Below are 72,089 nucleotides of genomic sequence, written 5' to 3' on the forward strand. Positions count from 1 at the left end.
ACATGGCCAACTGCAGGGGCGCTTTGATTGATCTGCCCAACATGGCCAACTGCAGGGCGCTTTCCGACATTGGAGGTCGAAGAGAGAGGAGAGCTGGCATGGCGGTGCTACAAAGTGTTCGTCATTCCAAGAAGAGAAACTCTGCGGACGCTTTGGCTGCTCGTCTCGCGACGGGCTATTGTGGCAGCCATAAGTAGCTCCCAAATGAAGGGTAAGGTTAGTGCCACATCTCGCATCCTTTCCATAGCACCACACGCACTTAGAGTTGGGTCTATTAGGCAACAAAGTTTAGATGCCAATGAGGTTGGTGCTTTGTGGGCGAGTAGTGGTCGTGTAGCTAGGCATGATCGCCTACTAGATGAAACCACTAGAACCTTGATAGAAAGTTTTTGGGAGGAGAATTGTCGTGCCTCACCAGTTTTCAAGAAAGCTTTGTGTAAGAGAGTGACAAGAGGAGTGTTCATTGAGCACGGTGCTTGCTTTCTTGAAATGACCCAAACTGAGTTGTATTCTCAGTTTGTGGCTTCGTATCCAGAGCTTAAAATTGGGCAAAGGTCATTTGAGGGGTGTAAGCCTTGGTTTGTGAGGTACTCACATCAGCGTGACACATGTTGTTGTCGCTACCATGTTGAGTTCAAACTTTTTTATGATGTGTTCTGTTCTCTTAGTGGGCATAGAGAGTTGCCTCGTAGTCCTCATGATTTCATCCACTCTCTTTTGTGTGCACGCACGAAGGATGCCTAGTTCCATAGGATGCCTTGTGTGGAGAGTGGTTCACTTGCACATCTACAGATGGTAGATCTTGATGCAAGTGACCAAGAGATAGTGGCATGGAAATGTTATGAGTATGTGACACACCAGCTTCAGAGTGGTTGGACAGTCTAGGAAGTTGCAGCTCGTGGACAAACATACACCACGTTGTCACTTCACAGCCACATTTAGGGAGCAGATCCACCCCTATATACGGCACAGTCATTGTGCCAAGTGGCAGGATCGTTAGTTCCGAGCATGCCTGGCAGAGTTTCCTATTGGTTTGGTCGTCTCTGTGATTGATTTTGCAGAGAACTACACCTTCACACCTTTTCAGGAGATACAATCTGAGTATTACTTCTCAGAGCAGGTAATGGTTATATTTCATAATATTTGTTTCGTGTTTGAGCTACATTACTTATTTGATTTTTTGTGTCCTAAACGTCTGTATTGCTTACCTCACCAGGTTGCTATTATGGTCCACATTAGCTATCGACATGCAGAGGCTCATGTAGATGGGATAGCGAGTACCCCCGAGACCCGTGTCATTATTCGAGAGTATCATTTCTATATCAGTGATGATCGTTCACATGATGCACATTTTGTGCAACACTGTTTTCGTCTCCATGACGATTTTTTAGGAGATTGTGGGATCATACGTGGCTAGCGATGGGTTTGGTCAGATGGTTGTGGCGCACAGTTCAAGTCATCACGACAACTCTATTGGCTCTACAGGTAGTACTTATGCTTCTCTTACATTTGCAATTAAACTAAATTCACTAGAACATCTTAAAGAAAACAATAACTAAGACTATCTTTTATGGATTTATAGGTGGCATGTGTAGTCTAGCATCCCAGTGATTTGGTCATTCTTTGAGACTGGTCACGGGAAGGGAGAGCATGATGGTGCGGGCGCGTGTGTGAAACGTGCCCTGAGGCGTCATCAGCGCTACGGCAGGATGCTCAGCGGTTCAGAGATCGGGCCACGTAGTCGAGTGGTGCTCCCAACATTTGTGTGGGAGTGCAGCATCATCGTATCCCAAACGTGATGCTCGGATTGTCAGGAGATTTTTTTGGCATGTGGATGGTGGCATGATTGACCGTAGAGCCTCCCATGATTGTGACACAGTACCTGGCACCTTGGGCTTACATTCCATCAGGAGCACGTGCATGGCGGCCCCCACGATTTACACACGACGGTTTGCATGCTTCTATGGAGCATGTATGGATGGCGATTGGTCACATTGTGCCTCGAGAGGATGGGCAGATGCATGGATACAGACATTCCTCTCCCCCGAGCATCCTTCACATCCAGTGTTGTCTGATGAGCACACAGGTCCTGCGTTCATGGTGGTCAGTTATGATGACCTGACAGATTTGCTACAGGAGGGTGATGTATTTGCTGTCATTGCTAGTGAGGGAAATAGTGAGGGAGTAGACTACTATCTGATGAGTTGCACTAGGCCAAAGTGCATCCTTGACCAGGATACAGTGGATGATCATGGGTTTTCTTATGATGCCCATAGCATGATTGTGGCAGGCCGGTTCTACCAGCAGATTCGACTTCATCGGGGGAGTCTTGAGTTCCAGCAGTGGAAGTGGGAGTTAGAGGCATTTCACTTCTCTCATCTAGTGGTTGCTACTAGGCTCACTCTTGATCGAGTATTATAGAGCCGAAAACACAGTTCTCACCCTCATTTTTGGCTTTGAGTGGATGACCATGAGAGCATTCTAGAGCAGTTGAGAGCTAGAGAGGGTGCTACTGACTAGATCTCTATCTTGATAGTGACGAAACTCAAACTAGCTGGGTTATAGCTCACTTACATTGTACTTAGATTTTTTGGGAGTGAGTAATCTCAGAATAGCTGGGGTAGCTCATTTTCAAAATACCTTGATCTTTTGAGTTAGTGACTAAACCCAGAGTGGTTGTGTTAGCTCACATTCTGATGTACTTAGCTGATGTTTATATCATTATGAGTTTTCTCATTATTGAGGATCATTGCATTTTAGTTGATGTTCATGTTTTTCTGTTTTTTTTACACTTTGGCTATCATATCGTTTGTTGAAAATCACCATCACCATGTCCCCCCCACATGCTTGCAAAGTTTGGTTCCCATCGAAGCATGTTTGGGTACGATGGTATGGGGAAGGCCCGGATTTTCCATGGCCTCTTAAGCACCAAGAGACTTGAAAAATCCGCATTGGGTGCTTATTACCAATCCAAACATACTCCGATTATGATCAAACTTTGCAAGCATGTGGGGGTGGGTGCCCCCCACATGCTTGCAAACTTTGGTTCCCATCGGAGCATGTTTGGGTACGATGGTATGGGGAAGGCTCGGATTTTCCATGGCCTCTTAAGCACCAAGAGACTTGAAAAATCCGCACTGGGCCCTAATTACCAATCCAAACATGCCCCGATTGTGACCAAACTTTGCAAGCATGTGGGGGTGGGTCCCCCCCACATGCTTGCAAAGTTTGGTCCCCATCGGGGCATGTTTGGGCATGATGGTATGGGGAAGGCCCGGATTTTCCATGGCCTCTTAAGCACCAAGAGACTTGAAAAATCCGCAGGCGCTTATTACCAATCCAAACATGCTCCGATTGTGACCAAACTTTGCAAACATGTGGGGGTGGGCCCCCCACATGCTTGCAAAGTTTGGTTTCCATCGGAGCATGTTTGGGTATGATGGTATGGGGAAGGCCCAGATTTTCCATGGCCTCTTAAGCATCAAAAGACTTGAAAAATCCGCACTGGGCGCTAATTACCAATCCAAACATGCTCCGAATGTGATCAAACTTTGCAAACATGTGGGGGTGGGTCTCCCCCACATGCTTGCAAAGTTTGGTTCCCATCGGAGCATGTTTGGGTACGATGGTATGGGGAAGGCCCGGATTTTCCATGGCCTCTTAAGCACTAAGAGACTTGAAAAATCCGCACTGGGCGCTAATTACCAATCCAAACATGCCCCGATTGTGATCAAACTTCGCAAGCATGTGGGGGTGGGTCCCTCCCACATGCTTGCAAAGTTTGGTTCCCATCGGAGCATGTTTGGGTACGATGGTATGGGGAAGGCCCGGATTTTCCATGGCCTCTTAAGCACCAAGAGACTTGCAAAATCTGCACTGGGCGCTAATTACCAATCCAAACATGCTCTGATTGTGACCAAACTTTGCAAACATGTGGGGGTGGGTTACCCCCACATGCTTGCAAAGTTTGGTTCCCATCGGGGAGCATGTTTGGGTATGATGGTATGGGGAAGGCCCGGATTTTTCATGGTCCCTTAAGCACCAAGAGACTTGCAAAATCTGCACTGGGCGCTAATTACCAATCCAAACATGCTCCGATTGTGACCAAACTTTGCAAACATGTGGGGGTGGGTTCCCCCCACATGCTTGCAAAGTTTGGTTCCCATTGGAGCATGTTTGGGTACGATGGTATGGGGAAGGCCCGGATTTTCCATGGCCTCTTAAGCACCAAGAGACTTGAAAAATCCACACTCGGCGCTAATTACCAATCCAAACATGCCCCGATTGTGACCAAACTTTGCAAACATGTGGGGGTGGGTCCCCCCCACATGCTTGCAAGTTTGGTTCCCATCGGAGCATGTTTGGGTACGATGGTATGGGGAAGGCCCGGATTTTCCATGGCCTCTTAAGCACCAAGAGACTTGAAAAATCCGCACTGGGCGCTTATTACCAATCCAAACATGCCCCGATTGTGACCAAACTTTGCAAACATGTGGGGGTGGGTCCCCCCCACATGCTTGCAAAGTTTGGTTCCCATCAAAGCATGTTTGGGTACGATGGTATGGGGAAGGCCCGGATTTTCCATGGCCTCTTAAGCACCAAGAGACTTGAAAAATCCGCACTGGGTGCTAATTACCAATCCAAACATGCCCCGATTGTGACCAAACTTTGCAAACATGTGGGGGTGGGTCCCCCCCACATGCTTGCAAAGTTTGGTTCCCATCGGAGCATGTTTGGGTACGATGGTATGGGGAAGGCCCGGATTTTCCATGGCCTCTTAGGCACCAAGAGACTTGAAAAATCCGCATTGGGCGCTTATTACCAATCCATAACTAAACTTTGCAAACATGTGGGGGTGGGTCCCCCCCACATGCTTGCAAAGTTTGGTGGTACGATGGTATGGGAAGGCCCGGATTTTCCATGGCCTCTTAAGCACCAAGAGACTTGAAAAATCCGCATTGGGCGCTAATTACCAATCCAAACATACTCCGATTGTAACCAAACTTTGCAAGCATGTGGGGGTGGGTGCCTCCTGCTTGCAGAGTTTGGTTCCCATCGGGGCATGTTTAGGTACGATGGCATTGAGATTTTCAACAAACAATATGATAGCCAAAGTGTTAAAAAATTTAATAAAATCAAGAACATAAACTAAAATGTAATGATACTCAATAATGAAAAAACTCATAATGATATAAACATCAAATAAGTACATCAGAATGAAAATGAGCTACCCCAGCTAGTCTGAGGTTAGTCACTACCCATAAATCTAAGTACAATGTAAGTGAGCTAACCCAGCTAGTCTGAGTTTAGTCACTATCAACGGCAACCCAATCAAAATCGTCATCTCTAACTGCCGGTCTACGTGCGCGTCGAGGCTGCTGTGCATGTCGAGGAGGCTGTGTCGGCTGCAGGGGTCGTCGAATGTCTACGGGGAGGTCTGTCGCAAAGTCAGGATCGTGAGCTGGTGCCGGTGTACTCGGGAGCTCACGAGTCCCAAAAGCTGCTATAGCCCTCTCTCTCTCTACGTCATGCTAACGCAAGGCGTCTCTGTCTGTAAACCCAAAATCTATAATCTGCAATAGTACGTGTCTGCCACTCTGCTCATGTAAGCTCCTCTCCTGTAAATAAGGACACGCTGCTCATATGAGAAGCAGCACTACTACTAGCACCATCACCCGAGGTGCCACTAGGCCCAGCACCACCCACACGCTCATATGCTATGATCTGGCTCTCATGTAGGACTCTAAACTCATGTGAGCTCCACTCAATCTCTAGAGGCACCTCGGGCTCCTGATCTCTATCATCGAAGGCGTCGAGTCCCAAGTCAATAGCTGATGTAAAATCAATAGGCTTGCCAATCCTAGCATCTACTCGAACGAGGCCTGGGTGAAGATCATCAATGCCCAAAACTCTGTATGTCGCTAGGTCGACGCGTGCACGGCAAGAGGGACATGGTGAGAACCGTACTAGCTCCTGTGGGTGATGCAAGACAAATGGAAAAAATGTCCACATCCCAGGGCATATCCACTAGTAGTGTCAATGTCCTCGATACATAAAGCGCAGCATGCATCACGTAGGAAGGGTGATGCATCCTGAGGGAGAGGTCGTCGAAAAACCTCTGTAATAACAGGCCGTGGATATAAAGATAGGTAAGGCAGTGTCACGTCCGAGGATCTGCGAAACTCTTGAACATGCAGCATCAACTGCTCTGCCCTATGCTGGGCAATCCGCTCCATAATCTGGTGATGCTGTGCCTCAGCTCTAGAGCTCTCTACCTTGGTCTGAGCCTACGCAAAAAAGTAAAGCATAAAAATAATTGATTAGTCTCTCTCATTAGGTATTACTTAAAGAAATTTTTTTAATAACTTAGGACCTTAATTATAACTCTTTTACGTGTAAGAGAAACCTACCTGCTGCTAGATGTCGGACTCTCTCAGATGTTGTGCCTCTACAGTAGCTGCCTCTGCCGTCTGTAATGCAGCTCTAAGGCGGTCAATCTCCACTCTCGCCTCTACCAACTCCTGAGTGAGCCTCTCAGTGGTAGGTGTGGGACCCTATGTGACACAATCAACCATGCCGCTCATGTAAAAATATAGAAAAGTACATATAAACATGTAAATAAATGACTAAAAAAACTTATGAAGTAATAAATATGTAAATACCTCGACATCTGTCATCGGTATCGATCGTGAGAACAGGCGCACCACGTGTTGGATGCTCTCCGTGGTACTCCGTACGTCGATGCCAACCTGGGTGCCAAGAGCCTCTACTGTCGACATAGGCATAAATGAAGGATCTGTAGGAGCTACACGAAGGGCTGGTGGAGGCCGCCTACCCTGGTCTTGGAGACGGCCTCGGCCAGCACCACCACCCGGCCGATGACTAGTGTAATCCACCTCCTCCGCTAAGACAAACTCCGCATATAATTGCTTTGCGAAGTATATGGGAATCTGGCGGTTGTTCGACAGCCTCCCATATGCGGCAACATATCGACTATAGATATGTGCCGCCATACGAGGATGCAAACACCGCGAAATAGTGAGGGGCTTGCCCGCCCCCAGGCCTCATCCCACGACTATCGAGGAAAAGATCTAAATAGACTCCATCCCTAATCAGACCAAGATCACAAACCTGACGATATGTCAGGCCATGTGACACAGGAGCAGTGCGATGGTGGGCTATCCACTCATCCACATAAACAATATCGTGAAGGCTACGAAGGGACGAAAGCATCGCCTCCAAGTTTGCCACAATATGTAATGTAGACGGTGTGTCCCTAGCACTCCTACGGATAGCCGCTAACTCGCGCTCTATCTCCGCGATGAGGTCCACAATAGACGAGCGACCCTCCTTGTGGCCCTCCTCGTGTGACTCCATGCTAAAACCTAAGCCTAACACAAAGGTCCAATGTGAAAGGTTCCAATGTGAAGGGTCCAATGTGAAGGGTCTAATGCTTAGTGCTAAGTAGCACTAATGAAGCTATAAAACAATGCTAATGGGCCAACTAATGCTAATCCAAATCAAGAGAGCAAGGAGAGTGAAAACGACTTCTGACAATGAGGCAAAAAAAAAGTCTTCCGGTTTTGTAACCTCGATCGAGGTTCGGTAGCATCATGCAATTTAGGGTTTGCAAGATGTACGCTCTGGATTTTAGGGTTAGTGAAACATACGGCCAAGATACACACTTAATTTTAGGTTTGGTGAAGGATCGACGACTGAGATTTGATATTAGTATCTCGTTCGAGGTACATGGACGGCTTTGATTTTAAGTCATTACCACGACCAAGGTATGTCGACGATCGAGATTCATTATATACCTCGATCGAGATATTTAAACAGCTGAGATCGCATCTTCCAATGTGCCTAAATGGACGGTGGAGATTGCGTCTACGTATCTCGAGCGAGATATTTGGACGGTGGAGATTGCATCTACGTATCTCGAACGAGATATTTGGACGGTGGAGATTGTATCTCTGTATCTCGAACGAGCTATTTGGACGGTGGAGATTTGATCTCAATATCTCGTTCGAGATATGTGGATGGTGGAGATTGTATTCCTTTACCTCGAACAATGAATGGTCGAGATTCGATTTTGTTATCTCGTTCGAGATACGTGGACGGTGGAGATGGGCTAGTCAAATATGCCTAGGGGGATACAGCGTGGCCCTGATGTGGATCCGAGTGGCATAGATATCTCGATCGAGATAATGTGGTGGCGGCGGTGACATATAATGGTGACATGGATGATGACTGGAAACCCGAACCTGCTAGCGTGGCATTAGTTGGTATCTCGATCGAGATATGTCGATTTAGGCTTGGGAGGCACGTGTCGTGTTTTAATTCACGGGCGATATCACGATCGAGGTACTTCGCCCGAGATGCATGGATGTCCCAATTTTAGAGAGAGTGAACGAAAGTGAGTACCCTCATCTTGCAACCTCCCCATAACATGAGGTAGATGAATATGTACCTCAAATGAGGTCCATGGGAATGAATGTACAAAGGCATAACCCTGTGTCTACATTGAATGTGGTGACATGGATTTTGATTGAGGTCCATGTGGATGTCTAATCATGAGACTATAAGAAGCAAGCATGGCTTGTTCAAGGTCCATTGATGTCCATTTTGGAGCTTTCACGATTTCATGTGTAGGTGGTGTTTTTGCCATGTTTTCTCCAACTTAATCCCAAATTTCTCTTGAATACCTCATTCGAACTATGTGACTTTTTAACATGAACATGCAAAAAGTGTTGGGCTATCAGACCTCAATCAAGGTCCTTTTGTTTCCAACCCCTGCAGTTATGATTGAGAGTTTTACCTTATTTAAGGCCACCTACCCACATTGCCCTAACTAAGAGTGCGTTTTTGTTGGGGGGAGCTTGGTGGAGGGAGATTTTGCAACCCTTCTCTCTTAAAGATGTGAGAATTCTCTCTCTATTCCCTCCATCATAGCTCCTCTCATCTCCTCCCGACCGTAAACTCCACCACCACCTCTCAGCCTAGCCCACTTTCTCCCCTCTATCCTAGCTTAGCTCCTCCCTTTCCTCTCTTTCCCTCTCTCTTTCTCTCTCTAATCCCCCCTCTTCTCTCCTCTTCTCTCTCTTTCTCTCTCTCTCTCTCATCCCCCCTCTTCTCTCTCTCTCTCTCTCTCTCTCTCTCTCTCTCTCTCTCTCTCTCTTTCTCCCTCCGACCCTTCCTCTCCTTCTCACTCTCTCTCCTTCTCACTTTCTCCCCTTCTCCCCACCCTCCCTCTCACTCTCTCCCATATCCTTCTCTCTTTCTCCCCTTCTTCTCTCTCTCTCTCTCTCTCTCTCTCTCTCTCTCTCTCTCCCCCTCCTATTCTTTCTCTCTCACCTCCTCTCCCACCCTTCCTGCCTCTCTCTCTCTCTCTCTCTCTCTCTCTCTCTCTCTCTCTCTCTCTCTCTCTCTCTCTCTCACCACATCTTACTTCCATCTGTCTTTGTCTCTCTCTATCTCCTTGTCTACTATATCTCTCTCTCTTCCTCTCTTACTATGTTTTGTTTTATTATTCCTTTCCATGTGTTGGCATGTAATTATCACTCACTCTCTCTCTCTCTCTCTCTCTCTCTCTCTCTCTCTCTCTCTCTCTCCTCATCTCCCACCCTGCCTCCCTCCCTTTCTCCCTCCTCTATCTCTCACCTCGTCTTAATCTTTCTCTCTCCCTCTCTCTCTCACTCCCTCTATGTCTCTCTCACCTAATCTTACTCTCTTTGTCTCTCTCTCCCCTTTACCTTGTTAAGGGTATCTCTCTCTTCTGCTCTCTCTCTCTCTCTCTCTCTCTCTCTCTCTCTCTCTCTCTCTCTCTCTCTCTCTCTCTCTCTTCCTTCCTCTCTTTACATCTCTCTCCCTCTCTTACAATGTTTGCTTTTATTATTCATTGGCATGTGTTGCTATGTCAGTCTCTCTCTCTCTCTCTCTCTCTCTCCCCGCCCTCTCTTTCCTCCCCTATGCATGTCATTGCATTGCATTTGCATGTAATTGTATGTACACATTATCGCATTGCATTTCATGTGCTTTCCCTTTGTTATCCTTAGTAGATGCACTTGTTTGACCATTTATTATCCCTTAGATACGCTTGCATGTCCTTCCATGATCATTTATGTCCTTTATTTATCTTTGCATACGCTTGCATAGCCTTACATGTCATTCAATGCCTTTGCATGTCCTATAATACTCTTTAATGCATGTGATTTCATTACATGGCATTTTAATATCAATTTTAATAACAATTGAGTTTTTAGCAATTAATTACAAAATGGCTTTTCTTTACTTCAGGACTAGGAAACAAGAAAAAATAAAGACATTGGTTGGCAACAACCCTATGAAAATGGGACGGGCCATTTGAAATACAAAAGAAAATGAAGAATACATTAACCTCCATGAAGCCCTTCAAGGTATTTCTACTATCATAGACACCTTCATAATTCTAGGAATTGATTACATAGACTGCCACAAATGATGACTGGGAAGCTACCCAATGGTGGCCCATGTTTGGTATTAATACAAACGCAACCCCCACATGGAACAAGATTGGTGGTGATGACTTTTAAAGATAATAAATTTCATTAGAATATTATTTTGCCATATTTGCTTGTGTTTACAAACTACATTACAAAGAGTGACAAGTAGTATTTATTTGACCTTGCATCCATTGTAATTGGGTCAATGTATCAAGTGATGAACATGTGCCACCAAGGTAGATGTAAAGGGATATAAAGTAGTATTCCTCCGCAGTGTACGTTGCAATACTGAAGTGGGGGATCATTCATGGATTTATGTTGGGCTATAGTATTTTTATGTTTTTTAGATGTTTTAATAATGTATGCTTGATCACATCTCTAATCACAATAATCGTGTCACTTGAGCAGGCTATATTCTCATGTGTGTACATTTTACAAGCCTCCTAGGAGGAGAACAAATTCGAGCATTATATGTATCATACTAGCCATCCTACCCTTTGGAAGAAATCAATAGATGGAAGGTTTTTGCGAGCTACAACTTGAAGGAATTTAAAAGTACCCATTGTAGGAATGCATCATTTGATGGCACTACATTCACACTAACATAAATTTGGTGATGCAACGAGGTAGAGAGCTATGGACATTGATTCTAAATACCTTCATAAGAGAAATTAATTTAATGCTTAACCTATGTTAGTGGTGGATATTTTGCATAGGAGGCTCATTCAAGAGGATTGGGTGCAGTCTGTGTAGATCTAGATAAAAAGAAGTTAAATTTTCTCTAGAGAAATTGAGTTTATAAGACAGTTTTTACTTAATTAAAATTTGGCAGCATTCAAAAGTTTTATATTTTTGATTAAAATATAAAACTTCCTTTTCTTTATCTTGATCTCTCTCAAATTTAGTGGTATCATAGAACACTATCCCTCTATCTCTCTACATGGTGTAGTAGAAAAGAAGGCAAGTATATGGACGCGGGAGGGGGGAGGTAATAATCGTTATCAATTCATATGGTTTTTGTAATGATGGTATTGATCACTCTTGGACACTCACTCTCTTTCTCCTCTTTCATGTGAAAAATATTTAAATAAATATGCTTTGCCAAAATAATGTGGTCTCTTGAGATGAGTGTAAAAAAAACAATTGTAACAAGAACAAACCTCATACATAACTTATATGCATAAACAATCGTAATATGTTGAGATCAGTAAGAGAAGAGATAGATATACACAAAGATATATATATATATATATATATATATATATATATATATATATATAGAGAGAGAGAGAGAGAGAGAGAGAGAGAGAGAGAGAGAGAGAGAAGATAGATATAGAGAAGGGAAAGTGAGAGAAGAGAGATATGTAAACGGGAGAGAGATGGTAAGAGAGAGAGAGAGAGAGAGAGAGAGAGAGAGAGAGAGAGAGAGAGAGAGAGAGAGAGAGAGAGAGAGAGAAGGGAGAGTGAGAGAAGAGAGATATCAAAACAGGAGAGGGATGGTAGGAGAGAGATATGGGAGAGAAGGGAGTGAGAGAAGAGAGAGACAGCAAGAAAAAAGAGAGTAAGATGAGAGAGAGAGAGAGAGAGAGAGAGAGAGAGAGAGAGAGAGAGAGAGAGAGAGAGAGAGAGAAGGAAGAGAGAGAGAGTAGAAGGGAGAGAGATACTAGGACAGAGAGAGTGAGAGAAGAGAGAAAAAAAAAGAGAAGGGAGAGTGAGAGAAGAGAGAGATGGTATGAGGGGGAGAGAGAGAGTAGAAGGGAGGGAGATAGTAGGAAAGAGATAGAAAAATAAGATAAGGGAGAGTGAGACAAGAGAGAGAGAGAGAGAGACAAGAGAGATATTTAGAAGGGAGAGATATGGAAGGGGAGAGAGAGAGAGAGAGAGAGAGAGAGAGAGAGAGAGAGAGAGAGAGAGATGTGTAGGAGATTGAGAGAAGAGAGAGCGATGAGAGTGTGAGAGAAGAGAGGGAGAGACATAAGAGAAGAGAGGGAGATAAGAGAGTGCGATAGAAGAGAGAGAGTGATGGTAATAGATAGATACATAAAGGGAGGAGCTAGGTTGGATGGGAGGATCTAGTCTAGGCTAGTCTGGGAGGTGGTGGGAGGAGATGGTGGTGGGGAGAGGAGAGAGTGTGATAGAAGAGAGAGGGAGAGAGAGAGAGAGAGAAATGGTAAAAGATAGAGAGAGAAAAGGAGGAGCTAGGTTCGAGGGGAGAGGCTAGGCTAGGCTGAATTGGGTTGGGAGGTGGTGGGAGAGGAGACAGTGGTGGGGAGAGATTGAGAGAGGTAGCTAACCAAATATCCCTCCACCAAGATCCCTCATTGACAACCCACCCCCCCTAATTATTTCTTTCTTTCTATAATGCAATGTGAAATCACCATCCTTGCTAGGAATAGACCACAAGACCAGGTACACAAGAAGGCACTACTGTGTTTGGCTTTCTTGTCAACAACCTATTCGATTCTAATGCATGGTGTGGATAATTCCCATCCAAATGTCATTAATGGACTCTACTAGAGAGGTGAGAATATCCTTGGTATCCTCGCTATAAGACACCTACCAAATTTGCTAGGTCGCGATGCTACTGATAATCTCCTTCCACTTCTAATTCGTGTAGATGTCGGGGTCCGAGAGGGCACTCCAAATTATGCTAATAGACATTAAAGAGGTGAAAATAGAAACTCATAAGCCCATCCTCACGACCATACTCTGAATCTGGCATGAAAGGTATCCGCCGAAGAAGCTCGAAACTCCTAGCCAAAATGTCAAATGGTCTTGGCACAAAAAAATCATCATGTAGGTCAAGACTACAATATGTCATAGATGCATCTCAATCTCGAGCCACATATCCACAAGCTATACTCTCCTCAAATGGCAAAGAATGCATCCAAAGAAAAATGTCATGGCTCCAAAGAACATAGGCTCATGTGGACATCCGTAGGAGCCAAAAGAACATATCTCAAGGTCGGCCTCATGTAGATTCAAATGTGAACTCATGCCACCATCACATGTAGGACCACTTGAAAAGTCAAAGTCATGATCCACCATATCAATGTATGAGTATGATTTGACCCATGCACAGACACTCTATATGTGTGTGTCCCTCTACAATAAAAGTTGGATCATCATAAAGATCATCACTAAGCACTAACAAAGTTTCTCATACAAGAGAGATATCAGTCAACTCACTATCAATGGAATCTCCAAGGCCACTAAGTTCATCCCCAAAGGTATAGACAAACTCTATCATTGGTGTCCCTATATGACCTAAATCCCATGATAGATCAATCTCCAATAACACTAGATCTAAGAAAATACCTAGATCAAATGTAAAGCTCTCAATGCCAACGTCATAGGATATGCTAAGAATATGATCGATATCTCATCGATATGCATACTCCTATGATGTCTCACCTCTATGAACTCATCTCACTACTCTCATGCACTATCCTTGACCATTCAATCACAACAACTCGATCCATGAGAATGATGCCACCAGGAATGCTATGAAAACTAGGTGTAGTGGTCATATCCAAAATCTCTCCACATGTTACAAATCTAGAGAAGTATCCCAACACATCTAATACTAGAACCTCGAGTCTATGCTCCTTATGGTCTATGATGTGCTCAACGACATGTGAAGTGTTAATCGCATGTGTAACTAGGGATGTATGACTAGCCGAATGATCATGACTAGTCAAATGCCCATCAAGATCATGGAATGCATCACGATGGTCATCTAATGTATCCCTATGATCACTAGGAATAGAGATAGGTAGGTCTATGATGCTCATGATGCTCGATGTGCTCACTGCCATTTCTACCCTCGAGATCATGTCCACATGATCTAACTCACACACATCACCCTCACCCTCACTATCACTATCACTATCACATACATCATCATCATCATGTGCATATGTGTCCTGGCATGAAGTGCACGTGTTTCAGTATCATCATGTGTATGTGTGTGCGATACATCAATATCATCACGTGTGTGTGTGTGTACATTACAACATCATCCTCATCATCCCCATCATAATACAATGAATGAGTCGGTCTAAGTAAATGAGAATCAATGAGGCATGCTCGATCCATGTCCTTTAAGGATCCAAACCTGTCATGCCATAACTAAAATTGTATCCCATGAATGATCACTACAGTCATCATCATCCATATAATCATATGTAGTCATAGCAAGAACGTCATCATCACTATCCACATCATCATCCCCTAAATGCATGACATAATGATACCCATCCTCAGGTATATAGTCATATCTACTCACAAATGTAGGGCACTCAATCAAGTCCCCACATACATCATCCCATGCAAGCAATGCTGAACCATCCCTATAAAGATAACCACATAGATCCTCAATAAAATCACCATATGTAGAATGCCTAAACCATTTGGCACGGATACCCCCCTCATCAAATAAGTGTCTAAACTGGCTAGGCAACAACATCTCAAGCTCAAACATCCATAAGTGACATGAATATGATGTGTCATCACAGCATGATGTAAGAAGGATCTAGAGATTGAAGCCGCGATGTGCCAAATGTATGTATAAACTCGAAAAATGATATGCATCTCCTCACCTAAAATGGAAAATCAAGATGACGGGCATAAAGCCAAAGTAATAGGGTATGAGCAGATGTCACACGATCAACATCTGGGATGGAGTCATAGTGATGTCGACGACGATGATAGTGGGTAGCATGGCGATCGTAGGAAGGGTAGAGGTAGTAATGGATCCCCATGTCGTCCCACCCAACGCCCGAAAGTGTGAAAACACTCCCAAATGTGCTCAAGAATGCCACACCATGTGTGGAAAAACACAAATATGCTCAAATGGTCACTTACATGTGAGAAAAAGTCAAAACAATGACTAAAATGCTCAGAATGACCACCCATGCATGAACAAGGGCCAAGATTCGCGTGTGAACACCCAAGATACACTAAATAGCCAAAAGTGTGATCGTGAAGCCCAATGACCAGGGGTAAGGTGTGAAAAGCAACCCAAAAGTGTGCATGTGAACACTAACCACAATGCTCCAATGCATGTGAACAGTCTCAAAAGCAATCGATAAACATATGCCAATAACACAATGTATGTGAACAATAGCTCGAAGTGTGTGAATGCTCCGCAACTCAAAAGATTCAACTCACGCGTGAAAGAAGCCCAAAATGTGTGAATGAGACCCCCAATATCAAGTACGCATGAACAAATCCAAAGAAACTCACAAAGATGCACTCACATATTATAGAATCTTGATAGTCCAAACATAGCATATGAAAAGCTCAAAAACATATGTAAGTTTCCCCTCAAACACATATAGCAAATGAAAATGTGTGGAAGAACGTATAGTCGAAGGAGGTGTAGGTGGAAAATGGACAATGAATCCCACCCAATATGAAAATACTCCACTGTAAATGAGAACACAATGTGAAGCCAGGGCTAAAAGAACAAGTGTGAAAAGAAGCTAGGCCTAAAAGAATGTGTGAAAAGAAGATGAATAAACCCTAGAGTGAAAAAGCTATATACGTTTTTTTTAAAGTCCTCTCCTCTCTTAATGTTTTAATCTTCTCCTACCCTTTCTTCCACACACTAAGGATTCCTCCTTCTGTGCTTGATCTGAGAGCTCTACAAGTTGGATGAGGCTTCCCAAAAACCCACAATGTTCAGCGTTGGTGCCTGGCTACCACGAGCTGCAGAAACGTTTAGCCGAGCTTAGCAAGCAAAGCATTGCGATTATGAAAGTAACTCAAATGTTTTTTTTTTTTCTAAATGAAATGATGCGTTGCGCAGGCTCTACACTCTGCCGACGATTATCTTGTCTAGCATGTCACCCTTCCCTAGCCTTCAAAGCAATAGTCTGGAGTGGTTTGAGTTGGTGCAGTTTAGACCCTGCGTAAAGGTTGTGAGCTTGATGCCTGGTTTCACCCGTCACAAGCTCTGGTTTGAAGCTACGTAGCAAGCTACATTGACGCGTGATGTGTACTACGTTGTTTTTATTAAAGCTTGGTTGAGTAGCTAGGAGAAACATTTTTCCATTATGCACTATCTAGAACAACACAAGATTATGACAATAAAAATGTTTCTTCGAGGTCATGCCTTCACATGGTGGAAAGACCTTAAAGGTAAAACCTCTTGTTTCAAGAACCAGGGAAGCTTCAAAACTATGTTTATGGAGGCTTTTTTGGGAGAGCATGATGAGATAGTGGAATTTTATCTACTATAGACTATTCAATAGAGTGGAAGGACATTTGTGAGGTATGAGCTTAGAGAGCTTCTATCAATTTCTTTGACCTCCTCCATGACCGTTATGTCTGGCTATTGTTTTTATAATTGTTTACTTGGGATTATCATAATGAAGTGTGATAATACTAGATACTTTGAGGAGGATGCATTACACTTTTTATGTAGATCCATTAATTTTCTTTGTGGAACTGTATGGATGCTTAGAAAGTCCTTTCTAGAAAAATGTAATGAAGAAGAAGAGAAAAGGAAAAAATAACCACCAAGCTATAGAAGTATCCCAAAAAACCACCGTGAGGAGGTCTCTACTTTTGAGCAACCAAAGTTGAGACCTAGCAAGTAGGTCTTGACTTCTGAGCAACTAAAGTTAAGACTAGCATGCAGGTATCTACTTTAGAGCAACCAAAGTTGAGACCTAGCAAGGAGGTCTCTACTTCTGATTAGCCAAATTTGAGACCTCGGGGAAAGAGATCTTGATCCTTAAAGTATATAAAGGGGTATTTCATAAATTTCATATACTTAGCCGCTATGCATTTCAATGTTCATTCTACAAAAAGAAGCCTCCTCATGGTGGTGGATGTGGTGGCGATATGCACCCATAGGCACATACGAGGGCACATACATATTGACAATACTGATTTCTATTCTTTAAATAGTAATTTGTGAGAATTAGCATCTAAAATTGGGGGTGTTTGGTCCACATTATTTAGTCCTCATGTCAAGTGAAGTCATGGTGGAAAACCATGTACATGTATTGTATGTATTGTTTTGATGATGAACGTATGCACAATTTTAATGATGCTTTTCTTATCTAAAGATTATATATATATCCAAGAGTAGCATTGAGTGACCATCGGTATATGTGGTCAATCTTGCTCACAAGATGTTACCCAATGTTGGCAAAGGAAGGTTCCTTAATTCACTCTAAATATTCAAGGCTACAACCAAGGAATATCTTTATTTTCTAATTATGTCCCTTGATATCATAGATGCAAGGAGTGATTTCAAGATCCCTCATATGAAATCATGTTTGTATATAATGAGAGGAAGTTTTCTTTATATGGTGATATCTTTGGTCTAATGAGCTATTATGTAGATTGTTCAAATGTGTCTCGTGATGATAGTCATGTTTGTTCTACTTTCAAAACTATGGAAATGCTTTGTAATCATGAATGTGATGTTCTTTATTGTGTTCTTAATAATGACATACAATTTAATGATAGTATTGGGGCATCTTTGTCAAGGATTTATAGATTCAAAAAGTTTGTTCTTTGTTGTTTTCCATAACATGGAGTTGATGCTCTTATGCGGGCATCAATTGCTATAGATATGAGTTTAGAACTAGGAAAGGGCAAAATGAGTGATTTAACTCTTCTTGAGAGATTACTTTTATTGGAGACTAGAAAACTAGTTTAAGCTCTTGTGCCATGGATTTGGCAAGCTCAAAGGGTTTTGACCTTCGGAATGTTGATTCTCCAGAAGGGAAACTCTTTCAAGATATTATTTTTGAGCATTCGAACATGCTTTCAAAGGAAGTGCCACATGGTTTACCTCTAAAAAGGGGTGTAGACAATAAGATTGAGCTTATACCTAGGGAACAACCAATCTCTAGGTAGCCTTACAGGTTGAGTCAACATGAGGAGGATGAAGTTACTAGGCATGTGAAGCCTATAAAGTCACCATAGGGAGCACCAATTATTCTATGTGTGTGGAACAAGGGTCTTAACAAATTCATTATCAAGAATAAATATATTACTAGTGGATAAGAAGTATAAGATAAAAATAATGTACATGGATTACAAAATAATTATTCTATGTGTGTGGAAAAAGGGTCTTAACAAATTCATTATCAAGAATAAATATACTAGTGGATAAGAAGCTGAAGAGCGGTTCTCTCTACCGTGCGATATAGTGCTCATAGAGTACTACCAATCAACAAATGTGTTAAGAAACACAATGTCAATCCAAGGACTCGACCCGATTAGTGCATGAAGGCTTATCCCTTGCGAGAGAGCTCACGTTCACGAACCACCACTTGACAATTCAACCATTCAACACCTCAATCAATCTCTCAATCCCTTAAACCCGCTACACTAATCAAGAGAACAAGCAATGCATGGCAATCTCTTAATCCCATTCAAACATTGATTAAATCTTAGCTTTCCCTAATGCCAGCAAACCCATAAGCGTGCATCTACTAACCCACAAGCTTAAGCAAGTATAGAATGTAACATTCACAAACCCACAAGCTCATAGAGAGAGTCTATCCATGAATAACTCATTGCCAATGAAGTGGGCAAGAGCTTGTGTTACATTCCCGTAACGCCGCTACGGGCATTACCACAAGAGGGGACGGCCTCTGGCTCACCACCCAGCCATAGAGGAAGAATGAGGATTGCCCCTCATCCCCCAAGCTATATAGTGTGTGGCCTGCCGTCCACACTAGCCTGGCCGCCCATGACTCCGCATGGGCATCCTCTCCCACTGAACCCCGGATATGGCCATCCGCGGTCTGCCGTCGGTCACAGGCATTACAGCCTACGTGACATTACCCCCCCCTTAAGAAGAGTTTTCGTCCTCGAAAACAAACTGGGGAAACCTTTTGGAAATCGCACTACGGCGTTCCCAGGTAGCTACCTCCTCATCCCTATCTGTCCATTTAACAAGTACCTCCTGGTACACTTTATGTCGGGTCTGTCTATCACGATACTGTAGAATCTTTTCAGGTTCATGTGGTATCTTTGGTGGCTCTATCAAGTCCACCAAAATCTCTGGAGAAACTACGTTCTCTAACCCGTGAACTGATTTCTTCAGTTTACTGACATGGAAGACAGGATGGACTTGAGAACTCTCTGGTAACTCAAGTTTATATGCTACGTCCCCAATCTTCTTAAGGATTTTAAAAGGACCACAATATCTCGGAGAAAGTTTATCACACTTTCCCGTTTTCATGGTTTTTGACTGCGCAGGAACCTTGAGGAATACAAAGTCACCTTCTGCAAAGGTCACCTTTCTTCGTCCTTTATCCGCATAAGTTTTAGCGCGATCCTGAGCGCTACGAATGCTCTCACATGCGGCTCTGAGCATATCACTCATATCTTCAAGGAAATCCTTGACAGATTGAATCTTCTCCTTTTTTAGGCCTACAGCCATTGGAGATCTCGGCTGGAATCCATACATTAACATGAATGGTGTAAATCCAGTTGCTGAGTGTTTGGAGCTGTTATAGGCAAACTCCAGTAAGGGTAAGTACTCTTCCCAATTAGATTGCTTCTTACTAACATAAGAACGCAACATATCCTCTAGAATTTGGTTAACTCTTTCAGTTTGACCATCAGACTCCGGATGATCTGCCGTACTCATACTCAGAGTAGTATCCAGCTTTTTGAAGACTTCCCTCCAAAAATGACTGTTGAACTTTCTATCTCTATCCGACACTATATCTGCGGGCAGGCCATATAGCTTGTAGAGATGTTCAATAAAGAGTTTTGCCAACTCTGGCGTTTTAACAATTTTCTTCGTGGCAATCAACTTTGCCATTTTAGTTAACCTGTCCACTACCACCCACACCGAGTCATTCCCTCGACTCGTCTTGGGTAAACCAGTAATGAAATCCATGGAAATGCTTTCCCATTTCCCTTGAGGAATCTCCAGCGGATGGAGTAGTCCTCCAACCTTAAGACATTCATGTTTATTGACCTGGCACTTATTGCATTTCAGCACATAAGTCTGGACGTCCTTAAACAAACTAGGCCAATAAAACTGTCTTTTTACTAGTGCATAGGTCTTCTGAATCCCAGGGTGACTTGCACATGGACTATCAAAACTATACCCCGAAGGCTCGGCTAGCCTCTCCGGACTAACTCTCGCAACCGCCGCACCTACGGCCAGTCTCTCCGGACTAGCATTACGTGCCGGCGAGGAAGGTGGGCGAGGCTGTGACAAAGTGCGTACGCGTACAGCACGCCAGACCTCTGTAAAGACAGGATCATGCTCACACAAGCCATGATTTGGTATTTCAACCAAAACCCCAAGGCAAATTTCATGCCTTGATTTTGCATCATGTCATTAGCACAGAAGCTAATGTACTGGAGAGCACTCTAGTAGCGCAAGTTCTTAGACTATGCTACTAGATATTTGTAGACTACGCTACCATGTTGCTTCACCAACTTGTTAAAACTTCTCCTTGGAAAGCTCTACGGCCATAGGAGAAATAAACTAGAGTCAATCTAATCATGCATCACAAGGATTAGTTCCAAAGCTGAGAGATACTTTCTCTCTTAGAGTAACATCTTTGCACAAGCATATGCTCTAGAATCTTGTTGAGTTTCTAACTACCATCAATCTACGGATGGTTAAACTCCACTCTAACTCAGAGTAAATGTAAGTTTTTTGAATATTTCCATTCAAATATAACAATCAAACTTCCTATCTCTTATGCCATACTATATATGCGGGTAGACCATATAGTATGTGGAGATGTTTGATAAAGATTCTTGCACCTCTACGGGTGTCTGGAGTCACATCCAATCACTTACAATTCTTTGTTGCTATTACCAGACACAACCCTTCAAGTATTGTCTGGACTCACACAACTATTCGAGTTTATGTGATATTTGAGGATATCCCTCCTTTCCTTCAAGAAAGGTTTTTGTCCTCAAAAACTCTACTCTCAAGCGGACTACGCGCTAGTGTCATAGGTCCAAGAACAAATCTAGACCGTGTTTAATATCATATGTTATATTCTTGAGTCCTTCCAAGAAACCTTTAAACATCTTGCAACGAAGATGTGGTATAGTGTCTACGCACATATGGTGGTACTATTGATAAAATGCTTTGCAACAGATCAGTGGTTTCACACTTGTAACAAAGTGCTTCATTGTTGCATATTATTACCCTTCATAAGCCGTTACACACTTATGAATCATTTGGGTGTGTTGTACCATCTATCAAGAAAATTCCAAACTACTAATAACCACATTATCAATCCACAGATAATGACTGAGCTTGCTGCGAAGCCATAGGTTGCTAGATAATTGATGGTAATTACACAAGTTCAATGTCTCATTACATCATACATTCAATATAAATGCAAACATCACAGTACTTCATGATGATGAACTTAGGAATTTCATCCTATCCCTGTTCGGTGTTGGTATGAAGTATAACTATAAGAACATTATTTGCTGCCTCCTCATTATAGCGGCAAAGCTACCTACCCATCACAGGTGGCAATCTCTACCAAGCTATAACCAATGACAAGCAAATAAACGAGTACTCTTGTAAGAACTTCATAACCATATCTCGCACCAAATTCATAATCACTACGGATTAAATGCCAGGGCTTGCAAAATTGAATGTTATCTGATAGGTAGAGGGGATCATCAAACTACGGATGACCTCGACAACTCACTAGGAGTAGTGATGTGTAACTTTTAAGTTACTCCACTCTCTTGCTTATTCCATACCATCGAACAAATCGGTCCCTCGATTTGAGCAACGTCAACATATTTATGAGTACCTCCATACTCATGGATTGTGGTTCGGTAATTTAAAATGTTGATCTAGAGTATCTTTCACTCGAGGATCTTAATTTTATTAGCAGCTATGTATTAGTAGTGAGTAACTACGTACCCACTATCATCACACTAGTAGCTCCATACTAGTCTGTGAGTAACTCCGTACCCAATGGCGTACCTCCCCCGAGTGGGAGTACCATATACAACCATCTATAACAAGATGTTTAAGTCACCTGCTGCTAAGAAGTGACTACACAAATTGACCCCTCCATTGCACATTGCAGTACAATTTCTGGTATTACAACACGAATTTTTGGACGTCCTTAATAGAGGTCAACTTAAAACTAGTGCATAGGTCTTGTGGAGTCTCGGCCGACCTAACCACACCACTGGTGACTTTCTACAAAAAATGTGGCGCCGAAGTCACCACCTATGTACTTTAACTCCGTAAAGTACATGGTCTTCATGTATCATCTATGGAAAGTTGTAAAACATTCCTGCGATGGATTTTTATCACCCTAAAATCATTGTGCACTATTTTAGTGTGAAGAGCTTTTTTCCTGGGTACCATGGTTCACCCCAAGCTCATCTGTTGCTAAATTCTCCGATTTAACAAAAGATATGTCTGCCTCTGAACACTCCGGTTGAGCCCCAGACTTTGAGTTACTTCTTAACACTCCGGTTAAGTCAAAACTCACCAGATACAGTAGGATTTACCACTAAGCTCTCCAACTTAGCCTTCTATCCTAACTCAGCCCGAGTTTATGTACACTTCATATGTCGGATCCGATACTAACAACAACCAGGCTCATCTGGAGTGAGATACTACTCACTATTGCCATGTAAAACCTTATTAAATCCTAGAAATGCTCCACTCATTTCCCAGGGGTCATACGACTTATAGGGTTTACACGCACATGAACTTTGTAAGCAAAATAGCCTGTCTTGCAATATTACAATTGCTTATGTAGGAAAGTAATATATTTCTCAAATTCATATGGTAGCAACTAAAATGTGCTCACAATTGCACATTTATGTTGAACATAGGCAAGACTACGCTTGCAAAATGCTATAGGGCGTCCCCCATGCATGAAACTGTCCAACCAAACTAGTCTTACTGCTAACCTCTAGATTTAGATCACTCCGGAACTAAATCACTCTGTTAGCACTAGTACACCATCATGGTCTTGCTACTTAGAGCTTCTCCGAACTCTCTAACTGGGTTTTATCCCAACTTATGGCTATATTTGTAATTGTCAAAGTTCAAATTTTATCTTGCACACTTTATCACTACAGACAAGTGTACATACACCCTGCCAAAGAGTCAAGTTACATGCACAGGCCTTGGCGTCCCATTCCACCAAGACTATAATCGATTCCGTGAGAATTTGATGTCCCATACCATCAAATTACCACCAAACCAATTGATGTGACATATAAAAAGGCTCTTTCCCCCCTCGAAAGATCACCACAAACTCTCGAGCAGTGGGATGTCAACGCATGGCAATAAAAAGAAGAGAAAACCATGCTAGTAAGTTTAAGAACAGTTCTCTTCGATCAAATTGTATAAGGGCATTGAGCATTACATCTCAAGACTATACCCCTTCAGATTTGTTTGTCACTACAAAACAAACACAAATTTGTCCGAACAAAACTTTAACTCTAGCAAGACGACGCTCGCAAAAGTGGAAATTGAAATCTGGCGAGTCTACGCTCCCAGAGTCTAACACTAGTCATGTCTAGAGAGTACGTTGTTAATGGGGTCATGTGATCAAGGCTACTAGCAGGTAATGGACAAACGCGACCTCAATCCCAGCTATCTTAAATGCCATTGACCAATTTTAGAAGTCATGACCATGGCAAGACTGCGCTTGCAAAAGTGTCTCTACGGACTACATTTGTTCGTCACAATGGACCACATCCAAGTAGACATTTTTCTTTGGGTCTAAGCACATTGGAGCCACGAACTTCTTCTTGTGGACTTTCAACAAGAACAATGTGTCTGATCTGCTCTCATATTATATTGTGGTAAACCACATGGTTAAACCACTAACAGAGAGAATTTATATCATGTATTTATGTATTGTCAACGAATACTTCTCGAACTACGCGAGAACATTACCATCGATTTCCCTCTTGCCACCTTAAAAAAAAAATTCTAGTGCACTACGGCACAATGTGGGTATGAGTGCACTTACGACGTGACACCAACATGTGCACGCCATGACATGACGTGTGTGCAAGACTGTCAATGGTTCAGCAGACATGGGCACGCTACGGCACCCTTAGACGTACGTGCACCGCACGAGCAAGTGCGTTACGCCACAAATGGCCAGGGTGCACTACGGCATGACTGGGTTGGACTCTACCAATGCGTCCACAACTGGTACCAAACATTGGAGGATGCAGGCATTGCGCATATTCTCGCAGGCTACGGTTATAGACGTGTTCACTAGGCACAACGGCCATAGAACGGCTTTGTCTCGAAGGACTCGGCACTACGGCCGTGGGATTTGTCTCTCTCTTAGCACGCGGCGCTACGGCCGTGTGCGGTGGGTCTCTCTCGTTGAAAACAGGCACTACGGCCACACGGCACGACGGCCGTGTGGGTTGGTTTCGTGGGGTGTGCCGTTGTTTTGGGTGTTATTTTTATTTTTTTTAAATGAAAAAAATAAAATAAATAATAAAAAAATAACGGCCCGGGCCGGCCCTCGCCGCTTCGGGCATGGCCGCCCGCCCGTGGGGAGTGTTCACAACAGGCCCTATTCTGGCCGGTCGTCCGTGCCAGCTTGCTGGGCATGCCCATATGTGGTATCAAGGGTTGGCCGCCTATATTTTCATTATTCATAAAAAATGAATAATTAAAAATATATTAAAAAAAATAAATGGTTTTTTAAAACCCTTTTTTTAACATTTTTTTTAAATTTTCCTGGCCGTTGCAGCGCTTGGCCGCTGCTGCTGGCGGGCCAGTCCCTGGCTGGCCGACGCCGCTGCCGCTGGTTGGCTGGCTGGTCGGCCTGGCTGGCCGCCGTCGTCGCCGCCGCCCGCCGCCTAGGCTGGCTGGCTTGGCCGGGCCTCAGCAGAGCCGTCAAGTCCGCCCGCCCACCCGCCAGTTTTTATTCACAGTCAGTGTCTTCGCCTGGGCTGCGTTCGCCCCCATCTTCAACGCGAAATGACGCTTTGTTCACAGCAGGTCGTGTCTTCGCCTGGGCTGCGTTCGCTTTGGAAAAAACAAGCCCATAGTTGCAATGGTGGGGCTGGTCTTCGCCCGCCCCCCACACACGCGTTCTTTTTTTAAAGTTCGTGGGGTTTGTCTGCGCAGTGCGCCCCCCCCCACCTCTACACAGGTGTGGTTTGTGCCCCCCCCCACACACAAGCTTCAACGAAGCTTTAGCAGACAATGGGGCTGCTCTTCGCCCCTTCCACTTCCCCCGCACACAGTTGAAACAATTTTCAAAGCAGATATTCAATTCAGAAAAAATTCAATCCTTACAAAAATTGCTTACCTGCGATACTCCTTCGTGTGTGTGACGGGGAGAGAGAGAGAGAGTTCTTCTTCCTCTCCATTCTTCCATGGCTGCCTCCCTCCACACCCTCCATTCGAGATAAGGGTGAGAAGATTGTGGATGAAAACCATCGAGTCCCCCATTCACGCGCGGGCTCTCACGATTCCCTCGAACCACGCTCTGATACCAGTGTTACATTCCCGTAAGGCCGCTAAGGGCATTACCACAAGAGGGGATGGCCTCTGGCTCACCACCCAGCCATAGAGGAAGAATGAGGATTGCCCCTCATCCCCCAGGCTATATAGTGTGTGGCCTGCCGTCCACACTAGCCTGGCCGCCTATGACTCCGCATGGGCGTCCTCTCCCACTGAACCCCGGATATGGCCATCCGGTCTGCCGTCGGTCACAGGCATTACAGCCTACGTGACAACTTGCATCAATGGAGACTACACACACACACACACACACTACAAGCATGCATACACAAGAGAAAGAAAGTAGCATTCAACTGATCATAGATTAATCTACTTCAATGATGCTAAAATAAATTTAGAGAAAGAAGTGGAGCTATACTCATTGGAGCTTGATGCTCATTAGAGTACAATAGAGAGAGAGTTAGAGAGTTGCCATAGCTTGAGAGCTCAAGAGCTTCACTCAATAGCTTATGAGAATGGCCAAAAACATACTCTTTCTTTAGCTAACATCTCTTTTATAGATATGTCACTAACCCTAACCCTAGGCCTCTTTCACACATGGGCGGACAACCCCATAAGTGAGCCTTGCTTAATACACTTAGAACTCTCATTTAGAACCCACATTAGCCTAAAACAATTTACATTACACTTCGACACAAAAATATGGAAAAATTATGTGCGTCTTTATGTTCCCATGGCTACAATCCCCCTCTCTCGCATTAATTGCTTCCGGCCTCCTTCCATAATCTGTGTTCCCGTGAGTGTTCCCGTGGAACATTCCCGTGAGTGTTCCTGTGAGTGTTCCCGTGGAACATTCCCCCCTTCCTAAATCGCGCATGTCCTCGGGCGCGGTAGAAACAAAAGCTGCAAAAAACAATGGAAGACAAGTAAAGCCTTTTATTGAAAAAAAACCAGCAATGACAATCTAACATGTGAGCATGCAAGTGAAAGGCTGATTAGAGTTTTAAAGATTGCTAAAAGAAGCGAGTAAAGACTAGTCAAAGTGAGACTAAGTGGTAGATAGTGCTATGCAAAGGCAAGTGTGCTTGTACACCGCAGGTTATGACCGCAGTCTCAATGTCCTACAAGTGTTTAAGTTATTCCTAAGTGGCAACCCTACTCCTAAATATAAGCCATGGTGATTGGACCTTTCTTTCTTTCTTTCTTTCTTTTTTTTTTGGTGTAAAGAGCAGAAGATTAAAGAGAATTATTATTTTTAGCTTGATAAAGAAGAAGGTTCCATCCCAATGCGACCCAAGCAATGGCCAAGAGACCTCCGCCAAGAGAATCTAAAGGCCGCTAAGTATCTCAAGGGCGACAGACCCTTTTCTTTCTTTTGGACATAAGGAGTACCCCATGAAGATGAGGGCATTGGTCTCGAGGGCCCATAATGTACCCAAGAGTCCTACCAGCATCTATCAAGGTGATAGAGTCCTTGTAGGTCTTCTTCTTAATCTTTTAGACGTCAGTGTTCACCCCATGGAAACCAAGGCATCGGCCCCAAGGTGCTAAAACAACCCAAGGTCCTACCAAGCATTCCACATGGCCATAGACACGTCATGTCTCAAGTCACTTCTATATATTTTTTAGGGCATGTGTATCGTAAATTTTTGTTTATCGTAGCACCTAGCCCATACCTAAGAGGTAGCTACCACTAGGGATAACTAATATACTTCTAGAGCATAAGAACTTGGCATACTCCGTTGGTATGATGTCTTACACCGTCTTCAAATAGAAATACCTTCTACTAAGTCCTCTAAGAATCTAGAAATCACTCACCACATAGTAACAACTAATTTAAAACTTAAACTAGCCAATTGTTTGTCGTAGCACCTAGCCCATACCTAAGAGGTAGCTACCACTAGGGATAACTAATATACTTCTAGAGCATAAGAACTTGGCATACTCCGTTGGTAGCACCTAGCCCATAAGAGGTAGCTACCACTAGCTACCACTAGGGATAACTAATAAATTTTTGTTTATCGTAGCACCTAGCCCATACCTAAGAGGTAGCTACCACTAGGGATAACTAATATACTTCTAGAGCATAAGAACTTGGCATACTCCGTTGGTATGATGTCTTACATCGTCTTCAAATAGAAATACCTTCTACTAAGTCCTCTAAGAATCTAGAAATCACTCACCACATAGTAACAACTAATTTAAAACTTAAACTAGCCAATTGTTTGTGAGCATGCAAACAATATATTCAAAAGTGAAAAGCACATAAAGAACAAAAGATTATGATTTGAATACACCTGTTGTAGTGCTCATTGATGTGGCGCATTTGTCTTGATGCATTACTGATGTGCAGATTGCTTTTCTTTGCTCTTTGTAGGCATTGCATGTCTCCCCCCTTCCTAATTTTTGTGCACGGTAGGTGGACTGTTGGAGCATGTTTGTATGCTCTTGTTTAGCTGAGATCTCTGCAAAATGTCTTATTAACAAACAAGAAAAGAAAAGAATAAAATTTGTTATTTTCGTCAATCACCGAATATAGGCGAGGGAAAAAACCTAGTGGGAGAAAAGTGCCCTGGCTTGTTGATCTTATTGTGGAGTTGATGAGCTTATCCTTGCACTGGTGGTGGATCCGTGTCCACTTCTGCTGGAAAGATGGGATCAATCACTTCAGGATGCAAGGACAACCCTGTACAAAACCCGGCCTTTGGAGAAGGTGGTAGAGGAAGGAGTGCTTCCTCGCTAAAATATGGCATTAGTTCTATGGGAAGGTTAAGCAGACAATGCCGATTTTGGAATTGCTCAATATAGTTGCTCATTGTGATCCAAAATTGACATGTTGAGGCTGGGGAAAGAAGGGCTTGCAAGATAGGTGGTTGCAAGTCATTTATGCATGTATCCCTCCATTGTTGTGCTTGAACCTCCTCAGGTAATCTACGTTGATTTGGTCCTCGGTCTGGTACTCTCACATCAAGAAGGTTATGGCATTGGGGTGTAATTCCCACAATTTGTTTCATTAAGCCCGTGCCATATTGTCGAAAGTAAGAGCGGCATAGCCAACAAATGTGTGAAGCTTCTCCTAATACGAGTCGTGCACACTCTTGACAATGTGGAAATGGATGATGCTGTTGATAGAATAAAGTGACAAAGTGATGCCCACAGCAAATTTCACCTAAGGTAGCATAAAAGTACCTAGAATGAGTTTGAAAAGGAGGAGCACTATAACCCCCGCGATGTTCAGGTTGAGTACTATCAGGATCAATGCATGGTGGACATGTATCTCGCCAAGTATCCATCAGGAGGTATTTGGGCGTAGAATAATGAAAAAAAGAACACAATCCTATAAAGGCAGAAGGAACCACATTAGTAAAAGTGAGACTATTCAAACACTGATCTACCAAAGAGCTTCAATTGTAGTGTTAATGCCTTACCTTTGGTTTTGGGTATCTCCTTCTTAAGAGGTGGGAAGGATAGCAATTGTCGAGGAATTTGAGCAAGATAAGAGGATTTAGGCAGTGAAGTGCTAGAATCTACGCTCAAAGGAGACTCATGTAAAGTTGGATTCGTCTTAGTTACACAAGTTGACGGTGGAAGTGTGTAACAAGGAGAAGTTGAGACAACTGGTGATTCAATACATGTTTGGGGAAGGTCAACACAAGGAGATTTGTAGGTGCTATCACAACCACCTATCCTATCTTGAAGAGGTTGTGTTGATTTCCTTTGCACCCACTGATATGAAAACCCAAGAGTGGCTTTTGGAATCTTATTGATACACTCTTCTGGCTCTAGCAAACCATGGCATTTGGGAAGCCAAAGTGCTGTTGCACCCTCATAATAGCCTTGTGCTTTAAGAACATGCTTTGGGACCCAATGAGTAACAATCTGAGGCTTAGGCTTGGAAAAGATATGCTTTTTAGGAGGTTTAGCAACTAGGCTAGATGGTAGCTCAGATAAAGTTGCAATGCGACTTCTATGAGCATCAATGATGGCATCTAGAGTCTCGTTCACCTTATCCACAAAAACAAAACCCCCTGAACTATCCTCGGTTGTACTAGCCTCATCTTGTTTAGCACTAGGCCCAGGTTGAGGTTGATGCTCCTCATGCACTTCTTGGGATGTAAAATCTTGATCCTTCATGTTTTGTTTAGATACTTCTTGTGAGAACTAGTGGATGCACTCTTAGTTTGCTTGTTGCGGTTCTTTTTCCTCCTAGTGGTCCTTTTTCTATTGGAATGTAGAGTCTTGTCCACTAGATTTGCCTTTGCATCCCTAGTTCGAGGTGTCTCATCAGTCTGTATTTCAGCATTTCGTGTCTGTGATCTAGTCATGACTCTAAGTGGCACGACATCCTCATTCTCTGATGAAGGTGGCGATGGAACTGCCTCTACAAAGTTGAGTGAGACCTTTGGTTGAGAGGTGCCTTCCTCATGTGGTTTCAGCAAACAATCCTTTGGAAAGTGTTCTACACAACACCCTAGACAATATCTTTCAATTGGTGGAAACTGTGGTACTGTTGTATTGGATCTTGCTGCTTGCCTTTGGCGATGTGGACAATCATGAGCCCAATGGGCTTCTCCACACTCATAACAGGGGCCCATTAGTTTGGCTTCTACTTTCCTTTGCTACCATTGACCTGAGGGGCCTAGAGTCCTAGGTTGGTAGCCGCCTAGCAACATCAAAGAATTTTGTTCCCCCCAGTGCTGCTTGGCTTGGATATGCGGGACTTTCAAAGAGATTTTCATTGGATGAATCTGATGCATATTCCTCCTCCACATAGCTTGAGTTTACCAAGTCTCTACACATATTTGAATTGTCGTAGTCAACAAACCGCACAGGAGCAGTCCCAGGAGCAAGAGGTTGAGCTCCAAGTACAGGTCGTGCTTGCTCTTATGCCATCGGTGGCTTACGTTTAAAATTAGCATACTGTTGATGCATTTGTGGAGCCACTGCACCCCTTTGCTGCTCACGCTCTTGTCTCATTCTTGCAATGCAAGTACATTCCTGTGTGGTGTGGGTATAATTCCAAGCACATGCCTGGCACCACTTCTTTGTGGGTTGGTTTGTGACTAGAGGAGAAAAGGTATTACATTCTTCGGTTTTATGGTTACCGCCACATGCTCCACAAAGATGAGGACCTGTAGGTAGTACACTCCTCATTCGCTGCATGGGTGGGTGATAGGTTTGTCCCAATCTCCTTATTAGTACTAGGTTAGCTATCTGGTTTGGATTTACTAGTGCGCTAGACCCTGAACTTTGGTCATCACCCCACTGATCTCTAGGTTACACCTCAGGGCCAGTACCATCTTGGAATTTGAAGTTATCTGTGAAATCCATAGCATCATGGCAACACTCATTGAAATTTGTATGCTTCTTTGCATAGAGATGTGTGTGCAGTGTTAAATTTTTTAGTCCTTTTAAGAAGAGAGAAATTAATCGACTCTGGGTGGGCTTCTCATCTTCTAGGCAACGATTAATGTACTGCTTCATCCTATTTACACAGTCTCTAACACTCTCAGTATCGCCTTGCTTGAAAGAGTAGATGTTTGCTACTGTGTCATGCTGAATCCCCATCAAGGAAAAAGCAGCAATGAATCTCTCTTCCAAAACTTGTAAAGAAGATTTGTCTAAAGCCTCTAGTGCCTGAAACCAAGCAAGGGCCTTTCCCTCAAGAGTGAGCCCAAATCCTTCAATTTGCGTATGCTTGTCAGACTTGCTCAGCTCGAACTGCTTGCCTAAATGCTGCTACATGGTCATATGGATCTCCCGACCCTTCGTACTTCTTTACCAATTTCTGAAGAGTTGATGGCCTTACTCGTCTTGAATACTCATCATCAGGCCTACGGCCTCTCACTCTCAGTGGTTCCTCTCTTTGGTAAGGTGGTCCATATGCATCCCAAATTGGTGTGGGTCCCCTATTACCTGCCTCACCAGCCCTCTCCAAAGATCTTGTTACTCGCATTTTAGGAGGTGCATTTATGGGAGGCTGAGTTGGCTCCCCTACCCTCCTCCGATTGTCATAGTGAGAGAAACGTTGTTGTGGTGTGATTAGTGATCGCACTTTTGGTGTAGGATAATATCTTGGTGCTAGAGTTGGGCTACTTGCAGTGGTCCACTTTGATGTTGAGGGTCCCTCTCTAGTGAACTCTCGTAGGGGAGGAGCAACAGTTTCTCGTAGGGGAGGAGAAACAATTTCTCCAAGAAAGGCTGTCTCTCCTGGTTTAGCTGTATTAGTTAAGAACACTTCCATGAATAATGGTTGTCCTCTCCAGGTGAGCTCACGAATCTCCTTCCAATCTAAGGTTCGGTATTCATTGGCCCATTTATCAACAATTCGGTTCTTGTATCCTGCAAGCTTCTCGACTACCACCACAAGTGCTAGAGGAAGATCTAGCTCTGGCAATCTAGTTGTGGCATAATATCCTTCTACAGATTCCTTATAGACCTCTTGAAGTGGGTCATCCTGAAAGACCTTTGTCACTGGAATTTATCGTACAAACTCCCATTGGTTCTCAGCCCCCTGATCCATTTTTCTCTTGCCTTTCTTGTCCCTGTCCAAATTTAGATTTACAAAAAGTAAATCATCTATGGATGGCTTTGAGGACTGGGCATTGGTGGATGGTCCAGGCATGTCCGGCTCAATGAGCCAATCATCTCTAGACTCCCTTGCTCCGGAAGGCTTTGATAAATCTAGGAACTCACTCTTAGAGAGCCTTCCTAATTTGTCTACATTCTCTGGATGATAGGTGACTTCGTAGAATACCATCTCCGCCCATGTACATGTTACCCTGGTCATTGACTAGAGGTGCTGTATCAAGCTCTGAGAAAAAGTCTGCAATCTTAACGAGATACCGTTGTGGATCCCTAAAGATCTCAGCTCCTTGAGCATTCGTGTAGACATATTGAAGTCTCACATTGAGTGGTAACCCCATGATGTCGGCTTCAAATGGATTAAAAGATCTTGTGGGTGTCCTATTTGGGGCTAAGGGATGACTATTTGGCCCTAGATTGTCCATAGACAATGAGCTAGTTGTCCTGGAAAGGGTATCAGATTGGGATTCAAAAAAGGTTTCAGCAATATCTGCCAAATTTCCTACTGATTGGGTCCCACTTTCCTGCGTAGGTACTCTAGAAGGTGCCCTAGACCCTATGGCAGTGTCTATATGACTTCCCGACCGCAAGTGCATAAGGTCAAATTTTAAGATTGGTTTTTTTTTTTTAAAATCCAAAAATTTTCAAGTTGGCTCAAACTTTGCCAGAACCCATTTTGAATCCCCTTGAACACATTAGGCCAAAAAAGTAGCGTATTTTTCAGGATCAAAAATCGCCTAAAATTTACCAGTTTCCCATACTGAACTCACTATGGGAAAATGGTTCCGAGACCAAAATTTCCACGATGGGTGTTTTCTAACTTCTCTCGAAAAGTTAGAAAACCTCCCAATTTTTTGCGGCAGAAAATGAAAAATTTTCCATACTCTTTTTTTTAACACCCCTTTATCTCGGTGCGGTGGCGGTCTTTATGGTGCGGTGTGTGGGTCTCTCCGTGCGGTGCGCTGTTCACGCACAGCCGCCTTATTTTATTATTATTTTTTCTTCTTTTTTGAAGTACGTGTGCAGTGAACTCAATGCGTGTGTGCAGCTCTGAGATTTGCAGCAAATTCGAAATGTTCAATCTTCATGTGTACAGATTTTAGTTTCTCTACAGGTGCAGGTTTAACAAAGAACTAAAATGCACAAAATTAAAGATGCAGAAAACTAAACTAAGCTAAGAACAGAAAATAAAACGAACATGCAGAAAATTGAAACTGTAAAAATTAACCTCAGACAGCAAAAATTATCCTCAAACAGAATGACAGAAATACAACTCATGCCTCTCTCTTTCGCACACAAATTGAAATTGGCAGGTTTAGTGCCTACCTCCAATCCTTCCCGTGTGTTGAATCCTTGTCCTGACCTCAAGGGAGAGGCGTAGCTAGCCAATCGCACTCAAATTGCAAGACAATAAAGAGAATTTAACAAAAGATTAGTCTTAAATAAGTACCAAAATTAGTCCCAAAGCCTGCTCTCCTATCCAACAATTTTGCAACCGATTGGAGCTTAACAAGGAGTGGTAGTGTGTGTATGGTGCTCAACTAATGTAGGCACTCGCTCCCCAGCAGCGGCGCCATTGAAGAGCGGTTCTCTCTACCGTGCGATATAGTGCTCATAGAGTACTACCGATCAACAAATGTGTTGAGAAACACAATGTCAATCCGAGGACTCGACCCGATTAGTGCATGAAGGCTTATCCCTTGTGGGAGAGCTCATATTCACGAACCACCACTTCACGATTCAACCATTCAACACCTCAATCAATCTCTCAATCCCTTAAACCCACTACACTAAATCAAGAGAACAAGCAATGCATGGCAATCTCTTAATCCCATTCAAACATTGATTAAATCTTAGCTTTCCCTAATGCCAGCAAACCCATAAGCGTGCATCTACTAGCCCACAAGCTTAAGCAAGCATAGAATGTAACATTCACAAACCCACAAGCTCATAGAGAGAGTCTATCCATGAATAACTCATTGCCAATGAAGTGGCCAAGAGCTTGCATCAATGGAGACTACACACACACACACTACAAGCATGCATACACAAGAGAAAGAAAGTAGCATTCAACTAATCATAGATTAATCTACTTCAATGATGCTAAAACAGATTAAGAGAAAGAAGTGGAGCTATACTCATTGGAGCTTGATGCTCATTAGAGTACAATAGAGAGAGAGTTAGAGAGTTGCCATAGCTTGAGAGCTCAAGAGCTTCACTCAATAGCTTATGAGAATGGCCAAAAATGTACTCTTTCTTTAGCTAACATCTCTTTTATAGAGATGTCACTAACCCTAACCCTAGGCCTCTTTCACACATGGGCGGACAACCCCATAAGTGAGCCTTGCTTAATATACTTAGAACTCTCATTTAGAATCCACATTGGCCTAAAACGATTTACATTGCACTTCGACACAAAAATATGGAAAAATTATGTGCGTCTTTATGTTCCCATGGCTACAATCCCGCTCTCTCGCATGAATTGCTTCCGGCCTCCTTCCATAATCCGTGTTCCCGTGGAACAGAAGCATAAGATAGAAATAATGTGCATGGATTACAAAATAATTTCACTTTTATTTCTTCAACCAAGGAGGATGGATTTGTAGCACTATACTTCACAAATATTGATCTAAGGACATTTAATAATCAGATTAGGATATTTGATAATTATGTCTAGGTATGGGCATTATGAGTTCTTGGTTTTTACCATTCGACTTATGAATGCAACTAGCTACTTTCTAGCATATGTTAAACAATATATTTTATTCATGTCTAGGAAAGTTTTTAATAGTATTCTTGGATGCTATATTCATATATAGTAGGACCCTTGAGGAACATGCTCAACATCTAAGAATTGTGTTAGATATTCTTAGAAAAGAGTTTCTATTTGCTATAAAGAGAGAAAATGTAATTTTTGTAAGTAAGAGCTAGCATACTTGGGGCACATTATTATTGTTAATAGTGTTCACATTAATTATATGAAGACCAAGAAAGTGTTTAAGTGGTTGCCAATTTTAAGGACCATCACCTAAGTCAAATCCTTTTGGGATATGTAAACTTCTTCCAGATGTAATGAAGTAGGTTTCGGTGCACATGCACATGGGGGATGGGGCCTAGGCACATGGGGGATGGGGCCTAGGCACTTGGGCTTAGGAACATTTACATATGTACTTTTGGGGGCCTTGGGCTATATTAGGCATAGCGCTCATGGACATTGTACACTTTTGATCACATTCATTCTATAGACATTCATGTCTTCTTGATGCTCTTTCCCAAGATTTCATGGTGAACTTCTCCCATATGAGATGTGAGGATGGTGACCCACACCCATGTTGTCACTCCATGCTTTGAGTGGCTAACCCCATTCTCCTGCATTGATATCAGAGCTCTTGGCTTAGATCCCTAGGATTAGAGCCTTTAGCTTAGATCCCTAGGATTAGAGCCTTTATCTTAGATCCTTGCTTAGGGAGTGATTAATGTTGATAATCATTTTTGGATTACTATTAATCCAATTTTTTAAAATGTATTTTCTTAATCTTGATTAGTGTTAATCATTTTTAAAATTAATTTTTACACAGTTTTCATATTTGCTAATTTCTTGTTTGACAAGATTAACAATAAAATTTTTGTTAATCATCTTTGAATTTGTATTAAACACTATTTTTAAAACCCTAATCTGCTTTACTGTTTGATTTTTTGAACTTCTTGATCTTGATTTTCTTGATTTTTGAATTAGGATTTACAGAGATTTTAGCAACTAATATTGAGGGATTTTCTTGCATTATCTTGCTTAGAGAGCCTAGAGTTTCAATTATTAATCCATTAAGCCTCTATTTCTAACCTATTTTCCAAATTCTTGGAGTTCTTGGAGTAGATTTACAATAAGTTTGGTTGATGAAGCAATTTTGAAAAAATCTCATTATAGTTTTCAAAGATTGGTGTAGACTGTGTACAGTATTTAGATTGCAGAGCTTATGAAGAGTACAGTTTGCTGTGCAAAAATTTGATACAGTTTTAAGAAAGTGTGCAAAATCTTGGTGCAGATTTCAAGATTATGTGCAATTGATATAGATTTTCAAAGATTGGTGCAAATCTACAGTGTAGAACAGAGAAATATACAAATTATGCAAAGTTTATTGTGTTGAAATCAAATCTTGACACAAAAACAAAACAATAAGTGATTCTTGATCAAATCTTTCTGATCTTGATACTTTCTTGCAAATAAGATAGATAGAGATTACAAATCTATTAGAGTAGTACAAATCTGCACAAATTAGTATTTATAGATCTTGATGTATTAGAAGTAAAGGAAGCAAGAAAAGTGTTGAGAAAACACTGTTTACAAGCACATACCTTGGTTCACAGCATTTTAGCACATTGCCATCAAGAAGATGTACAACATGTTATTCTATTACTACAGATCTGAGCATCAGTATTATGCAGAGAGTATGTTGATAATTAGTTGATGCAAGTATATAAGTTTTACAATTTCAAGTGCAGAAAATCATAAAGTTTGTTGATTAACACTGTCTTTGCAAGTATAGCCTTGTTGGGAATTGAACCTAGTCCACTGCTGCTGTGAGCCAGTGTGCCCCATACACCACAAGGTTGTGTTGGATGTTGGCAAAGACTACCGAGACCATTGATTGGTTGGCAACTGTCAGTCGTTTTTTTGAGAGGTATTTTGGGCTTGTGTACATATGGATGCATGGCGTGTGTGAAGAGCTTTGTTTGGAATGCGTTGCTAGGTGTACAGGGTGAACGGTTTGGTTTTGGGCTTGTTGCAGGCCTGTCCAGAGTAAGGTCAGCTCTGCAGGTGTTCGATGGCTCTGAATGTGTATGCGTCCCTTAAAATGGAGTGGGTATTGGAAGGCTGCATTTGAAGAGTATGTGGAGGCATGGGCAATTTAAAGTAAAAGGGCCAAGGTTGCAAGATTGGTGTGAAAAGGCATTGTGTGGCCATCTTCTAGGCCTTAGGGAAAATTCAAAAAAAATGAAATGATAATTAACGTGGCCGCCAATGTGAAAGGCCACATGGCTGTTTACTTTGATGCCAGCGCTGCTGCCAGCTCGAAGCGAAGGAAGGTTGGCGAAGGTGTGAAGTCGGCGAGCCGGGTGAAGAAAAGGTAGCCGTGTGGAGTCGAAAGGCTGCTCTGGAAGCTGGAAAAGGTGCAGCCACTGTAGAGCAGAGGATCGCCACAGAGGATCGCCAACGAGGAGAACGTGTGGGAGGCGGCCTCTGTGGGCACAAGACGGTTGACAGGTGCAAAGGGTGGCCTTAGTTTGGTTCGGTCAGTCAGAGTGGATGCTGAGTACGGATTGGTGGCTGGAGTCGGGGTGGCGATGACGTGTAGAGGCCACCCTTGGAGCAGCTGAAGCCGGCAGCGAGCTGGGGCGCAGAGCAGTGAAAGGTGAGGTGACTTTGAAAGGAGGCCACCTTGTGAAAAAACAGAGGGAGTGGCTGGCGCAGAAGACTGGTGTTAAAGGCGACTGGCTGGCATAGTGGAGGGGCCCGTAAGAGGAGCAGCCGCCCGGCCGCAGGTGTGAGCAGAGGGAAGCGTGCTGAAGGGCAATGACTAGAGCTGCTAGTTGACAGGCTGACAGTGCAAGGAGAGAAGCGAGGGCTGGCGTTACTGATGGTCGTGCGTCTGTGAAAAAAGGAAGGGTCCTTGGTGAGGTGACAGCGCAGGTGACTGGAGCAGCGGGGCAGAATCGCCGTGAAGAGGGTGATGATGTGTGAAGGCAGCCAGAAGCTGCTGGCGTCAAAGGCAACGGGTTGGTGGTCCGCTATTGAGGCTGGGGGCTTCTCGGTTGACGTGGAGACGCAAGGTTGGCGTCAAAGGTGAGATGTTGGTGTTGACGGGAGCCTCCCTAGTAAAGAGCAGCGAAGGCTGGAGCGTGGACGGACTGAAGTGGTGTGGCCTTGGTTTGGTCAGTCAGAGTGGACGCTAATTATGGGCTGGTGTGGGCCGCGTAGGTGAAGCCGACAGTGGATAGCGTGAGCGGGTGCCGATTGGAAGAGAAGGACAGTGTTGCTGCTTGGCTGGTGGGGCCGGTAGCATTACAGAGGTGGTGCTTGGGTTTGTTGCGAGGCTAACAGAGGATCAGCACAGAGAGTGAGAGAGAGGTGTTTGGGTAGCTGCTCTACTGGGCGACACACACAGAAGTGATGGGCTGCAGAGAGAGTTGAGGGTTAGCTGGTGGGGCGCCTTCTGAAGAGAGAGTGGCCGGGTTCTTTCTGGTGTGGTTGGTACAGCAAGCAGGCAAGAGGTTCGTGGTGATTGGGGATGTGGTGTATCCTCGGCAATTGACAGGTCTGAGTGTTTGTGAGTTTTGTGAGTAAGGCTTCTGTGTCGGGAGAAGCTTGTATGAAATGTTGTGACTGGGAATATATTGCTGGGTGTTTATCTTGGTCTATGGTGCCCCTTTTTGTGCTGTCTGTCTGGCGTGGGTTGGGCATGGGTTGGGTGGTGAAGTGTGAGAAGTGTTCCAGCCGGTGGCTGGTGGTGCCTCCGTTGTGTTGTTATTTTCCAAGTTTGGGAGGTGAAGGGCTATAGAGGCAGTGGTTCTTTCTTCTTTTTTTCACCTCACATTCTCCTGGTGCCTCCACTAAGGATAGCTCTGGCGTTGTTCTTTGCCTAGAAGGGCGTATGTCCCATTGAGGAGAGCTCAGGGATTGGTATAGGTTGTCATGATGTGGTCTTATCCTGAATTTCATGGCAGGAAGGGTGAAGATATGTGTGACTTTTTGGAGCAGATGGAGTTGGCATGCATTAGCAATCATGTCACAGATGAAGAGCAGGTTCTGAAGCTGATAAAGATTTTCTTGAAGGGAGATGCCCGAAGTTGGCTTAAGGATTTTGAAGCACAGGATGCGGCATGTGGGCTACGTGGTGTTTTGACCTTAGACAGGTTGAAAGGAGGCCTTTTGGAGCGTTTTCAGCAAGCGGAGGATTCTAGTGTGCTTTGGTAGGAGTTGAGCATCTTGAAGCAGGTCCATGGGCAATCACTGTGTTCTGATTTTTTTCCAAAGCCTTTAAAGTAGGTGAAGGTGGATGAGAAGCAGGTGAAGGAGCAAAGTAAAGATAAGGAGTTGCCAGTGGATTCTTCTTTGGATTTGGACATCGTGGCTGTTCATGACAGTGATTTGACAGGCTCTATGGAAGATCATTTGAATTCGGATCTGGATGACATGCATGCACATGGAAGCAAAGGGGATGATGCCTTGGGATTGGTTGATGATAAAAAGGAAGAGGAGCTGGATAAAGGATTCTTTGAGGATGATTCTTTGCCAGATTCAAAAAGGGAGGAGGATGGGGTAGAGACTTGTGCTGAAGTGAAGATGGCTTGTGATGCGGATGTGGAGAGTGTGGAGGAAGATCCTATTTTTCTTGGACAGCTTGATGGTGGTATGGTACCTGCGATGAATGATGTGGATGTTTTTCCATTGGATGCATTATGTGCTGGGGAGTCTTTGGACGATGATACCAGGGGGGTTGGCAACACTCAAGAAGGTATGCATGTAGATTTGGCTGATGAAGAGCATTGTGATGAGAGTATTGTGCGTGAGGATGATATATGGGAAGTTGCTAGCCTTGATGAACAGGAGCCAGAGATGGAGATGGATGCAGATATGGTTGAGAGTGTAACAAAGGCTTCTTTGCATGTTGCTGAGATCCTAAAGGCAAAGTGCATGGATGACAAGGGTCCTGAACCAGTTGAGCTGCATGGTTGTGAAGAGATGCCTGAATTACAGGAGCTGGAAGTGCTGATGGACACTGCTATTGGAAAGGATGGGGATTTTGGTATGCAGAAAGGTCAAGATGCTAGAACCTGGCCTTCACTGGTGTTGATGAATTGGATGCTAAAGGTTGCAATGCCACAGATTTTGAAGACGAGGAGGTTTGTTGTGGGTGAAGTGGACGTGGATGATTTTGTCGCCTATATGGTTGATGTTTGGTATGCAGTGATGCAGCCATTGTGTTTAACAGATATTGGGGAATGGGATGGTGAGTTGCTGTTTCCTTTTGAACCTGGTGGATAATTACTGGATTTATCTTATGCTGCTGAGCATGAATGCTCTAGCAGATGGGGGGTTGGCAAAGTATGTCAGGCATTTTTCTGAGAGGTATTTTGGGCTTGTGTACATATGGATGCATGGCGTGTGTGAAGAGCTTTGTTTGGAATGCGTTGCCAGGTGTACAGGGTGAACGGTTTGGTTTTGGGCTTGTTGCAGGCCTGTCCGGAGTAAGGTCAGCTCTACAGGTGTTCGATGGCTCTGAATGTGTATGCGTCCCTTAAAATGGAGTGGGTATTGGAAGGCTGCATTTGAAGAGTATGTGGAGGCATGGGCAATTTAAAGGTAAAAGGGCCAAGGTTGCAAGATTGGTGTGAAAAGGCATTGTGTGGCCATCTTCTAGGCCTTAGGGAAAATTCAAAAAAAATGAAATGATAATTAACGTGGCCGCCAATGTGAAAGGCCACATGGCTGTTTACTTTGATGCCAGCGCTGCTGCCAGCTCGAAGCGAAGGAAGGTTGGCGAAGGTGTGAAGTCGGCGAGCCGGGTGAAGAAAAGGTAGCCGTGTGGAGTCGAAAGGCTGCTCTGGAAGCTGGAAAAGGCGCAACCGCTGTAGAGTAGAGGATCGCCACAGAGGATCGCCAACGAAGAGAACGTGTGGGAGGCGGCCTCTGTGGGCACAAGACGGTTGACAGGTGCAAAGGGTGGCCTTAGTTTGGTTCGGTCAGTCAGAGTGGATGCTGAGTACGGATTGGTGGCTGGAGTCGGGGTGGCGATGACGTGTAGAGGCCACCCTTGGAGCAGCTGAAGCCGGCAGCGAGCTGGGGCGCAGAGCAGTGAAAGGTGAGGTGACTTTGAAAGGAGGCCACCTTGTGAAAAAACAGAGGGAGTGGCTGGCGCAGAAGACTGGTGTTAAAGGCGACTGGCTGGCACAGTGGAGGGGCCCGTAAGAGGAGCAGCCGCCCGGTCGCAGGTGTGAGCAGAGGGAAGCGTGCTGAAGGGCAATGACTAGAGCTGCTAGTTGACAGGCTGACAGTGCAAGGAGAGAAGCGAGGGCTGGCGTTACTGATGGTCGTGCGTCTGTGAAAAAAAGGAAGGGTCCTTGGTGAGGTGACAGCGCAGGTGACTGGAGCAGCGGGGCAGAATCGCCGTGAAGAGGGTGATGATGTGTGGAGGCAGCCAGAAGCTGCTGGCGTCAAAGGCAACGGGTTGGTGGTCCGCTATTGAGGCTGGGGGCTTCTCGGTTGACGTGGAGACGCAAGGTTGGCGTCAAAGGTGAGATGTTGGTGTTGACGGGAGCCTCCCTAGTAAAGAGCAGCGAAGGCTGGAGCGTGGACGGACTGAAGTGGTGTGGCCTTGGTTTGGTCAGTCAGAGTGGACGCTAATTATGGGCTGGTGTGGGCCGCGTAGGTGAAGCCGACAGTGGATAGCGTGAGCGGGTGCCGATTGGAAGAGAAGGACAGTGTTGCTGCTTGGCTGGTGGGGCCGGTAGCATTACAGAGGTGGTGCTTGGGTTTGTTGCGAGGCTAACAGAGGATCAGCACAGAGAGTGAGAGAGAGGTGTTTGGGTAGCTGCTCTACTGGGCGACACACACAGAAGTGATGGGCTGCAGAGAGAGTTGAGGGTTAGCTGGTGGGGCGCCTTCTGAAGAGAGAGTGGCCGGGTTCTTTCTGGTGTGGTTGGTACAGCAAGCAGGCAAGAGGTTCGTGGTGATTGGGGATGTGGTGTATCCTCGGCAATTGACAGGTCTGAGTGTTTGTGAGTTTTGTGAGTAAGGCTTCTGTGTCGGGAGAAGCTTGTATGAAATGTTGTGACTGGGAATATATTGCTGGGTGTTTATCTTGGTCTATGGTGCCCCTTTTTGTGCTGTCTGTCTGGCGTGGGTTGGGCGTGGGTTGGGTGGTGAAGTGTGAGAAGTGTTCCAGCCGGTGGTTGGTGGTGCCTCCGTTGTGTTGTTATTTTCCAAGTTTGGGACGTGAAGGGCTATAGAGGCAGTGGTTCTTTCTTCTTTTTTTCACCTCACATTCTCCTGGTGCCTCCACTGAGAATAGCTCTGGCGTTGTTCTTTGCCTAGAAGGGCGTATGTCCCATTGAGGAGAGCTCAGGGATTGGTATAGGTTGTCATGATGTGGTCTTATCCTGAATTTCATGGCAGGAAGGGTGAAGATGTGTGTGACTTTTTGGAGCAGATGGAGTTGGCATGCATTAGCAATCATGTCACAGATGAAGAGCAGGTTCTGAAGCTGATAAAGATTTTCTTGAAGGGAGATGCCCGAAGTTGGCTTAAGGATTTTGAAGCACAGGATGCGGCATGTGGGCTACGTGGTGTTTTGACCTTAGACAGGTTGAAAGGAGGCCTTTTGGAGCGTTTTCAGCAAGCGGAGGATTCTAGTGTGCTTTGGTAGGAGTTGAGCATCTTGAAGCAGGTCCATGGGCAATCACTGTGTTCTGATTTTTTTCCAAAGCCTTTAAAGTAGGTGAAGGTGGATGAGAAGCAGGTGAAGGAGCAAAGTAAAGATAAGGAGTTGCCAGTGGATTCTTCTTTGGATTTGGACATCGTGGCTGTTCATGACAGTGATTTGACAGGCTCTATGGAAGATCATTTGAATTCGGATCTGGATGACATGCATGCACATGGAAGCAAAGGGGATGATGCCTTGGGATTGGTTGATGATAAAAAGGAAGAGGAGCTGGATAAAGGATTCTTTGAGGATGATTCTTTGCCAGATTCAAAAAGGGAGGAGGATGGGGTAGAGACTTGTGCTGAAGTGAAGATGGCTTGTGATGCGGATGTGGAGAGTGTGGAGGAAGATCCTATTTTTCTTGGACAGCTTGATGGTGGTATGGTACCTGCGATGAATGATGTGGATGTTTTTCCATTGGATGCATTATGTGCTGGGGAGTCTTTGGACGATGATACCAGGGGGGTTGGCAACACTCAAGAAGGTATGCATGTAGATTTGGCTGATGAAGAGCATTGTGATGAGAGTATTGTGCGTGAGGATGATATATGGGAAGTTGCTAGCCTTGATGAACAGGAGCCAGAGATGGAGATGGATGCAGATATGGTTGAGAGTGTAACAAAGGCTTCTTTGCATGTTGCTGAGATCCTAAAGGCAAAGTGCATGGATGACAAGGGTCCTGAACCAGTTGAGCTGCATGGTTGTGAAGAGATGCCTGAATTACAGGAGCTGGAAGTGCTGATGGACACTGCTGTTGGAAAGGATAGGGATTTTGGTATGCAGAAAGGTCAAGATGCTAGAACCTGGCCTTCACTGGTGTTGATGAATTGGATGCTAAAGGTTGCAATGCCACAGATTTTGAAGACGAGGAGGTTTGTTATGGGTGAAGTGGACGTGGATGATTTTGTCGCCTATATGGTTGATGTTTGGTATGCAGTGATGCAGCCATTGTGTTTAACAGATATTGGGGAATGGGATGGTGAGTTGCTGTTTCCTTTTGAACCTGGTGGATAATTACTGGATTTATCTTTTGCTGCTGAGCATGAATGCTCTAGCAGATGGGGGGGTTGGCAAAGTATGTCAGGCATTTTTCTGAGAGGTATTTTGGGCTTGTGTACATATGGATGCATGGCGTGTGTGAAGAGCTTTGTTTGGAATGCGTTGCCAGGTGTACAGGGTGAACGGTTTGGTTTTGGGCTTGTTGCAGGCCTGTCCGGAGTAAGGTCAGCTCTACAGGTGTTCGATGGCTCTGAATGTGTATGCGTCCCTTAAAATGGAGTGGGTATTGGAAGGCTGCATTTGAAGAGTATGTGGAGGCATGGGCAATTTAAAGGTAAAAGGGCCAAGGTTGCAAGATTGGTGTGAAAAGGCATTGTGTGGCCATCTTCTAGGCCTTAGGGAAAATTTAAAAAAAATGAAATGATAATTAATGTGGCCGCCAATGTGAAAGGCCACATGGCTGTTTACTTTGATGCCAGCGCTGCTGCCAGCTCGAAGCGAAGGAAGGTTGGCGAAGGTGTGAAGTCGGCGAGCCGGGTGAAGAAAAGGTAGCCGTGTGGAGTCGAAAGGCTGCTCTGGAAGCTGGAAAAGGCGCAACCGCTGTAGAGTAGAGGATCGCCACAGAGGATCGCCAACGAAGAGAACGTGTGGGAGGCGGCCTCTGTGGGCACAAGACAGTTGACAGGTGCAAAGGGTGGCCTTAGTTTGGTTCGGTCAGTCAGAGTGGACGCTGATTATGGACTGGTGGCTGGAGTCAGGGTGGCGATGACGTGTAGAGGCCGCCCTTGTAAGAGGAGCAGCCGCAGGTGTGAGCAGAGGGAAGCGTGCTGAAGGGCAATGACTGGAGCTGCTGGTTGACGGGCTGACAGCGCAAGGAGAGAAGCGAGGGTTGGCGTTACTGATGGTCGTGCGGCTGTGAAAGAAAGGAAGGGTCCTTGGTGAGGTGACAGCGCAGGTGACTGGAGCAGCGGGGTAGAATCGCCGTGAAGAGGGTGATGACGTGTGGAGGCAGCCAGAAGCTGCTGGCGTCAAAGGCAACGGGCTGGTGGTCCGCTATTGAGGCTGGGGGCTTCTCCGTTGACGTGGAGACGCAAGGTTGGCGTCAAAGGTGAGATGCTGGTGTTGACAGGAGCCTCCCTAGTAAAGAGCAGGGAAGGCTGGAGCGTGGATGGACTGAGGTGGTGTGGCCTTGGTTTGGTCAGTCAGAGTGGACGCTGATTATGGGCTGGTGTGGGCCGCGTAGGTGAAGCCGACAGTGGATAGTGTGAGCGGGTGCCGATTGGAAGAGAAGGACAGTGTTGCTGCTTGGCTGGTGGGGCCGGTAGCATTGCAGAGGTGGTGCTTGGGTTTGTTGCGAGGCTGACAGAGGATCAGCACAGAGAGTGAGAGAGAGGTGTTTGGGTAGCTGCTGCTGCTGGGGACACACACAGAAGTGATGGGCTGCAGAGAGTTGAGGGTTAGCTGGTGGGGTGCCTTCTGAAGAGAGAGTGGCCGGGTTCTTTCTGGTGTGGTTGGTACAGCAAGCAGGCAAGAGGTTCGTGGTGATTGGGGATGTGGTGTATCCTCGGCAGTTGACAGGTCTGAGTGTTTGTGAGTTGTGTGAGTAAGGCTTCTATGTCGGGAGAAGCTTGTATGAAATGTTGTGACTGGGAATATATTGCTGGGTGTTTATCTTGGTCTATGGTGTCCCTTTTTGTGCTGTCTGTCTGGCGTGGGTTGGGTGGTGAAGTGTGAGAAGTGTTCCAGCCGGTGGCTGGTGGTGCCTCCGTTGTGTTGTTATTTTCCAAGTTTGGGAGGTGAAGGGCTATAGAGGCAGTGGTTCTTTCTTCTTTTTTTAACCTCACAGCAACCATCAAGGATTGCATCATATTTGATGATTAGGGAAAAAATAGTGAATCAATTTTGTGTGGATTAATGCAAATCTTGAAAGATTTATCAAATCTTGATCAAAGAATATTGTGAAGTAGGAAATGATTACAGGGGATTGAGGTAAAAGCTTATTTATTATTCAGGCTGCTGAGGAGGAATCTTACATCCTCTCCCACTTAAAAAATGGGAGATGTCCTCATCTCGCAAAATGGGGGAAACCTTTTACCATCTCTTCTTCTTTCTCCTAGGTGGCGTCTTCTAGAGGGAAGAACTTGCACTTGACTAAAAACTCTCTGAGGATTGTGCTCCTAAAGAACCTTCCCCCGAACGTCAAGGATTTCTTCAAGATAGAGTACCATCTGGCCTTGAGTTGGAGAAATCAATTATTCATCATCAAGCACGTGACTCGGGCTGGGTACATATTCTTAAGCAAACTGACATGGAATACATTATGTACCTTGAGATGGGGAGGCAGAAGAAGTTTATAAGCTAGATCACCTACTTTCTTAACAGCATACGGTCCACAGTATCTGGGAGAGAGCTGCTTGTACTTCCCTAAAGATAAGGAACTTCTTTTTGGTCGTACTCGAATGAAGACCATATCTGATTCTTCAAACTCTCTCTCTGATCTCTTTTTATCTGCATACTACTTTTGCCTATCTTGGGCTGCCTTAATATCTTTACGGATTGATTGCATTTGCTGGTCCATGTCATCAAGCATTTGTCTGGACATCTTGACTCTAATTAATGGGTCAAACCAAGTCAATGGTACAAAGGCAATCTTGTCCATACAGAGCTTTGAAAGGGCTCATGCTAATGCTTCGATGATAAGAAGCATTGTAAGCAAATTCAACTAGATGCAAATGGCTTAACCACTTCTTGGGTTCCCTGCCATAGCATGACTAAAGGATATCTTCTATTATCCGATTCACTCTTTCAGTATGGCCATCTGTTTTAGGGTGATAGGCTATACTGAGATCCAAGAAAGTTCCTACTGCTTCAAAGAATGTAGTCTAGAATTTCGATGTGAACTTGGGATCTCTGTCACTTTACTATCCTCTTTGAAGATCTCTTTAAGCAAAACTGTGGCAACATCCACTGCAGTGTATGTTTCTTTCACCGGAATCAGATGGGCAACTTTGGTTAGTCTGTCAACTACCGTAAAAATGGAGTTGTGACATGATTGCACTGAAGGTAGTCGAGTGACAAAGTCCATACTGATACATTCCCACTTCATCTGTGGAATGTGCAGAGGCTGCAATTTTCTTGGCATCTTGACTCTCTCTGCCTTGACTCGCTGACACATTAAGCATTGCTGCACATGATCAAGTACATCCTTTTTGAGTCCTGGCTAGAAGAAGCTTTTCTTCACAGACATATAGGTTTTTATAAACCCTGGATGTCGAGCTATCAGGCTATCATGGGCTTCTCTCAGAATCCTTCCCTTTATTCCCTCATCATTGGGAATACATAGTTGATTATTATAATACATGCATCCTTCATCCAATTTGTACCCAAAAACTCAACTTATGTCTTGTTTGAGGAGTCTTGCTTTCCTACATCAGAAGGGTAGCAATAGGGGCAAAGAATTTATCCTGCATGATTCTCTCCCTTGCTTCACTGATCAATGGATTTGACACCACTGTAATTGCAAACAAGGAGGCTTTTATGCTGAGCACATCTGCTACCACATTTTCTTTCCTTGGCCGATACTTGATTTCAAAATCGAATTCTTGCAAGGTAAACACAAATGTAGATTGTCCAATGCTAGCTCTTGTAAATACGCACAAACAGCTTTGGATAAATTTCAATAACATGGTTCGCATTATGAGTCAAAGTAGCACAACTGCCCAAGAACGAGGATTCTATTCTCATGTGTACAGCACATAGTTTATGCACATGGTGCGTATTTCATGAACAAGTATGGATCGCTAAACATATGGAGTACCCAAGGGATGGAGAAATCACATTATAAAGCAAGAGGGGCTTATTTCAAAAATACAAGACATGGAGGTGGAGCTTCTGTAGGAGGAACACGTACAAACTATCTACAAGAGATGTTCAATTGGTTTTATCGCACAACCTTTGGAAGGGTATTGGTTAGGGAGCGGGCCCAACAATCTAAGCTTGCGTAAGAGGCACGCAAGGCTGTAAAAAGTCATGCGCGGCTTGAATGGTTGTAGACCAATGCTCCCCATAGGCATGGTGCTTGGCATGCACGAATGAGGAGACAAGGGAAGCGTTGGGTTGTACATGCACGAGCACAAATCTAGATGTAATAAGGCTAAGAAAATAAGTTTAGTTAGGTTTTTTTTTCCCTTAAAAAAAACTATTAATAGTTCCTTCTTTCACTTCATTTCCATTTCACTTTTTTAGAGAGCTTGAGCTCAAGATCTATGTAGGCACCCACGTAAGGACACCAGCACATCACCACGTTAGCACAATAGGCATAGTCGTATATGGATATGGCATGCACCAAGAACACCACACGTCTTACCATGCCTTCACAAAACACAATGCAAGGCACCCACCAACGACCACATACTGGCAACACCATGGAAGAGAGTGACCCCTTGGATTCTAGGACATGCCCAATGGGATCACAAGAGTCCAACCCTCCTCCCACAGCAGCACCAACGCACACACATGCAGGCCCTTCTAGTGGGAGCAAGCACGTGAAGAAGACCCCACAATGCAGCCACCCCAGAGATCAAGACAGAGAGGTCGATGATGAGCAGTTCGACTGGGTTGGTGAAAACATTCCTACATTGCGCAGCACCACAGGTGGCAAGACCCTACTACCAGGATAGGGTTCCCTACCTACCTGGGAGGAACTTGATACACAGGTACCACAACAGCAGGAGGAGGAGGATTTAGACTATGAGAGAGACCAAGAGGAGGTTCCTGCAAGTGTGCACAAGCATAGAAAGGTCAAGCTCTTCAATCCAAGGAAGTCCTAACCTCGCCAACGCACCAACACAACACAGAGAGGTCCAAGGAGAAGGATGCGCCAAGGGCATAGGGCTCTACAAGAAATCAAGTTCTATCAGAGGATGAGTTGCTGAATAAGAAGAGCCCCTCTCGCTTGCATAGTGAAGGAGATTCTCCAACGATATAGAACAGAGTTCCGTGTAGGGGATTGCCCTTGAAGCATTACAAGAAGCCTCCGAGGCTTACCTTGTTGGGCTTTTTGAAGACACCTACCTCCTTGGAATACATGCAAAGAGGATTACCATTTCTACCAGGGACATGCAACTAGCTTGGCGTATTCGAGGTGAGCGAGACACGATCTAGAGATCTTAGATGTTAACCTTCTTTTTGAAGCAACTCTTTTGTTTCAAACCCCCCTTTGTGTAACAAGCTTATCTGGCTTTCATTTGTAACCTTCTGATAATTAAAATTTTAAGTTTCTCTTACAATGTCTCGGTGTCATCTTGTTTGTTTAACATGGAGTGTCTATAACATGCCAATTTGTCACCCAAGACATCAGAAATGCTCCTGGAGGATTGAGGAAGCTGTGCCAGAACAGTGCGAATTTGGCCTCTGCAACAAACGGTGATGTAGGCTAAAAATTTGCATTGTTCTAGCACTTCTCCCCTAGCCACTCAAGATCATTTCTGATGCATTTATAATGAAGTTGAGTACACTAATAATGAAGTTGAGTACACTAATTGTGAGAAACAGTAGTTTACAAAATAAAAACACCTTTAATCATGTGTAAAAATACATGGTTTATCATCCAATGCATCAGAATTGCTCCTAGAGGACTAGGGAAGCTATGCAAGAAAAGTGCGAATTTAGGCCCTGCAACGACAGTGCAAGCTCAAAATTTACACAGTTATGGTACTTCTTCCCTAGCCACTCAGGATCATTTCTAATGCATTTATAATAAAGTTGAGTACACACTAATTATGAGAAACAATAGTTTACAAGATAAAAACACCTTTAATCATTGTGTAAAAATACATTATTTGTCATCCAATGCATCAGAATTGCTCCTCAAAATTTACACAGTTCTGGCACTTCTTCCCTAGCCACTCAGGATCATTTCTAATGCATTTATAATAAAGTTGAGTACACACTAATTGTGAGAAACAATAGTTTACAAGATAAAAACACCTTTAATCATTGTGTAAAAATACATTATTTGTCATCCAATGCATCAGAATTGCTCCTCAAGGACTGGGGAAGTTATGCCAGAACAGTGCGAATTTAGGCTCTACAGCGGCGATGCAGGCTCAAAATTTGCACTGTTCTAGCACTGCTTCCCCAACCACTCAAGATCATTTCTGATGTATTTATAATGAAGTTGAGTACATTGATTATGAAAAATAGTAATTTACAAGATAAAAACACCTTTAATCATGTGTAAAAATACATTGTTTATCATCCAATGCATCGGAATTGCTCCTGGTGGAGGACTAGGGAAGCTATGCCAGAATAGTGCAAATTTAGGCTCTGCAGCAGCGGTGCATGCTCAAAATTCACACTGTTTTGGCACTGCTCCCCCAGCCACTCAGGATTATTTTTTATGCATTTATAATGAAGTTGAGTACATTGATTATGAAAAATAGTAATTTACAAGATAAAAACACCTTAAATCATGTGTAAAAATATATTATTTGTCATCTAATGCATCAGAATTGCTCTTGAAGGGCTGGGGAAGTTATGCCAAGAACAATGCAAATTTGGGCTCTACAGCAGTGCAAGCTCAAAATTCGCACTGTTCTGGCACTGCGCTCCCCCAGGCTCCCAGGGTCATTTCTGATGCATTTACAAAAAATTGATGGTACAAACTAGAAAAAACAATGATATACTTGATGAAAATAAGTTTGCAAAAAGTGTATTGTATTCATAATAAGAAGTGATACATCATCTTTACAAAAGCTTTCTTACAATATTGAGCTTCCTTCTCTTGTTATTGGGGGCAGAGTGTGCTCAAGGAGTGATTTCTTGAGGATCCTCTATGCCTATGCTTTTGGCTATACCTATACGAGCAAGAAGCTTACCCCTAAATCCAAAACCAAAAACATTGAAGGCAAGGGATTTTTTAATCAGAACTAAACATTTGGTGCTCTGTGCCATAGAGGCTACACACAACACCTTAGAGAGGGATTTCAAAAAGAAGAGAGTGAAGGTAGATTGAGGGGTGTAGTCCGTGTGGATAATGGTGATGCCATCCACCACAGGAAGCCGACCAAGATAGTGCGCCAACACAGCATCATGTCCATGGACCTTGGCCTCGTCTCTGCTGCCGCCGCCTCTCTCCCAGCAAATGCGTCAATTTCAACCACCCTCTGTAATTTAAGGAAAAATCAAAATATTTTCTTATACATAATTACAAATGTTTCTAAGTTGTAAAAGGTCAATTATTACCTTTTGCTCAATGTCTTCTTTTGCCAAAGTGCTGGTGGGGACGGAGAGGTCAATCGAGGACTTAGCCTCATCCTTTTTAGGTGCTTTGGTCTCCTCCATCACTCCAGCAGCAAGGGTATCCTTTTCAACCTCTACCTTGTCTTGTAAGGTTGTGAATTCCTCCTCTGGAACTAGGGCTTGCTCCGCGGTCTCAACCATAGTTTCCTTGACCAAAGCAACTGTCTCTTTGCAATAGATTCTCCAAGGGGTAATATAACACTAACTAGGTGAGGACCAAGGTTGGACATATCAAGGTCCACTTCACATCGCGTGCATATATAATGCCCAAGCATTCATCCATTCTTAAGCCAGCTGCCTTTTCAAGGTCATGAAGAAATAAGTATTCTTCACCTTCCACCACAATGGTGCTCAAGAGATTGATCTCAAGCTCTGGCAGCACCTTGCTCTCCTCGTGTGGGGAAGATTGTGCACCCTCTGGAGGAAAGTGCTCTGATGCAAGCTGCTCTTCCACACCAGCACTCGTTCCCTACTGCATTCACTTCCTTGTCATCCCTCAAATACCCTGCCAACTGCAATGCAGGCATCTCTACCTCCTCATCTGAATCCTCATTGTGCTGATAATAAGGAACGCAAAAGTGGCGAGCCAAGAGAGGAACCCAGTTCCTAAATTTAGGAACCCAGTTCCTAAATTTCCCTTCCCCAACAACTTCTGCTTATTGAAGGTACAGTAAGCTCTTGCGGGAATGCAGATGTTGATGAAGCGTTCAAGGCGCTGGATGTAGGGGCGGGCATATTGTTGAATGTACTTAGGCAGCTCAACAAGCAACCATCAATCATTGGGGCAATGGGCAAAGTAGATGGAGTGGGGAGCCAAGTATTGCTCCATGTATGCAATCCGCGTCTCATAATGTTGGGATGCAAGGGCGAGCGACTTTTCAAAGTCGACTTCATGAGAGAACATGACAAAGAGCTCGCTCTTGCCCGCCGCCGAGACGGGGTGGTGGAGAGGAACTCACAGAAGTTGTCAAAGTGGGTAGCCATGTGAATGCAAAGAGATAGTGTGAGCTCATGCTTGGTTTCTATCGCGTGAAAATGAGAAAGAAGGCACCTTTGGCTATTTATAGTTAAAATTTAAAGTTTTTCACACTAGACCGCTAGACAAAAAATTTAGAGTTTGCAAAAATATTAAGATTTCAATTAAATAAAGATTGGTTAAAAAAGAGCCTGCTACAAAATTACAAGCATGTCATCTAATCTAAAATTGTTATAATGTCTTCATTTTTTGCCTCGCTTGTGACATTTACTTCATGTTGATCTCCATCTCCTTATTGACTTGAAAGCTTGTCATTGCCTTCACCTCGATCCTACAACTCTTTCCCCTCACGTGCATCAGAACAGAGGCTATTTTTCCATATACCTAGTTCATCTTCAAGCTCTTCCACATGCCTACTATGTGTTGGTAGGGCTATGCACCTTGCTGCTGAAAATTCAAGGTCCCCCATTTGCCATGATTCTGAGACCATGGTTGTCCCCTCCTTATGCTTCCCAATCTGTAAAAATATAAAAAGTGGCACAATAACCAAAAAGTGTAAGGGTTAATTCTAGACATGTAGTGGAATCAGATATACCTTTCTTCTCATCAACTTGAAACTTGACTCTTGTCAAAGCCCATGATGCTAAAGTCTTGACGCAGGTCTACTAGGCTCCAATGCTTGCTTGCTGCCACTTGCTCAATCCATCCATTTTGCATCATCACAACTACCTCAATAGGCACAATTTCTTCTTCCTACAATGCAGTATGAGTGTCAACATAGTGAAGCTGTTCTGTGTTTAATTCCTCCCTATGTCTCCAAACTTTTATAGGTGTTGGAAGTAGCTTTGTTTTACTGCCTTTGGCCTTAAGAAGGGAGGACATTGACTTCTGGATGACACTATAACCCTACGACTGACTCCACTTGAATCCATGGCGTATTGAATATCCCCTGTAAGATTCCTCCTCAACCTGAATAATGAATAAGCTTTTACCTCAATCCCCTGTAATCATTCTCTAATTCAAAATACAAGAAAATATTGTTTTTCCTTGTTTTTGTCGAGAAAAGAAAAAATCTAGAGAGAGGTAATTCAATATTGAGATATTTTTAGATATAAAAATTCTCCTAATATCAAAAATATATTTCCCTGAAACAAAAGTTCAAAATAAATTCTCCAAGGTGCATTAGAAATCAATTAAAAATGATATAAGGGACCTTAGCCTAAGGGTCTAGATTTTTAAAAATTTCTGGATTGTGGTCCAGTTAAGGTTCCTATGGACCAATAGGATTAATCCAAGTGTTGAGATGAGATAAATCCAATGAATAAAAGAAAATACCCAAAAATGAGTAAATGCTCACATAAGATGAAGAGTTGACTGAGTACAAGGTCTATTAGTTAAAAAAGTAAGAGATATTACTTAAAAAATGAGATATTTTAGAGAAATGATGAATTTTTGACACCTTGGTAAGGAAGGGGAGACCTTTGAGGTAGGTGCCTCCTTCACATGTGTGGGAGGGTTTTTAATTCAAAAAAATTGAGATATTTTTAACTCTCCTCTCTCCTGGATCAAACTGGATCAAAATGGGATCCAAACTAGTCCAAATCTTGTCCAAATTCAGCCAAACTGAAGCTGGAAAATTCTAGAACTTAGTTGGACTCAGTTAGTTGCCTCCCTCACCTATAAATAGACCCTCATTCTTTTGTATCCTCATCTATACCATGCCAGTATTACATTAAAATAATCATATTTTCTATTATCCCCCTTAAAAATCCTTTACTTTTGGAGAGATTGGAGCTTCTCTCTCTCTTCAACAACTCTTGGAGCTTTCTTCTCAACTTGCTAAACCAATTGATTGGTTGGAGACTTTACTTCTAGATAAAGAAGCAAACTAAACCTTGAGGTAAGAATGAATTTTATGGTTTTTCTTGATATTCTCAAATGATTTCACTTCTCAACCCCTCTCAAGCTTGAGAAGTTTCCAATTAATTGTTTTAAGTTCAAATCAAGCTTTTCCTAAAATTTTTAATGAGTAATTAAGAAAAAGTTCATCTTTATGCTTATTTAGAATGCTTTTTATGTATATCTCTCTCCCCCAAAAGAATAGTCATTCCTATGGCTAATTCTTTAGCAAAAGAATTCTTCTCATTGATGAATTCTTATTTCAAAACCAAACTCTAAGCTTTTTAAGCTAGAGGATAAGAAAATAGTATTTTTATGCTTTTATGATAACAAAATAATGGTAAATTCTTTTAGATTAATAAGTAGTTAAAAAAACTACTTTAAAATGTGAAAGAGATAATCCTATCATTTTGGGAAAAAAGGAATAATAGAAATAGCTTAATCTAGTAGATTAATCATAATTAAGTTTATGATTATGGCTAAATTTATGATTTAATTTCATAATTTAGATTTAAATTTAAGAATAGATCTTCTATCATAATTGTATTGCAATGTCTTATTCTTTTTTTAAAAAATTAAAAATTACCAGTAATAGCAGCGAAGCTATGGTAAATTTTTTAAAAAATAATAGATATCTTATTTTTATGCATAATGCTAAAAGAGGACTTCCTACCATATTCTAGGATTGGACATCCTATGCTAAAAGAATGATTTTCATCATATTCATAGGAAACAAAATTTTAGTGTTTATGCATAAATAATTTAATTAAAGAAATGAGAAATTTTTGGTAATTTTATTTTTATGCAAAAAGAGGAATTTCCATGATAATGGAGATCCATGTAATTAAATGGTAAAAGAGAAATTTTTGGTATATTAAAATAATGGATATTTTTATTTAATTTAAAGAGAAATTTTAGATAAATTTATTTTATACATGAGAAATTTTTAAATGATAAAAGAGGAATTTCCATGACATTTGGAATTCAATCATTAAATGAAAAAAAGAGAAATTTTAAGCATATTAAAAAATGGATATTTATATTTAATTAAAAGAAGAATTTTTTATGGTATTTTAGTAGAGAAAGGTTTGAATTAAATTTTGGTGACAAAAGAGAAATTTTCACCATAATTCCACCTAGAGAATTAGGGTTAATAAATTAAATTGGTAGAAAGAATATGTTTAGATATTTTATATGGATAAATCACCAAATTGATATTTACCCAAAATTAGATTAAATGGAAGAAGAGTACTTTTATAAAAATCTGATATTCTCATATAAAACCATTTCTTAATTTATTATGGTTAGGAAGGAATGAAATTCATAAAGTTAGAATTTTCTTTATGGTTAGAAGTTCCGTAGATGTTTATCTGAAGAAAATCCTTGTAATCAAAGTTAGAAGTAAACCGAATAATTTTGGTTAGACCACGACTGTGAGAGGGATGGCCAGTAAACTACTTGCCCATCTCTCGATCTGAATCAAGCAAAAACCTCGTGACCAATTCCAATTCTTAATACATAGAATAGACTAGCGTTGAATTAGCATAGTTTTCCCTTGACTGAAATCACCAAGAATTTAGTTGGAAATTCAATCAAATGATGGGTAGATTACCTTGATGAGAGATCAATGATTCTCATTGTGAAAATATGGATTAAGGACAAAGGGTTTTGTGGAACCAATCTCGAACCGGGAATTTTACTTGCATAGAACCTTTGTTTTCTTTTAAAGGACTATTTTATGCCAGAATGCTGGAGGAAGCATTTGGTATGTGTTTAACTAAGGAGAGACTCGTTTTGCAACACCTAGCGGGGAGTCATCGAGGGATGTCACTTGGAGCAAAGCCTGCCGAGGTCTTGACCAGCCTCGGTATGGTTAAAATGGTGTGCTTCCGGTACGATGGGCGAGGACTGACGAAGCGGTCCCTGAGTGAAGTGCTAGGACACCTAAGTAGGATCCTAGAGGGTTCTGACTAGGTGATACACAGGCTCGCGGTTGCTAGGACTAGGACACCTAAGTAGGATCCTAGAGGGTTCTGACTAGGTGATGCACAGGCTCGCGGTTGCTAGGACACCCATGCGTACATCAAGGAAGATTCGGATGAACTAAAAAGAATGACTTTTGTGAACTTAACTTTGATATTGGATCTCGTTGGTTGACCCGCTGGCGGAGAGTCCGGATGATATATTTTGTAAAATAATAGACTCAATATTTTGGGAGGATTATGATCAGTAATACTATAATTTTCATTAAAAGATTGTTTTAAAGACAACCGAATCTGTTATAATGGCAATTTCATATTAGGTGTGTACGTGGTATGCCTACCTTAAATTTTGCTTAAAGCGCTGGCTAGGGGGCGGCTTGGGAACTCTTTTCCTCGGTGCTTGGGCAAAACATAACCAGATTTTTATAAAGGAATCCCACCAATATAGTGGTTGGGCAGTTGGCGTTAGGCTGGATCGGGGGATTCCTATGATACAAATAAGTTACGATTAGTTACGTTAGTTAGATTAAGTCCTAGGAAGACCCTTGTTCTGTGGGAGGGAATCAGCGCGGCTGTGCCTCGTTAAAGGAGGAAAAAAGTGTTGATTCTATGGACCAAGTGCAAGTCTCTTGTTTGATCTGATTGTGTGACTTCGGGTTTGGTCGGATCAGTTTGAATAGTTAAGACTTTGACTCATTAGATCAATTCTTCCGTTATATGATTTTCCTGGCGGAATCCCCTGTGCCTTTCGGGCGAGGGAAGTTTTTTCGGGTTCGGTTTCAGAGGAACCGCCGAGCTAGTCTCTTGTCCGGACATCCGTGGTGGGCGAGGCCTCGAGTCTGGATCCCTGCCCCGCGCGAGAGGGTGATGCTGCTTCTGCTACCATTGCCTCTCGGAGGGAGCATCGCGGAGGGGGAGCGGGTGTCTAACAGTTGGTATCAGAGCTTTGTTGAAAGCTAATAGGGAAAAACTAAATTGTTATTAAAAATTTATAATAAAAACTCAGAAAGAGAATTAATGTATCGCGGAGGGGGAGCGGGTGTCTAACAGTTGGTATCAGAGCTTTGTTGAAAGCTAATAAGGAAAAACTGAATTGTTATTAAAAATTTATAATAAAAACTCAGAAAGAGAATTAATGTATGTATTTTCATTCCTTAAGCTAAATTAGTGAAAATTTTTAATCAAAGAATTTGGTTTTATAGATGGAAGTTCCACACTTATCCGGTGTTCCCGATCTCACCCACTCACAAGATATGACTGCTTTTGCCTTCGAGCATCTCATCTCTTCCGCTACAACTCGAATGAGCCGAGCCAGACTCGCAGGCCATTTCGAGGATTTATATTTCCCAGACCCAGTGGAGAAATGGTAGCACAAGTGGTTTGCAAGGCAGTATGTCCATGCCTCTTGGAACAGTGTGCGATGCTGAGGCAAAATATCTCATTGGCCATGATTCTGATGAGGCTAAAAGTGATACATGGTGTTATTTTATATCACCCTATGCCTCAAGATGTCAGACTTTCCTGCCATATCTATAGACTTCTTAGTCGGTTTATAAGGAGAAGATAGTAGCTCCCTTGGTAGTAAGGGAACATTTGTATCGAGGCATGTCTATAGCCTAGTATCACCATCTTATGCATCTCCCGAGGAGATTTTGACTTCTGGAGCCGAGATTCTCTATGTACATATTGCAACCTTTATATAAATAAAGAAATGTTTTGTGGAAAAAAAAATCCTTGTTGTATAAGTGATTATTTATTATATGACGAATTTATGAAGCAAAATCTTCTACTCGGACATATGTCATAGATCTCCAATAAGATTGTTTATCTTGTTTAAGAAATTATTTTTCGAATCTCTTAAGTCTTAGGATCTTGTGGACAAAATCAAAATAAAAATTTAATAATGTATCATTTTTGGTAGAATCATGAGGCGAGGGAACCATGGCCGTCAACCAGACCCTCTCACTGATGAAGAAGAGCTCTACCCCGACGTTCGCAAGAGGCTCTTCACAGATCTCAGCCAGGACCCTTCAAAGGTGAAGGGGAGAACTTGGGTGAGGCTGTGGAGAAATGGGTTGAAGCCATGGAGGAATATTTTGATGTCACCGGCGGCTACAACGAGAGGAGCAAAATGGCTCTTGCTAGGCTAAAAATTCTGGAAACAGCCAGGGTGGCATGGAGAAACCACTGCAACACACCAACCATCTGGATAGGAATACCCAGTCCTGGAATGATCTTAAAGCCTATCTAAGGAAGAGATTTTGTCCCCTTGGATTTTTAGAAACCAAGATGAATGAATTCTTAGAGCTAAACCAGGGGAGAAAAACCATTGAAGAATATCACTAGGCATTTGCTCTTCTCCTCAAGTACTAACCACCACTAGACGAAGAGCAACTCATGGGGCCAGGTTCATTTAGGGAATGAACAAACCTTTAGACACCATGGTAAAGAATGCCAAGCCAGTTGCTATGGGTGAAGCTATAAGAATGGCAAAGGACTTTGCCAAAGCCTTCATTGTTAAAGTCCCGCCAAAGCCAGCTCCCTCATCCTTCAAGAGATTCCAGACATCGAGAAGTTCTTCCAACCTTCCGCCTCCAAAGAGACACCAAGTTCCCCAACCAGAATCTGGAGTCAGGAAGTTTCAGGAATGAAGGAAGACCTTTCCCGCGAAGTTCTTTCTCAGGAACTCCGGCTCTTTCAAGAATGCAGAGGGAAGAGCTTCGAAGTGAGAATACGTGCTTCGGATGTCAGGGGTTTGAGCACCAGCTCCTCAAGGATTGCCCATCTCCTTCTGTGGGCCAAGGAAGCCAAGGTCGTAGAATTCAAAGACAGACTCCTTCGTATCAGTCTAATCAGGGTCCCACGCACCAAAATCAGGGCAACCCCATAAGAGTGCCAGCTCAGCCTACACCCTCCATGCAAAGCAATCTCCAAACTCCCTCCCAAAATTGGGAAAACCAAAGAGAGAGAGTTCCACCTCAGACTGCAACAGCTAGTGCCGTCACTATAGCTGAGGAAGTGGAGGAAGAAAAAGGATAGATCTATGCCACAATTGAGCATCAAGGGAATAACCGTCAATTTTCAGTCCTCCAGACTCCAGTAGAGTACCAGGGTAAGCAATTCAAGCTTTTGATTGATTAAGGGAGTAGTACTCATTTTTTTATTTCCCTAGGATGTCTACGTAAGTTAGTCCTAAATCAAAAATCAGGGAAACCTATGCAAGTGGCCAGTGGAAAGATTCTTTTCACACACCTTGAGATAGACCTTATTCAGTTTAGTCTAGATGGGAACATAACAGAGTGCCAGTTTAGAGTCCTACCCTTGGGAGTCTATGATGGAATCCTTGGAATGGATTGGCTCCATAAGAATCAGGCTGACATTCATTGTCACAAAGGAACCATCTCTTTCCTTGACCTTCACGGTGGAATAAAGTTTAAGGAACTGGAATTTCCGGATCCCCAGTAATGCAATTAGTCAAGGCTTCTAAATTATTAAAAGGGCTCAGAAAGAGGCAAGCTGTTTATGTCTACCGGATTGGTGGCAGATGCGCTCAGTAGAAAAGCCTCCTTGCTTGCAATTACAGTGGTGTCAAATCCATTAATCAGTGAAGCAAAGGAGAAAATCATGCAGGACAAATTCTTTGCCTGCATTGCTACCCTTCTGATGTAGGAAAGCAAGACTCCTCAGGAAATGAGTTGAGTTCTTGGGTACAAATTGGATGAAGGATGCATGTATTATAATAATCAGCTATGCATTCCCAATGATGAGGGAATAAAGAGAAGAATTCTAAGAGAAGCCCATGATAGCCTGATAGTTGGACATGCAGGGTTTATAAAAACTTATATGTCTGTGTGAAGAAAAGCTTCTTCTGGCGTGGACTCAAAAAGGATGTACTTGATCATGTATGACAATGCTTAATGTGTCAAAGAGTCAAGGCAGAGAGAGTCAATATGCCAGGAAAACTGCAGCCTCTTGACATTCCACAGATGAAGTGGGAGTGTATCAATATGTACTTTGTCACTGGATTACCTTCAGTGGATTATCAATATGGACTTTGTCACTGGATTACCTTCAGTGCAATGAGGTTACAACTCCATTTTTGTTGTAGTTGACAAACTAACCAAAGTTGCCCATCTAATTCCAGTGAAAGAAACATACACTGCAGTGGATGTTGCCAGAGTTTTCCTTAAAGAGATCTTCAGATTGCATGGCTTACCTAGGAGGATAGTAAGTGACAGAGATCCCAAATTCACATCAAAATTCTGGACTACATTCTTCAAAGCAGTAGAGGAACTTTCTTGGATCTCTGTACAGCCTATCACCCCGAAACAGATGGCCAGACTGAAAGAGTGAATCAGGTAATAGAAGATATCCTTCGGTCATGCTACGGTAGGAAACCCAAGAAGTGGTTAAGCCATTTGCATCTAGTTGAATTTGCTTACAATGTTTCTTATCATCGAAGCATTGGGATGAGCCCTTTCAAAGCTTTGTATGGACATGATTGCCTTACACCATTGACTTGGTCCAACCCATTGATCAGAGTCGAGATGTCCAGACAAATGCTTGAAGAAAAATTCTAGAGAGAGATAATTCAATATTGAGATATTTTTAGATATAAAAATTCTCCTAAGATCAAAAATATATTTCCTTGAAACAGAAGTCCAAAATAAATTCTCCAAGGTGCATTAGGAATCAATTAAAAATGATATAAGGGACCTTAGACTAAGGGTCTAGATATTCAAAAATTTCTGGATTATGGTCCAGTTAAGGTTCCTATGGACCAATAAGATTAATCCAAGTGTTGAGATGAGATAAATCCAATGAATAAAAGAAAATACACAAAAATGAGGAAATGCTCACATAAGATGAAGAGTTGACTGAGTACAAGGTTTACTAGTTAAAAAAGTAAGAGATATTACTTTAAAAAATGAGATATTTTGGAGAAATGATGAATTTTTGACACCTGGGTAAGGAAGGGGAGACCTTTGAGGTAGGTTCCTCCTTCACATGTGTGGGTCTAACACAAAAGACATGTGAATGGGAATGCATTTAGTGCAATCTTACCTTATGGCTTGGATTCTCTTCTTCAGGCCTCCAGAACCGAGCCTCAAGTTTTTGACGTTTTTTAGCTTTCTTTTCCGTATGCGCCATCCAATGATTGTGTCTTTTTCTCTATATTTGAGGAGGTCACTTCTTAGTTTATTGATTTGACATTCTTGTTCTTCCAATCTAACTTTCTGTGTCTTGCATTCACGAGACAAGCCAAGAAGCTCATTTGCTAGTGTTGTGAATAATGCCTTACTCTTTCTTGTATATGTAAGAAATTGACTTGCAATATCCTAGTAAGCTTGTGGTGCCATCACCTATACAAAACATAAGAGAGTTGTGGGATTTGAAAAGGGAGGATGTGAAGCAGTATAGGGGTCAATAGGATAGATGGAGCCATCACACCAAAGGTCTATGTGTTCCCGACAACCTCATATGATCTTTAACATCTGATGAGAGCAATAGTTGTCCACTTCTACGTTTTTGAATGGGTGCATACGCACTATCTAGATCAATGTGCATATGGTACTTTCTCTTAATGCTTTCATGATTGGACTCAATATAATGAGTGTGTATATGGTTGTTCTCCATTGGAGTGTTCTAGGAATGAGTAAGTATACTATATGATGCAGAGTGAAAGAATAGGATTGGTTATGGTGAGAGAAGGCTTGTATTTGTCTTTTGAAATTGGAGATGAAGGTTCTAATTCCCTCCAAATTGTCTTCCCCGTGCAATAATATCCTCATGAACTAACCATATTCTTGCAGTTTTGAATGTATCATTTCAAAGAAGATTCCAACGAACTTTAAGACAGTCGCCTGGGAGAAAATTTACCTCTCTAGCTAAGAGACTACACTTTTATGACTTTTACATTCTCTTTATTTTAATATTTCAAGATTTTTCCTAGAGAGAGGAAATAAGAATCGACCATTTTCTTACAAGGCCCTACGAATGACCTCCAAAATGTCCTAAGTGATCCATCTTCTTTGACACATGTTGAGATCCCTTTGGGTGAAGATCCACTTCAGACTTTGATGATCTATCATCAAGGTGAACCTCTATCCCAAAAGATAATGTCTCCATAACTTCATAGCATAAACTACTGAGAGTAACTCCAAGTCATGGACGGCATAATTTCTCTCATGTGTTCTGAGCTTTCTGGATTCATAGGCCACTGCATGACCTTCCTGCATAAGAGCACTTCCTAGGGCAAACCCACTAGCAAGCATTAGTAAAACTACCTCAAAAGGTTTGGTAAAATCTAGCAATTTAAGGATAGGGTTGGTTACTAAGGCTGTCTTCAGCTTATCAAAGGCACTCTGACACATAGCGCAGACCACTAAAATAGGGTACTCTTCTTAAGAAGGTTAGTTAAAGGGGATGCTATCTACGCATACCTGGGTATAAAGATTCTATACCATCCGGTTAATCCTAAGAATCCTCTGACTTCCTTTACCGTCTTGGGTTCAGGCCAATCTACGACTTCCTTTACCGTCTTGGGTTCAGGCCAATCTACGACTGCTTGGATCTTTGGTGGAGAAATCCCATCTTTAGACACTATAAATCCCAAGTATTCCACTTGGTCAACACAAAAAGAACACTTGCTCTTTTTTGCAAAGAATTGGTGCTTCCTTAGGATTTCCAGGACCTTGCGCACATGATCTTCATGATCTGCAACATTCTTTAAGTATACCAAGATATCATCAAAGAAGACAAGAACAAAATCATCCAAGTATTCTCTGAGAGTATCCTGTATACGATGGTTAAACGTCATCGGGGCATTAGTCAATCTAAACAGCATGACTGTAAACTCATAATGCCCATAGCGAGTATTGAATGTTGTCTTCGGGATGTCATGTTCCTTGATTCTGATCTGGTAGTACCCGGATTTGAGATCTATCTTTGTGAACATTTGGGTTCCACTTAACCGATCCAGAAGTTCATCAATCCGAGGGATAGGATACTTATTTTTAATTATTAATTGATTCAGTCCTTTGTAGTTAATATAGAGTCTTAACGTTCCATCTTTCTTCTTTTCAAAGAGAATGGGTGCACCCTAAGGTGAGACACTGGGTCTGACGAATCCCTACTCTAACAGTTGTCTTAACTGCTCCTTAAGTTCTATGGCTTCAAGGACTAGCATTTTGTAGGCACACTGGGCTACTGGCTGTTTGGGGGTTAACGCGATCTCATGATCTACTTCGCGAGTCGGAGGCATCTCAGTTAGCTCTTCAAAGGGAACACATTTGCATACTCACTTAACCACTCTGGTTCTTTAGCCTTGCATTTTATATCTACTGGATTCATCTTAATGACATAAACAGCTTGCCTCTTTCTGAGCCCTTTTAATAATTTAGAAGCCTTGACTAATTACAGCTTAGGGGATCTGGAAACTCCAGTTCCTTGAACTTTATTCCCGTGAAGGTCAAGGAAAGAGATGGTTCCATTGTGACAATGGATGTCAGCCTGATTCTTACGGAGCCAATCCATTCCAAGGATTCCATCATAGATTCCCAAGGGTAGGACTCTGAGCTGGCACTCTGTTACATTCCCATTTAGACTAAACTGAATAAGGTCTATCTCAAGGTGTGTGAAAAGAATCTTTCCACTGGCCAATTCCACTTGCATAGGTTTCCCTGATTTTTGATTTAGGACGAACTTACGTAGACATCCTAGGGAAATAAAAGAATGCGTATTGCCTGAATCAATCAAAAGCTTGAATTACTTACCCTAGTACTCTGCTGGAGTCTGGAGGATTGAAAATTGATGATTCTTCCCTTGATGCTTAATTGTTGCGACATAGATCTGTCCTTTTTCTTCCTCCACTTGCTTAGCTGTAGTGAGTGACGGCTCTAGCTGCTGTAGTCTGAAGTTGAACTCTCTCTCTTTGGTTATCCCAATTTTGGGAGCGAGTTCGGAGACTGCTTTGCATGGATGCTGTGGGGGCTGAGCTGGCACTCTTCTCGGGTTGCCTTGATTTTGGCGTGGGGGGGCCCTGATTAGACTGATACGAAGGAGTCTGTCTCTAAAATCTGGGACCTTAGCTTCCTTGGCCCATAGAAGGAGATGGGAAATCCTTGAGCTGGTGCCCAAACCCCTGACAACCAAAACACCTATTCTCACTTCGAATCTCTTCCCTCTGCATTCTTGAAAGAGCCGGAGTTCCTGACAAAGAGCTTCAAGGAAAAGGTTTTCCTTCATTCCTGAAACTTCCTGACTCCAGATTTTGGTTGGGACCTTGGTGTCTCTTTGGAGAAGAAAGTTTGGAAGAACTTCCCAGTGTCTAGAATATCTTGAAGGATGAGGGAGCTGGCTTTGGCGGGACTTCAATAATGAAAGCTTTCGCAAAGTCCTTTGCCATTCTTACAGCTTCAGCCATGGAAACTGGCTTGGCATTCTTGAGACCAGGGTGTCTAAAGATTCATTCATTACACCCGAATGAACCCGGCCATAAGTTGCTCTTCGTCTAGTGGTGGGTGAGTACTTAAGGAGAAGAGCAAATGCCTGATGATATTCTTCAATATTTTTGCTCCCTTGGTTTAGCTCTAAGAATTCGTTCATCTTGGTTTCTAAAAATGCTGGGGGACAAAATCTCTTCCTTAGATAAGCTTTGAGATCATTCTAGGATTGGTTATTCCTATCCAGATGGTTGGTGTCGCAATGGTTTCTCCATGCCACCCTGGCTGTTTCCACAATCTTCAGCCTAGTGAGAGCCATTTTTATCCTCTTGTTATATCCGGTGACATCAAAATATTCCTCCATGGCTTTGACCCACTTCTCCACAACCTCGCCCAAGTTCTCCCCTTCACCCTTGAAGGGTCCTAGCTGAGTTCTATGAAGAGCCTTTGCAAACGTCAGGGTTAAGCTCTTCCTCACATCAGTGAGAGGATCTGGGTGTCGGGCACAGTTCGGCCACAGTTCAATCGCTCGCCTCATGATTCTCCCAAAAATGATACATCATTAAATTTTTATTCTGATTTCACCCCACAACGATATCCTAGGACTTAAGAGGTTTGGAAAATAATTGCTTAAATAGATAAACGTACTTATTGGAGATCTATGACATATGTTCGAGTAACAGATCTTGCTTCTTAAATTCGTCATATAATAAACTATCACTTATATAACAGGGAATTTTCCACAAAACATTTCTTTATTTATGTAAAGGTTGCAATATAGAGCATCTCGGCTCCAAAAAGTCAAAACCTCCTCGGAAAATGCATAAGACAGTGATACTGGGCTCTATAGACATGCCCACTGCCAAAGGAGCTACTATCTTACTACTTGGGATAAAACATCTAAGAAGTCTATAGATATGGCAGGAAAGGCTGAAATCTCGAGGTGTGGGGTGATACAGAATAACACCATGAATCACTTTTAACCTTAACAGGACCATGGCCAACGAGATATTCTCCCTCAGCAGCATCATGCGCTGATTACAGGAGGCATGGACATATTGTCCTGCATGCCACTTGTGTTGTTGTCTCTCTGTTGGATCTAGGAAATATAAATCCTCGAAATGGCTTGTGAGTTTGGCTCGGCTCGTTTGAGTCATAGTGGAAGAGACGATATGCTCGAAGAGGCGAAGGCGGTCATATCCTGTGACTGGGTGAGATCGAGAATATCGGATAAGTGTGGAACTTCCATTTATAAAACCAAATTCTTTGATTAAAAATCTTCATTTTAATGAAGCTTAAGGAATGAGAATATAATACATAAATGCTCTTTTTGAGTTTTTATTATAAATTTCTGATAAGAATTCATTTTTCCTTATTAGCTTTCAACAAGGCTCTGATACTAGAGCTGTGAGACCCCTGCCCCCTCCGCGATGCCCCCTCCGAGGGCACTAGTGGTGGCGGAAGTAGTGTCAGTCTCTCGTGCGGGGCATGGATCCACACTCGGGGCCTCACCCACGGATATCCGGACAAGAGACTAGCCCAGTGGTTCCACCAAAATTGAACCCCGAAAAACTTCCCTCGCCCGGAAGGAACGGGCGATTCCACCAGGAAAATCATCTAACGGGAGAATTGATCTAACGAGTCAAAGTCTTAATTAACCAAATTGATCCGACCGAACCTGAAAGTCACATGGTCAGATCAAGGAAGAGACTTGCACTTGGTCCATAGAATCACCGCTTTTTTCCTCCTTTAGCGAGACGTACAGCCCCACTGATTCCCTCCCACAGAACAAGAGTCTTCCTAGGACTTAATCTAACTAACGTAACTTAATCGTAACTATTTATATCCTAGGAATCCCCCGATCCAGTCGGTGCCCCAGGTTAGCCAACCACCCAACCAGTGTATTGGTGGGATTCCTTTATAAAAATTTGGTTCGAGGAAAAGAGTTCCTAGGCCCCCTAGACGGCGCTTCAAGAAAAATTTAAGGTAGGCATACCACTTACACACCCAATATGAAAATTGCCATTATAACAGATTCGGCTGTCTTTAAAACAATCTTTCAATGAAATCATAGTATTACTGATCATAATCCTCCAAAATTACCATTATAACAGATTCGTCTATCTTTAAAACAATCTTTCAATGAAATCATAGTATTACTGATCATAATCCTCCAAAATTGCCATTATAACAGATTCGGCTGTCTTTAAAACAATCTTTCAATGAAATCATAGTATTACTGATCATAATCCTCCAAAATATTGAGTCCATTGTTTTACAAAATATATCACCCCCAGACTCTCCGTTAAAGACCAGCTGGTCAACCAACAAGATCCAATATCAAAATTTAGTTCACAAAAGTAATTCTTTTTAGTTCATCTATATCTTCCTCGATGTACGCATGGGTGTCCTAACAATCGCGAGCTCGTGCATCACCTAGTCAGAACCCTCTAGGATCCTACTTAGGTGTCCTAGCACTTCACTCAGGGACTGCTTCGTCGGTCCTCGCCCATCGTACCGGAAGCACACCATTTTAACCATACCAAGGCTGGTTAAGACCTTGGCAGTTTTGCCGCGAGTGACATCCCTCGACGACTCCCCGCCAGCTGTGCAACACAAGTTTGTTAGTTTTTTTGGGGTAGTTGAGAGGATATATGAGGCAGTGGAGTGTCCAGAGTGGGGAGCGGTCTCTTTTTGAGCTTCTTTTTGAGCGGTATGGATTGGTGTGGATCGGAGGGTGGAATAATGGTGGTGAGGGGAGGAGCATCATCTTGGCATGAGGGAACAGAGGGCACGGGTTCTTCGTTCGTCATTAGGACTGTAACGAGATATTTTAGAAAAATGATGAAATTTTGATACCTTGGTAAGGAGAGGGGGACCTTTGAGGTAGGTGCCTCCTTCACATGTGTGGAAGGGTTTTTAATTCAAAAAAATTGTGATATTTTTATCTCTCCTGGATCAAACTGGATCAAAAGGGGACCCAAATTGGTCCAAATCTTGTCCAAATTGAGTCAAATTGAAGCTAGAAAACTCTAGAACCCAGTTAGACTCAGTTAGTGGCCGCCCTCACCTATAAATAGACCCTAATTCTTTTGTATTCTCATCTGTGATCTATACCAAGCCAGTATTACATTAAAATAATCATATTTTCTATTATTCCTTAAAATTCCTCTACTTTTGGGGAGCTTGGAGCTTCTCTCTCTCTCTCTTCAACAACTCTTGGAGCTCTCTTCTCCACTTGCTAAAGCAATTGATTGGTTGGGGCTTCACTTCTAGAAAAAGAAGCAAGCTAATCCTTGAGGTAAGAATGAATTTTATGGTTTTTTGTTAATTTTCTCAAAAGACTTCTCTTCTCAACCCCTCTCAAGCTTGAGAAGTTTTCTAAATGGTTGTTTTATATTCAAACCAAGCTTTCCCTAAGAATCTTACTGTGTAATCAAGAAAAAGTTAATCTTTATGCTTATTTAGAATGTTTTCTTATGTATATCTCTCTCTCCAAAAAGAAAAGTCATCTCTATGACTAATTCTTTAGCAAAAGAATGGTTCTCATTGACAACTTCTTATTTCAAAACCAAACTCTAGGCTTGTTAAGCTAGAGAATAAGAAAATGGTATTTTTATGATTTTGTCTTAACAAAATAATGGTTAATTCTTTTAGATTATTTATAATTAGTTAAAAATTACTTTAATTGATTCTAAATGAGAAAGAGATAATCCTATCAAATTGGAAAAAGAGGAATAAATGGAATTAGCTTAATCTAGTGGGATAATCATAATTAAGTTTATGATTATTAAAATTATGATTTAAATTTATAGTTTAGATTTAAACTTAAAATTAGATTTTTTATCATATTTTCATTACAATGTTTTATTCCTTTAGGAAAATAGAAAATTATCAGTAAAAGCAATGAAGCTGTGGTAAAAATTTTAGAAAATAATATATATCTTATTTTTATGCACAATGCTAAAAGAGAACTTCCTACCATATTCTAGGATTGGACATCCTATGCAAAAAGAATGATTTTCATCATATTCATGGGAAATAAATTTTTAGTATTTATGCATAAATATTTAATTAAAAGAAAAGAAAAATTTTTGGTAAATTTATTTTTATGCGAAAAGAGGAATTCCCATGATAATTGAGATCCAAGTAATTAAATGGTAAAAGATGAATTTTTGGCATAATTTAAATAATGGATATTTTATTTATTTTTTTTAAAAAAAGATAAATTTTTGATAAATTTAATTTATATATAATATTTTTTTTAAATGATAAAAGAGGAATTCCCATGACATTTGGAATTCAATCATTTAAATGTAAAAAGAGAAATTTTAAGCATATTCAAAAAAATATATATTTGTATTTAATTAAAAGATAAATTTTTATCATATTTTAAGTAGAGAAAGGTTTAAATTAATTTTTATCATATTTTTAAGTAGAGAAAGGTTTATATTAATTTTGATGTGACAAAAGAGGATTTTCACCATAATTCCACTTAGAAAATTAGGGTTGATAATTAAATTGGTAGAAAGAATATTCTTAGATATTTTAGGTGGATAAATCACTAAATTGATATTTACCCAAAATTAGATTAATGGAAGAAGAGTATTTTTATAAAAATCCGATATTCACATATAGAACCATTGCTTAATCTATTATGGTTAGGAAAGAATGAAATTCATAAAGTTGAAATTTTCCTTATGGTTAGAAGTTCAGTAGATTTTTATCTGAAGAAAATCCTTAGGAATCAAAGTTAGAAGTAAACCAAATAATTTTGGTTTAGACCACGACTGTGAGAGGGGCGGCCAGTAAACTACTTGCCCATCTCTCGAATCTGAATCAAGCAAAAACATCGTGACCAATTCCAATTCTTGACACAAAGAATAGTCTACCGTTGAATTAGCGTAGTTTTCCCTTAACCAAAATCACCAAGAATCTAGTTAGAAATTCAATCAAATGATGGGTAGATTACCCTGATGAGAGATCAATGATTCTCATTAAGAAAATCTGGATTACAGGAAAAGGGTTTTGTGGAACCAATCTCGAACCGGGAATTCTACTTGCATAGAACCTCTGTTTTCTTTTAAAGGGCTGTTTTACGCCAGAACGCTGGAGGAAGCATTTGGTATGTGATTGTTGTTTCATTGCTACAGCTGCTTCCCTTCGCTCCTCTTCACAGCATGGTCTACTCAGGTCTATCTCTGTCTCCTATTGGGGCTGCTACTCAATTTTATTCAAAACATCCACTCCTCACTCACAATCTCTTCTCCAACGCTCTGTTCCAATCAGCCCATGTCCAATAGTACAGTACTACAGCCACTGCCTTTTCAAATGTAGAACCTTCCTCCACCTGGTCCAGAATGCGCATCCTCCATGATGAGGGGAACCTCATGAGGGTTGACACGTCTCCTCAGCACTTTATCCTTGCCCATCTTGTACAACTGTTTGTGGCAACAATGAGTTGATAAGGCCTACTCTTAAGTAAAAGCCTCCTCTTTTCCTTGGCATCAACATTATGGGGAAACCTAGTTATGCTCAACAACATCACAATGTCCTCATACCAAGTAGGGGTGGCATCCATTGCAAACAACTTGCTGTTGTTCGGGAGATCATCACAAATTCCATCTTTAGAGGCTACCTCCCCACTTGGGATTCTAGACAGATGATTAGAATGACATGGTCCTTCCCTGGGTGGTGGACCATAATCTCAAAGTCAAATTCTTGAAAGAGAAGGAGTCGTCTCCAGATCCTGCCGGCCACCTGTGCTTTATTTAACAAATACTTCAATTCTTGATGGTCCGTGATCACCACAAAGGGATGCGCTAATAAATAATTTCTGAAATGAGTACACTATGGCCATACCCTCCCACTTTGTGGTGGAGTAGTCTCTATCGGCCCGATTGAGTTGCTTGCTTGTATAGTGGATAGGCTTATCCATCTTCAGTTCTATATCTGGCTGGCATTGCTCCTTCTGATATTGCACTGGCATCCGTGTGCACATGGAGGATTAATTCCCAATTTGGGGTAATGAGTACCGGAGCATGCACCAGTATGTGCTTGAGAAAAGTGAAGGTTCTCTCTTGATCCGAGCCCTAATGGAAGGGAACATCCAAGTGGAGCAAGCGGTTGAGTGGAAAACATATATCTGAAGCGGCGTTGGTAGCCTGTATGCCCAAGCAGTTCTTGCATCCCTTTAGGATTGGATAGAGGGCATAATCTAAGGGCATAATCTAAGAATAACAATGATCTTGTCGGATCTAGAGAAAGAGCACCATTACCCACAAGGAAGTGGCAATTGAAGGGGTTAAGGCAAAGATCCGACACCTTGTTAACAATCCTAATATGGGATTGATCATGGTGATAGACACAAGATTAAGCATAAGATTAAGGTGGGTTATACCACACTAAAAACTCCATGACTAGAGAGAGAGATTGCACACTCAACACAACATCTCTATTGCATTCACAACAATGAACCATACAATCATATAGGCCTACTAGCCTTATCCCACTTTACACATCATCATCCATGTGGCACTCCCTTTTCGACTCTTTTGGTCAACACTCACACACCATACAATATCACATGTGGCATTCTTATCTTACCACAATATCTTGTACCTCTAGGGTACGTTCCCACATACTCAACCAAAGAACCCATTCATTTTACATTGCACATTTCAACACCCCTCCTCAATGTAAACTTGGGTGTGTGCATACAATCTCTCCAATCAATTTAAGCAACTCACCTCTCACCCCAATCAATTTGGCATTACCAATCTCAACACTCCCCCTAAATGCAAATTGGAGTGTTCAACAAGTGTGTGCGCATGTGCCTAGCCAACTAGACACGAAGTCCATTTTGAGCTAACTCACTCACAGTGGCACCACTGAGTCCAATTTGAACATAAATGTTGGGTGGAAGCATGAATATGTGTACAAAAAAGCTGTGTCCCGGAAAATTTTATTTGGGTAGTGAACTAGCTCTTTGAAAGGTGTAAAGCTAGATTTCAAGAAATCCATTTTACTCTAAAAAAAGGCCTCACAATTCTGACTTTTAGGTTTTACAATTCAAACCTTCATGATTCCCTTCTCCCACGTTGTGGGCTGGGACTTTATTCAAACTTTTACATTTTACAATTCATGATTCCCATCTCCCACGTCGTGGAGTGGACTTTCTTTCTATTTCTCTCTCTCTCTCATGCTCATGTGCCTACACACAAACAAAGCTTGCATTTCTCTCTCTCTCTCTCTCTCTCCCGCACACACAAACACACACACATGACTAAATACTCTCTTTCTCTATATGTCTATCTGTTTGTTTGTCTGTCTCCCTCCCTCCCTCCCCCCTCTCTCTTCCCCTCCCTCCCACACACACACAGACGATTGAATACTCTCTTTCTCTGTCCGACTGAATACATAAAAGAGAAACATGTGGAACTACAAGAGTTGGAAGAGGTTGAAACTTTGCAGGTTTGAACACTGATCTCTCTATCTC

This window comes from Cibotium barometz, chromosome 45 (genome assembly GCF_041138505.1).
Source record: "Cibotium barometz isolate CiBa-2024 chromosome 45, ASM4113850v1, whole genome shotgun sequence".
Classification (NCBI taxonomy): Eukaryota; Viridiplantae; Streptophyta; class Polypodiopsida; order Cyatheales; family Cibotiaceae; genus Cibotium; species Cibotium barometz.